General features: G+C 52.0%; 3 protein-coding genes and 1 non-coding gene across 7 annotated transcripts; all 4 read right to left on the reverse strand.

The window, feature by feature from the left end:
* Positions 1–497: 497 nt before the first annotated feature.
* TRNAL-CAG lies at positions 498–580 on the reverse strand. Its single transcript has one exon. It is a non-coding gene; the product is annotated as a tRNA-Leu (tRNA).
* Positions 581–4,917: 4,337 nt separating this feature from the next.
* On the reverse strand, positions 4,918–13,292 carry BTN1A1 (butyrophilin subfamily 1 member A1). 3 transcript variants are annotated; one of them, XM_043592862.1, is made up of 8 exons: positions 11,782–13,292; positions 11,139–11,275; positions 10,637–10,984; positions 8,934–9,215; positions 8,054–8,203; positions 7,606–7,626; positions 7,485–7,511; positions 4,918–6,818 (listed from the first exon to the last, which is right to left on the reverse strand). In XM_043592862.1, exons 2-8 carry the CDS (start codon positions 11,215–11,217, stop codon positions 6,145–6,147), a joined length of 1,581 nt encoding a protein of 526 aa, XP_043448797.1. In that variant the 5' UTR covers positions 11,218–11,275; positions 11,782–13,292; the 3' UTR covers positions 4,918–6,144. The 3 variants fall into 3 exon arrangements, with proteins under 3 accessions (XP_043448797.1, XP_043448796.1, XP_043448798.1); XM_043592861.1 differs by having other exon boundaries at positions 11,139–13,292; XM_043592863.1 differs by lacking the exon at positions 7,606–7,626 and having other exon boundaries at positions 11,139–13,292.
* A 5,129-nt stretch (positions 13,293–18,421) lies between these two features.
* On the reverse strand, positions 18,422–27,768 carry LOC122490320 (endogenous retrovirus group V member 2 Env polyprotein-like). Its single transcript, XM_043592935.1, has 2 exons — positions 27,437–27,768; positions 18,422–20,849 (listed from the first exon to the last, which is right to left on the reverse strand). The coding sequence occupies exon 2, from the start codon at positions 20,610–20,612 to the stop codon at positions 19,293–19,295; it is 1,320 nt and encodes a 439-aa protein (XP_043448870.1). The 5' UTR covers positions 20,613–20,849; positions 27,437–27,768; the 3' UTR covers positions 18,422–19,292.
* A 2,023-nt stretch (positions 27,769–29,791) lies between these two features.
* LOC122490263 (butyrophilin subfamily 2 member A2-like) lies at positions 29,792–42,966 on the reverse strand. 2 transcript variants are annotated; one of them, XM_043592860.1, is made up of 9 exons: positions 42,276–42,966; positions 41,588–41,702; positions 41,023–41,310; positions 39,963–40,310; positions 34,028–34,309; positions 32,516–32,716; positions 32,204–32,224; positions 32,077–32,103; positions 29,792–30,958 (listed from the first exon to the last, which is right to left on the reverse strand). In XM_043592860.1, exons 3-9 carry the CDS (start codon positions 41,105–41,107, stop codon positions 30,336–30,338), a joined length of 1,587 nt encoding a protein of 528 aa, XP_043448795.1. In that variant the 5' UTR covers positions 41,108–41,310; positions 41,588–41,702; positions 42,276–42,966; the 3' UTR covers positions 29,792–30,335. The 2 variants fall into 2 exon arrangements, with proteins under 2 accessions (XP_043448795.1, XP_043448794.1); XM_043592859.1 differs by lacking the exon at positions 42,276–42,966 and having other exon boundaries at positions 41,588–42,184.
* Positions 42,967–55,865: the final 12,899 nt, after the last annotated feature.

Here is a 55,865-nt window from a genome sequence, read left to right on the forward strand (position 1 = left end):
GTTGCACTATATGCTAGCTAACTTGGAGGTAAAATAAAATAAAATAAAATGGAATAGGATATATGAAACAGTGTCATTTATGTGGATTAAAAACGAAAGCACTGAAACCAAAAATATATCTTCCACAAAAACATTGAGAAGGAAAAAGATACCCTCTCTCCAGAAATTGCTGATGGGGGTGGAGGATGGGACATGAGCTTGAGAAAAGGGTATTATTAAAAAGAAATCTATAAGCAAACAAAAGAGGGCCCTGCCGACATCGGCGCTTGTAATTTAGGAGTAGCATTCATTCAATTCCTCGAATGTGAGAGGAGAGACAATTACAGACAAAGGAGATGAAAACTACCAGGCCTTACATCATCTTCTACGTACCGAGTGCTTACATTCGAGAGCATAGACAAGAATTTTTTTTTTTTCAGTTGATCATTCCGCTGTTGGAATATTGGAAAAAGTAGCGGGCCACCTTCCATAGTAAGGATTCGAAAAAAAGACCGTCTTGTCAGGAGTGGGATTCGAACCCACGCCTCCAGGGGAGACTGCGACCTGAACGCAGCGCCTTAGACCGCTCGGCCATCCTGACTCGCTGGAGAGCGAGCTTGCTCCGAATTTATTTGTGTCTCTACCCACACACCAAGCAGTTCCGGATGCGGAACCCTTCCGGGCAGGAGTGGAACGAGCGCTCCTTCGTGAGCCGCGAGCGGGACGCCGGCCGCGGCGTCCCGCGCGCAATAAATAGCACCCGGCTCCGGGCGCGGCCGAGTGGCACCTGCCGTGCGACCGCGGATTCGATTCTAGGCCCCCGGGAGGGGCGGGGCGGGACGCCCGGGGAGAAGGGCGCCCTCCCCCCCACAGGGGGCAGAACCCTGCTGAACTCGTGGCACCGTGTCGCTGGAATACGCGCTTTCTCCCGGGAGGTTTTGGGCCGCGGCAGGTGCGCGCAGGCTGCAGCCCCGCCCGCAGGCGCTCGCTAACCCTCCCCCTCCTCCCAGCGGGCGCCGCCCCGGGAAGCGGCGTTAGCAGGCGGGCGAGTGGAGCTTCTCGTTCTGAATTCGTTGAACTCTCTACACTGAGGATTTGCCGGCATTACTGTGTGGATGTTCTACTGCGGGGAACGGAAGAAGTTTCTGCATCTAGTAAACCTGGCACAGGGGCCCTCGACGCCAGGCCTCTACTGCAGCAACTTCTCTAAGCACACTTCACGTCTGATGGGACCTACCTCGGGGTTTCTTGTCCAGTGTTAGCGTCGGGATGCTGTGGTCAGGACATCGCCGACGGGGAGTCGGGGAACCTGACCGTGAGTTTCAAACAAAGGACTAGTGAGTCAACTGCCTGGAGGCTTGCGGACAAGTCGTTTGGCCCGTGTTGACCTGAGAAACGGCTTTCCTAGACGCTTTACAGTTTCATCTAAATTCATTTGAAGAAATACAAAGCTTGAGCGCTTAAGTGAAGCATCAAATCCCCATCCCCAGAGAACCAGTTAGACGCAAGTAATTCTCAGTCTCACCCAGACCTACCGAGTCAGACATTTGGGGGGTAGAGTCCAGGAATCTGTGTGTAACCAGCACTCCAGGGGATTCTGAGATGTGCCCAGGTTTGAGAGTCACTGGCTGGAGGCACAGTAACCCCGCAATTCTTACCAGAGAAACTGCTCTGGCGTGAGCAGGTGCCATGCGAAAGCGCGCTCATACTGGCAACAGCCTCCCCGCCTCAGACTCATCGAATTGGGGTGCCTGAGAGTTCCACCTGGGGACTGTATTCCTTACGGTTTCCCCTTCACCCCCCCCCCCGGGTGTTTCTAGTGTGCACCCAAGTTCGAGATCATTACTTTAGGATTTAGCTTCCGAAAAAGGCTGAATCCCTTAAGGGTGAGGTGGAGGGGCCGCATTCAGAAAACGTGTTCAGGCCTCCGTGGCACAGGGCTCTGGCCCCAGATATTGGTAAAACGTGGTGTGTTGCCGGCCAAAGCACGACTCGCGGGGGCTGTTCATAGGCTCCGCGTGTGTGCGTGTCCACCTGCGTGGGATGTCTGAAGGTGGATCGTGGGAGATGGCCAGAGATGACCATCAGCAAAGGAGGGTTTCCCCCGGCACCTGAAATGCCGGGGCCCAGCCTTTCCCAGAGATAAGATGGAAATGATCCAGAGAGCACATTCCAATCCAGTGGTCGGCGTGGTTGCACGGGAGCATTTTGTGAAGACGAATAGGTCTGTCCGGGACGCAGATACGCTTTCCGGGTTCCAGAAGCCCAGCAACACCCAGGCTCGTCTCTTTTAGGAGATTCAGGAATAAAGCCAGCACATCCGGAGACTCACCGTTGCCTCCAGGCCCCGGTAGCCGGTGCCAGCTGGAAAAAGAGCCTCAAGGCTCATCAGATGAGTTCTTCCTCGAGGGTGTGCTTCACGCAAAGAGGCTAGAGCTGGGGGTGGGGGTGGGGGGCGGGGGGAAGGAGGAAGGACAAAGCCGTTTCCTAGGAATCTGCTGTCTGGTTCGGACTGTGCCTCGTGACCGTTTTCCTTGAATGGTCAAGGAAATCATGGATCGTGGGGAGGCCAAGAGTCCTGGGGGGAGGGGAGGAGAGTCAGAGAGCTGATTAAAATCTATGGCTGTCTGTCCTTCTGTTCTCAGAGACGGGTTCTTGTGGCAGCGCCGTCTGTTCTCGGTGAGGTTTCACAAATACGTCTCCGGACACACATTATACGTTACACCAGCAAAGCAACTGCCTGAGGCTCCCACGTATTTGTTAAAGATTGAGACTTTTTCTTCGACTTTCTGAAAGTATAATTTGCACAAACATGAACACTCGAGTCGCGCTATATGATGTTTTCCTCCCAGGGGTGGCCTGTAGGGTGGCCGGCCTGGGGAGGACAGTGTGGGGTGAGAAGTGTTTGAGGAAGGGGCATGGAAAGGAGGGCACTGGGTGTTGGGGGAATCCACGAAATGATGGAAGGGGCCCTTTCTGTCTGGTTCTCCAGGTGCCGGCCCTTGGTCCAAGTATAAGGTGGCACACTTAGTTACTCTTTTCTTCTCCTGACCCCTAAGAAGCTCCTGAGCCAACGGGTCCCACCTTGATAATATCTCGGAGTCTTTAGTCCTCCTGCTCAACTATAGTTTGTTCAGTATAAGATGTCCTGGACAGATAGCAAGGACACCCGCTTTCAGGTCCTGGCTTAGGCACAGACTGTATGTTTTAATGAATCACGTTATGTCAGGGCGCCCGGGCGGCTCAGTCGTTGAGCTTCTGACTTTGGCTCAGGTCATGATCTCACACACTCTGTGAGTTTCGAGCCCCACGTCGGGCTCTGTGCTGACAGCTCAGAGCCTGGAGCCTGCTTCAGATTCTGTGTGTCTCTCTCTCTCTTTGACCCTCCCCTGTTCACGCTCAGTCTCTGTCTCATAAATAAATAAACATTAAAAAAAAGAAAGAAATCACTTTATGTCTCTTGGCTTCAGATTCTCATCTCTGAAAGGAGGCAGATGGAGTTAAGTGTTGACAGTCACTTCTCATGCATTACAGTTTCTTCTTGATCCCTTTCCCAAATACCACCTGTGTGGTCTCGTGATTTACAAGCCTTTATGCGGAATGACTTTACAATAATGCCTATGTGGAAATGTCATTATCTAGATATTGTTATGTAGGTCTTGGACCCCAAGTCCGTAGGAAGACACTGAAACCAAAACCATAATCAAAACCTAAATGGAAATGGGGCCTGGGAGGTGACAATCACAAAGGTGAGTGATAGAGTTGTTGACAAGATCACCTGTCACAATACACAGTGAATGAATGTGATGGTAAGAGACCTGTCTGGTGTTCCGAATTTTCCCCTAAGAGAGAATGCTGGGTTTTAAACTTGCCACAATCCTCTGTGAGGGTAGTCAGCGGACTGAAAATTTAGAAAAGTTGGGTTTTATCTTCATCATGAGAAATATATGCGGTGTAATAATGGAAAGAATAGGTTAGTGTGGATGTAATCGGGATCTGGATTTCTTGCTTGACCTGTAACGATCTGACTTTGATGACTCCTTAGCAGAAGACACGCGTGTTAGGTGATATGCCCACCATTTGGTGAATCTTTGGGGACTCGCGTTCAGAGCTGGTTGAATCGCATTAAGGTCAGACCATGTGTGAAGGAGACCGCTCCCGATCCTTGCTTGCTTGGGGCAACACAGGGGAAAGCGTTCAGCTCACTGAACTACAGATGTCCTCAGGGTCCTCAAGTGGGAATCCACAGGGCTACCCCTCTGGGGGAGTGGTTTTTTTCTTTTCTTTTTTCCATGTGTATTTATTTTTGAGAGACAGAGAACAAGCAGGGAAGGGGTGGAGAGGGAACAAGAGAAAGAGAGAGAGAGAGAGAGAGAGAGAGAGAAATCCCAAGCAGGCTCCACGCCGCCATCCCAGAGCCTGATGTGGGGCTCGAACTCACGAATCGAGAAAGCGTGACCTGGGCCCAAACCAAGAGTTGGACGCTTAACCGATTGAGCCACCCAGGCACCTCTGAAAAGAGGGGTGTTTAAAGATCACCCAAGGTTTTTATTTTTCCAATTACTAGGCCCTACAATTCACAATTTCCCCAATATTTCCTCCTTCTGGAAAAGTACTGTTAAAATTTCAAGAGGTGGCTTCACTCACCGACACCCGTAGTCAGTTACCTCTTCAGCAGCCGATACGGGGTCACCACCCACACAGAGGCTGAGGGGAGGCAGAGACTGGCACCCTGGCCTTTCTGTAAGCAGCTAGACCCTCCTGGGACGATAGCCCTTGCGCCCTCGGTGAGCCCACTGCCGTCAGGCCTGCGGGTGAGTCTTGGCTACATAGAACCACGCTGCCGCGGCCGGGCAGCTGCACTCCCCGGCGGTTTCTTTCCTGTTTCTGTCTCGGCTCCACTTGTTGGGATAAAGAAAGGAAGGTTGCAGATGCCGCTTTCAGCAATCAACAGACTTATTTATTAGGTCAAGACCACGGGCGACACCCATGCTGGAAACTGGAAGAACACAACGGAAGTAGAAGGGGCGAGCCCAGATACACCTGCGGTCCATTGGCGTCACAAGCCCCGAGTATACGGGAAAGCGCAAACACAAGCAGGTGCGGTCAGTCTAGCTGTGTCGAGCGCGATGACACAGCCTCCGGGGACCCCGGGGAGAACGGCACGCAGGAAAGCTGGGCGGGGAGAGTGACCGGTGGCGGGGCGTGGGCATGAGCTGCTTGGGGAGCGGATGGAAGGGGGGCGTGAGGGGGCCAAACCAGATGTTGGGATGAGGGCTGAGGGGCCCTGAGGCCGACACCGGCTGCTAAAGAGGGGACATCACTGACCAGGGTTTCTAGAAAGGCTCTGAGATGGAGAGATTCTAAGTCAAAAGGAGGAAGAGAGCTGGAAAGTTGTGGGGCCCAGCAAGTGAGGCTGGAATGACTCCAGGTGAGGGGGAAACAGGAGGCCGCAGAGAGGAAAGCAGGATCCGCGTCGTGGCGACGCACACAGCTTGGGTTTGGTCTCCCGTTTTCTCCCGGGGTCAGATCTTCTGTCCGGGCCCCAGCCCTGCTCCCTTCGTCCCTTCTCCAGGCCCCGCACCATTTTTTTCAGATCCCACAGGAGTAGGGCCAGTTCCCTTTCCTCTGTAGGACATGTCTTAGAAAATCTGAGAGACAGGCCCTAAAACTCTAGGAGCAGGCCAGGTATTCGTCATCGGCCTAGGTTCCCCTCCCTTTCCTCCACTGCGATGTCCCCCCAGGTTCCGTTATGGGACTTCAGCCTCGAATTTTCCCCTCCCAGAACCTTTTGGGTTTCCCGCTTATATAAAACCTGTTCCTCTTCTGGACACTGAGATGTTTCTGTCATAACCACATGCCAACCTAACCCCATCTCGATAGCCGAGCTGTCCCTCCCTATAGGATGTGGCCTGGGGGGAGGGGTAGGAGGACACTTAGAAACAGCTTCAGAGTCACGCGCCTGCCCCGAGTACCAGTGCAGAAACAGATTAGGAAGGCCCTACACCCCACGCTCTCTAACAGCAGCAACATAACCTTCCCAAGACCAACTGATCCCTACCCAACAGGAAGAAACAGGGGCTGGGTGAGGTCTGGGGCTGGCGACTCAGAGAGGACTGAGGGGAGGGCTTAGCATAAAGGAAAACGGTTTAGCTGGGAGATTTCTTAAGGTGCCCCTTGGCTGGGCTGGGTAGGGATTAGCTTAGAGTGGAGGGTATCCGTATCCCCAGGGGCAGAGTCCTCCCCCATAGGGGACAGCGGGATCTCCTTAGCAAAGTCCTTGGCATCGACAACTACTGTGACTCTCTCAGGCCCATCAGTGGGTGGGCAGATGGTCAAGGGCTTTTTACCACAAGACCACAGGCAGAAGAAAGGCCGAAGGGGACCAGAGAAGGAGGCATTGGAGAAAGAATAGATATGGGCTCCGTTGGCCATATTGTAGAAGGAGACGTCTCCTGATTCATAGTCCAGGAAAATCCCAACCCGGCGGGGGGGCCCTGCCAATGGGAGAGGGGTCCGCTGTGGGGTGAGGGCCCAGTACCCGTTCCCATACAACTCCACAGCCCAGAACCCATTCTGAGGAGTCATGGGGTCAAACCCTTTCTTCACCACATTCTCCCTACACACCCCGACCGCCCAGTCGGCCCTGTCTCCCACCTCCACCTCCCAGAAATGTCGCCCTGACGTGAAGGTCTCACGACCCAACACACAAGGCCAGGAGTCAAATCTCTCTGGTTTCTCGGGCAGTTTCTGGCGTGAGTCTTCCAGCCGGACAGATTTTGAATCCTCGTACAAAAAGAGGTGGGGATGGGCGGTGTCTGGATCCAGAGTCACGTCAACTAGAGACGGAGAGAGAGCTGGTCTGAGCATCAGTGAGCATTAGAGGCGACAAGACATAGTCTTTCTTCTCAAAAAAAAAAAAAAAAAATTATCTATATATAGGGGCGCCTGGGTGGCTCAGTCGGTTGGGCGGCTGACTACAGCTCAGGTCATGATCTCACAGTCTGTGAGTTCGAGCCTCACGTCGGGCTCTGTCCTGAGGGCTCAGAGCCCGGAGCCCGTTTCCGATTCTGTGTCACCCTCTCTCTCTGCCCCTTCCCTGCTTGCTCTCTGTCTCTCTCTCTCAAAAATAAACAATAAAAAAATTAAAAATATCTATCTATCTATCTATCTAGACTGTTCTAGACTTTGGTAGGTCTCCTCAGGAGGAGAGGTGCTTGGCCTGTTCTGCTGTCTCTATTTTCCTCTTCCGTCAAAAGCCCCAAGGTGATGTGTGAGTTGACTCTCCCCAGGGCCTCAGGGGTGCCTGTTACAGGGCCTTGTCTTCGAAACATCTTCCAAGGGCCCTCTCTGTGCCTCGAGGAAAATGTGAGGCCCGTTTACATCATCTTTCCCCTATCTATCTTCACCACGAACTGTGTTAGTGTTTTTATGTCCAAGTATTATAGGACTTTGAATCCCTGGGTGATAGAGCCTCAGAGCCCTTGAGAAGCTCAGTCACTCACCAGCATGCAGGGTGGCCTTTTTCTGCTCTGCAATGAAAGAGAACGAGATGGTCATTGACGGGTTTCTAATAAGAGAGGGGACACCTTGTCGGTGAACTAACGACAAGAAGAGAGAACTTACTGAGCTCTTCCAGGAGTTTCTCTGGAAAACAAACAGAAATACCTTAATGACAAAGGAATAAATGGTTCAGCTCTACCTGATTACTGAAGCTTTATCAATAAATGAGGAACAAGGATTATGGTTTATTTATTCATTTTATGTTTCTAAGAAATGTGCAGGAAGTTCCTACTGGCTTGGGATCAGATCTTTAATCTTTACTGGGAAACTGAGTTACAAGTGAGGAGAGAGTCTGAGGGTGGGTAGTGAGTGCACATCAGGTCTAATATCTCAGTTTGCATTGGTTTTGACTCCTTCTGCCCCCCAGACCTTCGTATTGGGGATCAGCGGCTTCAGGTGCCTTATAACGACCCCCCATCTTGACTTCCAGAATTCTAGACCCAAATATCTTCTGAAAGGACTTGGGTCCACCCCACTCGGAAGCACTCCTGACAAGCGGCCTGTGACTCACCTTTAGAGCTGAATTCATCCTTTCTCTGTCGGGCTCTTTCCCTGTATAGTCTCCAAGTGCCAAATACGGACCCAATTGTAAGAAGTCCCAGGACCATCAAGATGACAGCCACTGCCACCATCCAGGGAGTCAGCCGTGGGAAGAAGGGAGCTGAAATGAAATCCCCAAGAAGGACATTTGTCGTGCGGTTCTGAGCAAGTCTGCCTCTGCTCCCGATTGCAAAGGACGACCTAGACCTCCCCCGTTGCTCCCACGGCAAAAATGAGTCCTTCCAGTGCTGCTCTAAGCTTTTCAGAAAAATTTTGATCTCAGGTAGGGGAGGGCAGTGAAAGGGAGGAAGGAGCAGGATGGGAGCCAAGGGGATGCAGGAAGTAAATAAGGAAGGGGACATGTCACCTCTGTGTGCCACAGAAAGGGACTCAATGACCAAAGAATAAGGAAAGGTCCTTGCCTGAGCCAGAGATGGTTGGGGTGGGGGGAAGGGTGATGAGAAGATCTGCTTTCCTGAGGGCCCTCGAAACCTAGACAGAGCTCTAGCATGGGAGGGGGGAGGCCAAGGGGCAAGGGTGGAAATGGGTTTTCCTGTTACTCAAGGAGAGAACGCTCTGGATTAGGAAGGCCCCCAAGGACAGAGCTTCTGTATCTAAGATATATCTCCTAAAATGGAAAATCTGGGATTTCAATGAGATCCAGGGAGGGTTTATGTGTTCAGAATCCCTATTCTTCTGATGACGTTGGTGGGGCTCCCTCACGTCGGGGATCAGGAGCTTAGGCGGGGAGAAAGTAGACAACTGTGTCATGAGGGCATGGCTTGGGCAGGTGCCCTAGGTGATGTGGCCCTAAAACCGTCACATAGGAACCCAACGCTGATTTCACTGACCTGGTATGGAGATCTCTACTTCCTTCTCCTGGCCCAGAAGGAGGTTCTGGAAATGGCAGGATATATTCTTCATGGAGGTGTCCCTGATGATCACGGAAGCCGCCACAGTGAACAGGCCTTCTTCATCAGGATTCCTAGACTCTGATGTGGATGGAAACCACTCTCCCTCGGAAGTTCTCCACTGCACCTGGGGCTCTGGGTACCACCCTACGGAGGTACACTCCAGCCGGATCTCTCCGCTTTCTTGAACTTCCATATGGATTTGAGGATCAGAGCCCAGAGCTACGGAGAGAGAAGCTGGCCTCACTCCTTTAGTGGACACCCTTCTGGGAGCCTTATAACCATAGGGTTACACAGTCTGAGAAAGAAAGGCACGCGGAGACTAGGAATGAGAGGGATTCGTGTTCTTGTTTCATGACAGGAGGAAACGGAGACGCCAGTAAAAGGAACGTTATCAGAGAGGGATGCCATATTGGGATTTAGTGTTTGAAATGTAAGGAGTGTGATGGACAGACATAGGAACAGAGTCAGCAGGAACAGCAAGACCAATGGCTTAGCGGCAGGTTAGGGAGCTCCAGAGATGGGAGAGGGCTTTGTGGTTGGAAGTATTATGAAAAGACTTCGAGGAGGAGAACCAGGAGTGGGTATTTAACACAGAAGATGTGAACAGAGAAGAAGTATCCCTGAGGAGAAGGGGGATTGGAGGTTCCCTGCATTAAGACTGTAGCCGACAACTTAAGTTTCCTTTCCGTGTGATACTGATTCAGGAATTTTCTTAAATGGTTTCAACCTCCTTGCCCCAGTGTCCTAACATATATCAACGTAAAGCTGTTCTTACCCTTTCTGTTTTCAGCCTAATTATATTCTTACAATTCTACAGAGTATAGAAAAACACCAAGCTGCAGAGGAGAGTCCTTAGACACCTGTCCACAGCCCTTAGTTTAAATCCACGTTTCGATTTGTGTGTATATGTGAAAATGCGTATTCTTTTCATGAAAAGGGCTGCCTGCCACCTTGAGGAGATCCTCAAAGTTGCCTATCACTTTGAAAGAGTAACAATGACAGTTTCATGTATACGCTGTCTCACTTTATTTCATTCTTGCCAAATCTTGTTTGACAGATGCGTTGCCCAGTTTTATAGCAGGAAATAAGGCTCAGAAAGAGATTAGTTTGATGGCCTTCCAAGTAAGCGGGAAAGTCAGACCTCAACGCATACTTTCCTCCTGAATGCTTGCCGTTCTCCTCAGTTTGAAATTTGGCTTGAAGCAGAGAAGGGAAACAAAACCCAAAAACTTTTCTAGGTGGATCGACAATGTTAGCGAGCAGCCACCTCTAGGATCCTAGGAAGCCCGTCCCTAGGCACGAATCCACGCGGCAGCCTCAGGTTGCAACGGAAACGCGCGGCACAGCGTCCCCCACCGGAGTGGTGACAAGCAGACACGACCTGAATGTTGGGGCCTGGGGCTGCATCGAGCATATTCTGGCGCGCTAACTAGAGAGGATGTGGCGTAGCCTCGCAATCACAACATGGGGCCATCTCTCCAACGCCTTCCCGCTGACCTCCCACCCTCGGCCCGCCAGCCTTTTCCGCCCTAGAAGGGATTTCTCGGGACGACGAACGCGGTGGCTTCCAAAGCAAGGGAGCCGCGGGAAAACGGACGCCGCCCGGAAGTCGCCGGAGAGGGTCGAACCCGCGCACTCACCGGCCACCTTCAGGTGCACGCTGGCCTCCCCGTAGCGTCCGTCCTGCCGGAAGAGGCACCGGTACTCGCCGTCGTCCGAGGCCCGGACCCGGTGTATGCGCACGGCGACGCGCCCGGCCGCGATGTCGCCGTCCAGCAGCGTGGCCCTGCCGCGGTACTCGGCCGTCTGCTCGGCCTCCCGCTCGCGGCCGTCCCGGCGCACCAGCACCGCGGCCGCCACCTTCCCGCGGAACCACCGCAGCTCCATGCGCTCGGCGCTCACGCTCGGGGACAGGTGGCAGGGCAGCTCGGCGTCGTCCCCCAGCGCGGCCAGGACGGGCTCCGCGGGGCCGATCACGTCGAAGGGGGCTGTGCAAACCGGGCGTGCGGGGGGGGGGGGGCTGAGGACTCACACGGACGGAGGGCCGTCTGCTCCACCCGGACCCCGGCCGAGGTTGGGGCGGGGGAGGGGGCGGGGGGGGGGAACCCCAGGGGGCCAGAGACGGAGCCCGGGGGGACCTACCCGAATCGGGCCTGGACAGCTGGAAGAAAGTGAGGACGAGCAGGCACGCGGGGAGGCAGGAGTTTGGAAAAACTGCCATGTCCAACCTTCCTGGGGCAGCAGGTCACCGGGTGTCCTGCGGGCGTCAGAACTTGCGCCTGGGAGATGCAGGCCGGGCGATGGATCTTTCGACGCCCTTCTCCGGCCTCCTCCCCACCGCTCTTTCCACGCGGATCCGCCCGCTCGCCCCCTCCCACCGCAGACTCCAGGTGCGAGCGCACACCGCCCCGTGTGGCCGAGCAGGTGCACAGCCGAATAGGCCCTAAACCCCTAAAAGAACCCTAGAAGGGAATTGGGAGGCATGGTACCCATTAATGGGTTGCGTACCAATGTACCGCTGCTCTAAAAAGCCTCCCCGCCCCCAATACAGTAATTTGGTATTTGCTTTTAGGAATGATAATAAAGATGAAGCGATGGAGGCAGAGATGGAAACCAGGGGACTGAACCGGAGGAGAGAAGAGGAAAGTCGGGGGGAAGGGAGGGGAGCTGGAGAGTAAAGGGCAGGGGGTAGAGGGCCCAGGACCCGGGAAAGAGCCAGGGGGAGAGAAAGTGCTCTCTCGGAGAGGGGGGGGGGGCGGGAACCAGAGCGGGCACAGGCACTGACCTCTGATCTTGGAGGAAGAGGCACCCAGGAGCCTGGTTAGCAAGTGACCAAGCTGGCTGTGGCCCCAGGAGCCAAAGTTAAAGGCGGGGAAGAAGGAAGCGGGAAGTGATCTCAGGAAAGCCTGCCCCCAGCTCCCAGGCCTTGGCCCTGGGGGGTGGGGTGGGGAGGGGAAGTTTTCCGGAGAGACGAAGGGTCCAAGGGTCCGTGTCTTTGCAGTCTTCAGCTCAAAGACCAGGATACAGAAGGATGGGCTGGACTAAATAAAAGGGGATAGGGCAAAAAGGGAGGGTCAAGACAACGCTAAAATGAAATGGAAGGCGTTGGGCTGGTGAATTTTTCCCCTCAAGCCTCACTTCTTTTATCCTGAAGTTGGGGAGGCACTGGGAGCATTAAATGAGATTAAGCCTGTCAAGTGATGGTAAGGATTGAGAAGAGGGGAAGTTGTTACTCTGTTGTTTATGTGGGTTGAAAGTTCAAGGGTAGACTGGGAATGCACGTGTGTGATTCAGTTTTCACTGCCTCAAAGTTGCAAGCAATTCGGCCTGCAATTCCTTATTTTGGGGTTAAACCTCTTATTGTCATGAAAAAAAAAATTAAAAACATGGGAAAACATTTTTTTAGTTATTTTTTTTAAAGATTTTATTTTTAAGTAATCTCTACACCCAGTGTGGGACTCAAACTTACAACCCCAAGATCAAGGCTCTCCTGCTCCACTGACTGAGCCAGGCAGGCACCTCTGGAAAACACTTTTACAAAGCAGAAATCACTCATAATGTCACCAACCAATGACAGCCTCTGTTCACATTCTGGCAGAATTGAAGAAGCTTTTGCATAATCAGAAACATTATTTATACTTACATAATATCATATTGTAGGTTCCTGTAATACCCAAGATTGTGGGACATCTTAGTGTTTTTTTTTTTAATCTACTGTAACCAGTGCACTTTATAAATACATAAATACTTTGTCCACATCTTTGATACTTCCTGACAAACTTTCTGATAAATTCCCAGAAAGATAGTCATCGGGTCTAGGAGTTGAATTATGAGCATATTGCCAAAGTTAAACCTATCACACTGTTAATGGAAATGAGCCTCTCACCTAATTTCTGCCAACACTGAGAACAATTATTCCCTAGTCATCACTAATGGGATGGGTGAAATGGATCAAATTATTATTTTACTAGGCATTTATAGGACAGCGAGGCTGATCACTTTTCATATTAACTATTTAATATACTCTGGAAGAGATTTTTCCAGGCAAATTGCCCCCCCCCCAGACATTCTGATGCTGTTTCCTATTCTTCTGTATGAATTTTTTATAAATTAGAGCTGTCAACCCTGTATTATATTTGTGGCTCATATCCTTCACCACCCCAGTTTGTACTTTGCCTTTATTTCAGGTTATGATTAAGACCAAAAAAAGAGGGGCACCTGGGTGCCCAGGTGGTGGCTGGTGGGTTGAGCCTCTGACTTTGGCTGAGGTCATGATCTCAGGGTTCACGAGCCCGACCCGACCCACAGACCCGCATCAGGCTTGAAGCTGTCAGCGCCTAGAAAGCTTCCAATCCTTTGTTCCCCGTCTCTCTGCCCCTCCCCCACTCACGCACGGCTCTCTCTCTCTCAAAAATAAACATTAAAAAAGAAAAAAATGACCGATAAAAAATAATTGCTCTGGTTGACTTACAAGACTGCTAGAATGGCTTTTACCAAATGGAAATCTGATCATGTCACTTCTTGCTTCAAAACCCCTACATGTCTCCTTAGTGGCCCCAGCACCAAATTCAGACACTTAATTCTGGTCAAGAAAATGTAGGATCTAGTTGTCTCCCTGATTCCTTCCTCTCGGCCTCTTCTCCCTCCCGTCCGATGGCCTATCCACCTCTCGAAGAATTTGGAAGATGGGGTAACCTCAGCCCACAGCACCTTTCCAGGCCTCCAGGTTCCGGTGCTGTCTCCCCTCTTCCTACAGCATCTGCAGGACAAAGTCCTGCTCCTCCCTCAGAAGCTCATTTAAGGGCAACTTCTTCCAGAAGCAAGCAGGTGCACCCTCTCTTCTAGAGCTGCTCCTTCGTTCCCTGGGCCGGACCTCACTGTGGTCCCAGCCGAGCACCCTAACCAGAGGGGCTTCAGGAAGGAGCTCCCAGCGCTGCCCAACTCAAGTGAGAAATACTCTTAAAGTCTTGGGTCTTACCCATAAGTTTGGGGTAAACCACATCATTTTACTTCATTATATACGAGATTTCTTTAAATATGACTCTGGATAACCCAGGCCCCCTCCAAGCAAAACCGAGTCTCCAGGACATGGGCCTGGTTTATCCTGTGACACAGAAAACTTCCTGGTCCTCTCTGCCGGCACGCAGCTGACCTGAGTCCTACTTTGACAGACACATGTGTTTAGTTTTGTCTTTTGTTTCCAAGTCTACCTTCCTCTCCTAAACTGAGCTCCCCTTCAAGTTCTTACTCTCTGACTTCTCATCAGCACAAAAGCCAAAATAGAATTTGCAGCTGAAATCAAACTAACTGGCCGTTGGCCTTCCTCGCTTGAAATGCTCCTGTCTCATTCTCAACTCCCCTTTGTGTTTAACTTCTGAAAAATGTCATCTATAATGGGTTTCCTCTCCTCGACACGCTATGACTAGACTCCTGACCCCTGCTCTACGTTGTCAAAAAAATCTCACAGGGAATTTGGGGGGGGAAAGAAAAAAAAGAAGAGCTTTTTCCTGCACCCAAGGGAGCTACACGGAATAAGGGGCCAGGGAGATAGAAAGCAATGGTATCTAGAACTCAAGGTATGTGGCAGCCCCAGTTTTGACGGGGTAACATCTGAGTCACTTCTACATAAAGGAACACCTTGGGTCACCCCAGGCAGGATGTCTGAGTCGAGGCTCACTCCGGGAACAGAGACGCTAGGCGCCCCTGTCTCTCCAGGCTCGCGTTGTTTGTGAGATGCCTGAACCATGCGGGGCTGCTATGGGGAAGGTCCTGCCATGCCCAGGGCCACTGGAGACCCGAAACAGGCTTTTCCCTCTGAGATGCGAAGATGGTTTGGGCCGAGGCATGTGACCCGCTTCCTATGGAGTGAATCTCATGGCCAAGGGTCAGGACTCATCTCTTCGGCCCTTTCCCACCACTGTTCAGATTTCCCAGTGTCCTAGACTAGTCAGAGCCAGGGATTACTCTCATCCTCGTTCTAAGTGACCTTCACCAGCACTTGACTGAGGCAACCACTTGCCTCTTCGGTCTCTCTTTTAAGTCTATTTATTTGTTGTCTTAAGTAAGCTCTACATCCAGCATGGAACTCAAACTCCCAGCCCCGGGATTAAGAGCCGCATGCTCTCCCCACTGAGCCAGCCAGGTGTCCTGCTTCTCTTTCTAAAGCTAGTTTATTTTTCATTTCTTAGAGGAGCAAGTGAGCGGGCGAGAGGGGCAGGGAGGGAATCTCAAGCAGGCCCCATGCTCAGCACACGGCCCGACGAGAGGCTTGAGCCCATGACCCCGGGATCATGACCTGGGAGTCAGAGTAAAGCAGGTTTCCCTCAACAACGTGGACGGGCATCGTCCAATCCATCGAGGGCTGAGCAGAACAAAGACGGAGGAAGCGTGTTTGCTCTCTGCTTGAGCTGGGATGTCCAGCTGCCCCTTCCCTCAGACGCTGGCTCCCTGGTTCTCAGACCTGGGGGTTTGGGGCACTTTTCCAGGGGCTCCAGCTTGTGGGGGGCAGAGCCTGGGGCTTCTCTGCCTCCACAGCCACATGAACTGGTCCCTCGTAACACATCTTTTTCTAGATGTCTGTATCTACCCTGTTGGGTCTGCTTCTCCGGAGAACCCTGATACAGTTCTTTTACATCACCACTACAGACAGGTCACTTTTCTTCACCCTTCCCAACTCCACGGTTATGTAGCCGTAATCTTATGGAAGGGCCAACACAGTTAGAAGCAGAGAGTCCCAGAGAAATGAAGATCCGCTGATGTGCGTACCATTACGCTCTTTGCGTTCTGCAGTAACGGGGAGGTTTTATGGTTTTATAAGAGATGCAAAGCCTTATTGATGGAACCATGTGGGAGAACCCCAGAATTCTCCAAGCTCTTGTAGGAATTTCTTTGGAAAATAAATAGAACTAAAGCAATCGAGATTTGAGTTAAGACGTGGGAAGGAGGAGGGAATGTGCTTGAGAATCATACAATGGAGTGACTGTTCCCTTCTGCGAATACTTGATTACCGAAAAACTATCAATACATAACAAGGAATGCTTTCTGTTGCAGTTTATGTTCTTAGAAATCTGCAGGAAGTTCCTTTTGGCTTCACTTGCTAAGAGAGGTTGCTGTATCTAGGGAACTTAAGTGAAAGTCTGCAGCCAAGTTTGGGATGGATGGGTAGGAGGGCTGGGAGACCGATAGGGGCTCTGCCCTGTCCGTGGCCACGCTGGAGCCCAGCAGCCAAGGCGGACCTGTGGCCAAACCCAGTTAAATTTGATGGTACCTGTCACCGCAGCACAGATCTCACATACTGTGGGGAGGCTGGGAGCTGCGGTGTCTCAGTGAGAGGGGTGGGAGGGATTTATAGGATTTCAGTTTGTGGTGGGGGTTTGGGAGAGGGTCAAAGAGGGAAGGGTTGCTCTGGATGAATGCCGCTGGAAATCGGGGGACTGGTGGCAGGACTGAATATTCTGATGTTTATTAGGACATGGAGGAACAGAGTGGGCTGAAATTGTAACGGGTAAAGAAGCGGTTAGCTGAGATGGGGACGTGTGGTCGTTCTTGTGGTTTGCCTGTGGCGTTGCATTTGTGTCTGCATGCCGAACATGATTACACAGGGGACTTGTCTCACTCCGTCACAATCCCGGAGTGGTCTTGTCCGTTCTGGGAAGCAGCTGTCATACCTGATTTTGCTTTCTCAGAGCCCACATTCTCCTTCAGATCTAAAGGTATTTGGGGTTTTATTTATTTATGTATTATTTAATGTATTTGGGGTTTTATAACCTTTAGAATCCCTTCCAATGTTACATATGTATGTATTTTGAGAGAGAGAGAGAGAGAGAGAGAGCGAGCAGAGGAGAGGCAGACAGAGAGGGAGACAGAATCCCAAGCAGGCTCTGTGCACAGAGCCCAAGGCAGGGCGCAAACTCACGAACCACAAGACCATGACCTGAGCCGAAATCAACAGCCCGACATTTAACCTTAACCGACCGAGCCACCCAGGCACCCCCCTCCCTCCCAATTAAAAAAAGTTTCTTTATCTATTTAAGTAACTGCTACACCGAATGTGGGGCTCAAACTCACAACCCCAAGAACAAGAGTCACCTGCTGCTCTAGCTGAGCTCCCCAGGGACCCTGAATCCCTTCCAATTTTGAAAAGCCTAGAATCATAGTTCTAGACTCTTGACGGGGATGACTTTTGACTAGAAGTCATCTTAAAAGGTTATGGAATTCAAGCATGTCTAAGGTTTAAATGCCCACAAGGCACAAACACCCTGCTGAGCAGCCTCACCTGGTGAAATATACAGGAATCAACCTCAGCCTTCCCCTCTGGGTGCCTCCCATGCCATTTCATTTCCAAAATAATATTCCCCAAATGAGAAGTCTCAGACATGTGATGACCACTGAGCAGAGAATCAGTTTTAGATGTAAGGGAGGGAAAAAAAAAAAAAAGGCCCTAGACATTTTAATGATGAAAAGTAGAATAGGCCACCCAAAATACACCATTTTGTCACAGAAATTATTGTGAGCTGAAGGCAATCTAGAAGGGGCCAACAAAGATTTCAGTAGAATTTTAGTCCTGAACACTGTGGGGAAAATGCATTTTCTTCAGAATTATCCATTATGTGCATTTAAATTCTGCCAGGAAAAAAAAAAAAAACTATTTTGTTTTAAACTACTTTTTGTATTTAGTAGCTTTTTGTGTAAATTAAACAAAAGGTTTTTGAGTCAGGAAAAAAAAAAAGGCAGCCAACACAGGAAAAATTCTTTACTTTCCCCCTGTTTTGCCTAAAGGCAAGATATAAATTATTTTACTGGAGACTGACATTTACCAGCCCAGAGAGGAACCAGGAGAATCTCCAAACCAACCATTCTCCATTACTTTCCTCCCTTATTAGTACCTTCCCAGCTTGTTGGCCTTGGGGCCTAAAATTGTTTTCCTTTGTCCCATCACCTCTGCCAATGTACTCTCCTTTATTGAAGATGGAAAGTAAGTTGGAATTTTGTTACCATCGTGAGTTTCTTTTCATTTAGGTTTCCCTTGTGATGTGCACTGTGTGAGTGAACTGTTTTTCTCTTGTTAGTGTTTTCGTTAAGAGTCCTAGCCAAAAACCTAAGGTGGGAAGAGGTAAAGTTTTGCCTCCCCTACAACGATATAGAGAGAAAGGGCAGGTATCACTCTGGCAATATTGATGATCTTAATTAAGTAAGTTACCTAGGAAATAGTGCAAGGACACTCACACCCTCTTCCGTCCCGCTGAGAGCAGGTAGCAAATCTCCCATATGAAAAATACCCTCCCTAACAAGTAAACAAGTAAAAAGACATCCACATCACCAGGGACCGGGACTTGAGAAAGCCAAGAAAGAGGAACCGGCGGGACTGTTCTGGACCCCAGGGTTCTCTAGCTCTCCGCAAAACAGAAATTGACACGAGGCCAAGAAAAGGTTCAGGCAGCGTTTATTGGGGGCCTATGCTCCAGACCAGAGAGACCGCGGCGGCGTAACAAACGTCCCAGCCGGCTCCCGGAACAAAGGCCGGCAAAGCCTGCAAGGGGGCTGAAGCGGCGAAGGAGGGACATCTCAGCAGGTGGAGGTGGAGACAAAGGAGGTTGGGGCGCAGGCGCAGTGGACAGAACGTGCTCCCGCAGCACGTGTCGTATTAGCATGTTAAGTATCCACCCACGGCCGGGATTATTGGTATTCTAACGACGAAAAAAGTAGGTGAGGGTCCGTGCTGGGGTCCATCTTGGCACAGGCTTGGCTTAGTTTGGTTTCTTCATTTGAGTTCTTTCTGGAAAACATCCTGCCCCCGCATCCCTATGAGATATAATGCTCAAAAGCATGTAGCTCTCAGCCTTTTCTCCTAAGGTGACAAAAGCACAGAGCAAAGTGCATTGTGGTTAGGGCGGGGAGGGGGGGAGGTCCCAGACACAGCCCCTGGTCTACCTCACCCCTCCCCACCTCCACCGGCGAGATTTTACCCTCCTTATTCCTAAGGAGGAGGGGCCGAAGGTCTCATCTTCTGAAACTGCTTCTTGCTGAGCGGGGCGTCGTCCCTGTCCTACCAGGAGGAGTAAAACTCTCCCGCTGACTGCTCTAACGACCCGTAAGGACCTTGTTCCTCTTGGGGCTGGATAGGTGGGGCCCTTGTGCCACTATCTGTTGGACAAGAAACTGCCGTCCTCTAGAAGACTCAAACGTAACCAAAAGATTAAGGAGGCAGGGTCTGAATAGTAACAGAAGAATTTTTTGCCACAAGAGGGCCCAGGAAAGAACGGAATCAGGCAATGTTAGGCATATAACCTCTGAGTCCTATATGGTTTGGGCATTGGGGCTCTTGAACCCATGCAACGATCTGGCTTGTCTGTAAATCTCCTGGGTATTTAGTTCGACCTCCCCAGAGGCGTTGATGTACGTACAGCACATGTCGTTGACTACCGCACAGACACCCCCTTGTGTGGCCAGAAGATAATCTACAGCTAACCTATTGTCAAGGGAATCTAGGGACTCCTGGAGGCCCTCTGAGGTGTCGCCAGAGCTTGAGGCCAGGTTTTCGATGACCTGGGTAAGGCTTTTTAAGGTCGTCTCATGATAGGCAATCCCCTCCCGGGGGGCAGCCGGTCCCGTGGCTTCTCCAGCTGCCGCCAAGATAAGCCCGAGTGCTCTCTTCCGTCTGCCTTGAGAGGTGACGTTATATATAGTGGCGCCTAATCCTTCTGGGCCCAGTCGTCCCACAGTGCATTGTCCCCGGAAGTGGACATTATCTAAACACGCGTAGGCCACTGCCCGAAGAGGCCAGGAGAAGGAGGAATTGGGGCTCCCTTCATAGGGCAGTTTATTTTGTGGCGGCCCACAGAGGAACAGATATCCAGGGGGGGCACAGGCCCGGCGGGCTGAAGAGGAATTAAACCAGCTTCGTAAAAGGGGACCCCACTTAGGTGTGCTCTTGCACCTGGGGGACAGGGGCCCTCCGTCCATCGGCCCCCCACCTAGCTCTGCGTCCTCCTCTATTCCCTCGTGGCTATCGAAGGCAGATGGGGTCTGATAGGTGAGCCTCCAGGAAGGGGTTGCTGTTCCTTTCCAGTGAGTACAGGAGAAGTTAGGTTGGTCGCCCGGGGGAAGCAGAGAGGAGTCCACACACCAGTGAGTCTGGTTGGGGACACACGAAGAGCTTGCAATGGAAAAGGACATGGGATAAATGGAGGGCGAGCTGCCCGCACTGGTCAGGCAGGTGTTGGTCTCGCAGGGGCAACAGGGCCGCCCCTGTTCTTTACAGAGAAGAGGGCGCTTAACCTGGAGCCCAGTTTGGTTCCAAGTGTCTGTAAGGGTCACACACGTCATGTCCTCGCGGTCCTTGAGTTCCGCCACCAGGAGTGGTGTGCTCCTAATGGGTCCGGAAGTCAAAGTGAGAGGCACATCCTCGTTTGTAGGCTCGAACTGGAGCTTAGGAGCCCCATCCCGTGGGCCGGGATGGCAGATCCAACAGTTAGAGAGATTATTTCCCGAGGCCACGATGCTGGAGAAGTTGACAATTGAATTTTCTCCCCAAGTTTCCCTCCCTTTGTTATTTCCTTCCCAACTCATCCCCAGGAGAAGGGCCAAGAGAAGGGCCCACATTATGCAACCCATCATTGGTTCTGGTCTTCTAGACCCAGCAGGGGCAGAACAGGTGTTTGCCAGAGTGGAGGGCCCCGAAATGTACCCACAGAGAAGAAAAAGGAAAACAGAGGCAATAAAAAGAAATGTCGGCAAACCAATCCACCAAGACAGAATCACTTATCTGACTCTGAGGCTCGCTTCTTGAACCAAGTATCTGGGGTCTCCCACAGGCTCACGTGAGGAAGATGGTTCCAGGCCTTCCAGGCGTTTCTGAGGAGGTCCAGGAGAAAAAGATTTTAGCCTGGAAAGATGTCCCCAGCTAGGGATTCCTTGCAGCTTAACTGCCACTGGAGTGACTAAAAATCACCTGGTAAGGACCTTGCCACTTGGGGAGCAACTGATTTTTTTCTGGGGAGCCCTCCTTACAACTTGGAAGGAAGGCCTGACTCCCTGGATTAATTTGCAGAGGGGAGGGCTCTTCTAAATCACCTCTCGGGGTGCCGGCAGCCTATGATTAGCAGAAGCCCGATTGGCTCTTAGCACTCAGCCCAAACAAAGTAATCAAAGGCCGCAAGTTCTGGCTTATCTTCCCGCGTGGTGGAATACGGGCTGGAAGAAGGGTCTCCCATGTCATTTCACTGGAACGAGGGTCGCTCCTGTCATTTCAAATGCGCTGAGTCTTAGGGGCGGTGGGAATCCTGAGTGGTGTGAGAGGAAGCAATTTGACCCAAGGCTCTTCAGTCTCTTGACAGAGTTTTGCTCGCATCTTTTTAAGGGTCTGATTCATCTTTTCTACCTTCCCTGAGGAATGGGGGTGCCAGGGAGCATGTCATTTATAACTTATTCCCAGGGCTGCTGAAAGGCTCTGGGTGACATTAGCCATAAAAGAAGGCCCGTTACCACTTTGGAGAGACTCGGGAATTCCCTTTTAGGAGGGATTTACAGACCTCAGTCACCTTCCCAGACCCGGGTGGGAAGGCTTATACCCATTCGGTAAAAATATCAACAAACACGAGGTAATGTCTGTAGCCTGCTTGTGATGGCATCTGGGTAGAATCCACTTGCCAATCTTCCCCAGGAAATGCCCCCTGGTCTTGGACCGGCATGAGAAGTGGGGATAGACTGGACGGCTCTGTGGTTTATTTTGGGTGCAGAAGTCACAGGCAAGGGTAACTTGGTTTTATTGTCTAAGTCCCTGACCTAGAAAGACCTTTTGCACCAAGTCCCATTGGACATCTCTGCCATAATGGGTGGCATGCATCACGTCAATGTTTGAGCTTTTCTTGTCGGGCTTCCGGAATGAGAATTTTGTCCTCTCTCATAAGCTACCAGCACTTTATTCTGTATATCCCTGTCTCTCTGTGTCCTCCCATGCCAGCAGGGGGCATTGAGGGTGGCCGGGGAACTCAGAGGAGCCAACTATCAAGGTGGTAATTTGATCTGGTTTTTGTGCTCCATGGACTGTGAACAGCTGATCGGTCAGCCTTACTATTCTTTTCTTTGCTTAAAGAGGTCCCATCTTTCTGACAACTTTTACAGTGGACTACAGCCACCTAAACGAGAAGCTGTACTGCCTCTACAAGAGTGAAGATTGGGTCCTTATGCTTTATTGGCGAATTCTTGCTGTTAACATTTTCCTGTCTTTCTGGACGACCGCAAGGGCATGTAGTACATGGAACCCATATTTTTTTTTTTTTTTTTTAATTTTTTTTTTTCAACGTTTATTTATTTTTGGGACAGAGAGAGATAGAGCATGAACGGGGGAGGGGCAGAGAGAGAGGGAGACAGAGAATCTGAAACAGGCTCCAGGCTCTGAGCCATCAGCCCAGAGCCTGACGCGGGGCTCGAACTCACGGACCGTGAGATCGTGACCTGGCTGAAGTCGGACGCTTAACCGACTGCGCCACCCAGGCGCCCCCATGGAACCCATATTTTGAATCGGTGTAGAGATTTCATCTTTGTCCTTCCCCCAACTGCAAGGTCCTAATTAGGGCTATCAGTTCAACCTTTTGGGTGGACGAAGTGTTGAGGTGAGCTCTAGCCTCAATGACCCTACTTGGGTTCACGATCGCGTAGCCTGCCTTCCAGATGCCTCTCTCCACAAGTGTCCTGTCCATAAATGACACCATATCCAGATTGTCAAGGGGTTTGTCTTGAAGGTCAGGTCTGCTAGAAGTCTGTTCTACTGTCTCCATACTGATGCTGGAGACCCTTAACCTCCAGGGTGAAGCAGGGTGCAGTCCAGTGGACCTTTAAAATATCTGGGGAATCTGGCAAGAGGGCCTGATACTTAGCCTTCCTCCAGTCAGCCAGTGGTGCCCTCTAGTTTCTAACATGGTCTGAACCTGACAGGGAGTTAGGCTGACCCGGGGTAAGCTTACTGGCCTCGCTAAGAGAGATGTGGCCATCACTGCTGGGCCGTCCCTGTGAAACTGGGTCTAGTTATTTTGAAAAGTAGTCTCTGATCAGGGTCCAGCTTTTGAGTTAGGATCCCCAAAGCCTGCCTCTCATGGGTAGATGAGGAAAAATGTTTATCCAAATAGGGGAACTCCGGTGCAGGGGCTCCATCCAGCTCCATTTTCAAGGCTTTAAAAGCCCCCCAACACAGTCTATTGTAGGGGTTCCCTTTCTTCGCCCTTCAAGGCCTCATATAGGGGCTTTACATCAGGGCCGTAACTGGGGAACCTGATACAAGAGAACTCTCTCGTGTCAAGAAAGCCACGGAGTTGCTTTCTAGTGGGCAGTGTGGGCAGGCGCTGCTGGTCCTCTTGGGATCCGTGGCCAGGACATGGGTGCCTGGAGATAGGATGAAGCCCAGATATTGGCCCTGTTGTTGTGATATGTGAGCCTTTGATGGGGGAGACCCTATATCCTCTGTTAGCTAGAAAACATAAGGTTTTTGCGGTATTACAGTCCGAGGACTGCTTAGTCAAACTGGCTATTAACAAGTCACCATGTTGTAAGAGGATCCCATCTCCCAATTTTAATTCTTGTAACTCTTTTGCCACTATATTTCCAAATAGATTGGTGGGGGGTGTCTCTAAGGCCCCAGAGAAGCACCATCCAGGTGTGCTGGGTAGTGTCTTGAGTATCAGGGGTTTTCCATTCGAAGGCAAGTAAATAGCGGCTCTCCTCATAAAGGGATGTGCAGAAAAAGGCACCCTTCAGGTCCAGGATGGTAAAAAATTTAGCATCGCCTGGACCCTGGGTAAGCAGAGTATACGGGTTGGGTACTACCAGGTGTATGAGAACAGCTTTATTTATGGCCCTCAAATCCTGTACAAAGCAATATTCTCCACTGGGCTTCCTCACTGGGAGGACTGGGGTATTACATGGGGATTGACAAGGCTTGATCCATCCATACTTGAGAAATTTTGAAATTATCAGCTGGATTCCTCCTAAAGATTTATTTTTTACGGGAAACTATTTTTTTCTAGACACCCTGCACTAGGTTTTACCTTTCCCTGAATGGGGGAGACTTTTTTTTTTTTTTTTTTTTTTTGCCTCCCCTGGGACATGAGTCTACTTGGTTGTTTGTCCTCAGGAGTACCTGCGGCTCAAGCCTGGGACCATCCAGTAGTGCCCACGGATGAAATCCCAGTTTCTGGTCTATCTCCATTTTAATATTACCCTTTTCAAGGTAAAGAGTGGCTCCAGAATGGTTTCGTAGATCTCTCCCCAGAGCATTCCGGGACCTACAGAAAGGAATGCGTAGAACAGTTGATCTGGCTTCACAGGCGAGGGGGAAAGTAAACGGTCTCACCTTTGGCCACATCTCTCCCAGTTACCACATGTCACGCTTGGGGAAGGGCCCACAGGTTGGGTCAGGACAGAGCAGGCGGCTCCAGTATCTACACGGAATTTAGTTTTCCTACCTGCCACGTCAAGGGTGACCGAGGTTCCGCTAGTACAATGGTAAGGGGTCAGGTGGGTGCTGGGGCGGGCAGCTCCTGGGGCCTCTTTGTGGTCGCACGGCCCCTCTTCCGAGAGACTGGCCGGGGGTGGGAGTCCGTGTGTGCCCTTCGCTCTCTGGGGCGGGCAGGCTCAGGTCCCCCCGCCTTCCTGCCTGCGTTACGCACACTTGTTCCGATGGTTCTGGCTACGGCCTCTGGGCCTCCTGGGGTCACCCTGAGCAGGGCAGCCAGAACCTGTGCCTGTTTTGCCACCCTTGTCTTTACTGGCCTCCTCTGCGCTGTCTCAGTTATTAAAAACCTTGAAGGCCTCCTCCACCAAAGGTGACAGCAGGGACTGAGAACCTGCCTCTGACGTCCGTAGCTTCCCCCTAAGATCAGAGGCAGGCTGGACGATAAAGCACACAGTCAGTAAAGACCTCCCCGCGGCGACTCTGGTCTCCGTTTGGGCGTCTGCGGAAGGCGTCCATCAGTGGTTTAGAAAGACAGCTGGATTCTCATCCTTTTTGCCGAGTTATTTCCCTCCCTTTGTCATAATTAGCTGGTTTGGCTAGGCACTTCGTCATCCCTTCAGACAGGCAGGTAATAAAGTGCCTCTGCACCCTGGGGGTTGTGCCCTCCTGATCCTACTGTGGGTCCCAAGCAGGGACAGCATTTCATCCGGCCCCAAGCACTCCGTCCCCTGGATTGGCAGACCCTAAGACCCCAGGCTGTCAGCAAAATCCCCAGCCTTCCTAAGGATCTGTCTTCCTCATCCAGGGTGCAACAGTAAGGCCTGGGATGACATCTCGTCAGGTGTTTGTTTGTTTGTTTGTTTTGGAAAAATGACCCAACTTTTCTTTACACAGAACCAGGTCTGTAAGCAAGACAGGAAACTCTGGTAATCCCTTCCTCGGGCATGTTCTTTCCCTAAGGGGAAACAGATCCAGTTGGGGCCTGTGGTGGGTGGGTGGGCACTGTGGGTGCTAGTGGGACTTACTCCAGAGGAGGGAGGAGGATGCAGGGGCAGGGAAGCTCCTTATGAATAAGGAGGTGGGGAGACCTTGGAGGAAGGAGGGGAAGTTGTTGGGGTCAAAGTCGCAGGGGGAGAGGGGGTTTGTGATGGGACTCCTGCAAAGGAGTACTAGGTCCCACTTGACTAGAACAGGGGATTGTCTAAAATGTCTGGTTTTGGGGTGCCTGAGTGGCTCAGCGGGTTAAGCGTCCGACTCTTGACTTCGACTCAGGACATGATCTCATGGTTCCTGAGTTCGAGGCCCACACTGGGCTCTCTGCTGACTTTGCAGAGCCTGCTTAGGATTCTGTCTTCCTCACACTCTGCCCCTCCCCTGCTCGCTCTCTCTCTCAAATAAATAAATATAAATTTAACTAGATGAGTAAATAAATAAAATGTCTGGTTTCAACCCAGCAGTGAGAGGGGTGCCGGTGGTAACGATCTGAGGCCACAGAGACTCTGCAAGAATTCCTTCATTTGGGGTCTTGGTGTCTCTCCCTACTTCTGAGATCTTTTGCAAAACAAATCCAACTGCAAGATAGCATTCAAATTTAAATTTGAGCACACAAACTTAATGGTCCATTTTGGAGCCACTGTTCCTGGTTCTTGTTCGCCTAAGATATTGGGGCCAAACAGTGCCATGCAAAAAAAAAAAAAAAAAAAAAAATTTGTTTTCCTTTTCTTCAAACCATCCAATTTAAACTGATCCCAATTATTTATTTGTTTATTTTTAATGTTTACTTATTTTTGAGAGAGAGAAAGAGTGCAAGCGGAGGAGGGGCAGACAGAGAGGGAGACACAGAATCTGAACAGGCTCCAGGCTCCGAGCTGTCAGCACAGAGCCCGACGCGGGGCTCGAACTCACAGACTGTGAGATCATGACCTGAGCCCAAGTCGGATGCCCAACCGACTAGGCCACCCAGGCGCCCCTGATCCCAATTATTTAAAAAAATCCTAGAAGGGAGTCCTTTGTCCCATTTGAAGTGTTGCACATGTTGGGAAGTTGGATGGGCCCGGTGACTTATAAAAAAAGAAAAAAGGTGAAAGCTGACTAGCAGATAGAGTCACACTGTGTGATTCTGTATGATTCCGTGTGATTCTGTGTGAAGCCCGGGTGATTCTGGGTGAAGTCTGTGTGATTCTGTGCGAATGGACCTCTCCTTGTCCCAGTTGGGCCATCGGTAGAACCAGGCCAGTACGACCAGAGCTGCTTGATTTCTTAAAACAGGCGGCTCCCCGGTACACAAAAAGATTAATCCTGAGGCCCCCCCAATCCCGACCAAGGTCTGGATTTCTTCAACCTGACACTGGAACGAAGTCTGACTCACCAGGAATTCTCCTTCCCTCTTAATAAGATAAAAAGGTACCAGATGATTCACAAGACAAACAAAAAGGAGAAAGACAAGATGGTCAGGGTCAAGCCAAGACTGACTTAGGAAGTTAACACTTACACAAAGACAACACAGAGTGAGTTCTCAGGGCCACGGCCCCATTCCGAGAGACAACAGGTAGAGAACACAGATCTGACCCCAAAGAAAGTCACAAGAGAGTCTGGAAGTAATTCCGGCTTTCGAACACACCCAGGAAACTGAGACCAGCCACAAGGAAAGCCAGCGGAGAGGATACCCAGGCCGGGCTCAACCCACCACAGGCCCTCCAGTGAGCCTGCAGGGGACCACCACTGGGGGTTAGAGTCAGGGGACAGGGGAGAGGGGACACTCAGGCTGAACCCACCAGAGAGCTCCCAGTGACCCTGCAGGGGACCAACGCCGGGGAGGTCAGAGTCGGGGGACCGGGGACACCCGGCCCCGGAACGCTGGCCCAGACAACCTTGCTCCGTCCGAGAAAAGCAGACTATAGTGACAGTGACAGAGGGAGACGGGCAAAACCCGCAGCCGCATGCGCGGCCTGAGACGAGGGGCAGAGTCCCGGCGGCGGGAGGCACGACTTACCGCCGCGCGGACGCGGGACTCCAGCTCCGAGCCGCTGGTGAGTCGCACGGCAGGAGGGGCTCCCTCCGCGGTCCGCAGGCTCCGGGTCCTCGGGCCGTCACCGGGGCTCCCTCTCGGGGTCCCTGCGTGGTCGCCAAAGTACGATCCCGACCCCACGGCTCTTTGGCTCTCGGCGCAAACAGAAATCGACATGAGGCCGAGAGAGGCGCTTCCCGGAGCTTATCCTCCGGCACCAGCGCGGCGCCAGGCGCAGAAGTCCCCGCCGGCCCCCGGCACCGACCCGCGGTTGGCAAAGCGGCTGAGGCGGGAAAGACGGAACGCCCTTGCGGGGCGGGGAGAAGCTGGTGCGCAGGCGCACTGGGCTGCACGCGCCGCCACCTGCCCCGCCTGTCTCATTAGCATGTTAGGTCTCCACCCCTGGCTGCATTTGCGTATTATAATGAGGAGAGAGCAGGTGAAGGGCCGGCGCCGGGGTCCACCTGGGCGCGGGCCGGTGTAGTCTGGTTTCCGGTGCTGAGTTCTTTCTGGCAAACATCCTGCTTCCGCATTCCTGTGAGGTCTACGGGCCTAGAACGTGTAGCTGAGCCCGCTCTTCTAGGGAGATAAGCCCAGAGCAGCAGCGAGCTCCGTGGTCAGGGCCGGGTGGGGGGAGGGGACCCAACACAGCCACTGTTCCATCTCGGACTAGTTTAGCCGGCGAAGTTAGGAAGGGCCTCCTAGAGGAAGGGAGGGATTTTCAGAGACGGGAGGACGAGGCAAGAACCAGCATGTTTGGGGGCCGCCTGCCCAGGGCCCCCGCATTACTTGATGAGGGAGCCAAAGGCAAGCTGACACCCCGCAACACCTCACTACCCACCCTCCCCACCCCCACCCCTACCCCTACCCCCCAACCGCCAGGTGGGATCTCTGTGACATTCCTCAGGCACTCGGGCTGCCCAAGAACAAAGGAAAGGGGAATGCAAATGGTTAACCGGTAGAGATCACAGTCGTGCAGGACGTGAGTCTACATCAGTTTACAAACTGTCTTGGTAAAGGACAAGAAAAAGGCAATCTTATCAAGAGTCTAATCTTCAGAAACTTATATTTTCAGTTTCCCAGAGCCCCAACATGACCTTCCCCTCCCTAGCGATGTGGGGAATAAAGGCAAGAAGGAAATGGTAAATAACATTGAATTTCTGTGTAACCTGCGGCCCACTGACAAGTACTTGAGGCAAATACAAAGTATGACGTTTCTCCAGGAACCCCCTCCCCTCTTAATATTAACGCCTTACTAGAGGGACAACGACCTTAGCTTGACCGTGGCCGGGGCTCCGGTATCTTAAGCACCCCCTATAGTCTTTGAAAGTCCTTCTGGGGGCCTCCCTGCCTTTTACCTTGACCTCCCCCAAGTCCCTAGTATATGACCAGTCACTCCTCACGACCCCAGTGCCTCTCTTCCTGTCCACGGGTCCCGTCCCCGTGCCTTAATAAAATCACCTTTTTGCACCAAAGACGTGTCAAGAATTCTTTCTTAGCCATCAGCTCCAGACTGCCACCACTCCAAGACCCCATTAGTAGTAGTAATAATAATAATAATAATATAATGTTTTTGCTCTCAATCTCTCAAAGTTTTCAAGATGGCATGACTTGTGATACTCCAACACTGAGTACAGCAGCAGCTGTGAAGGTGCAGCCCATCTTTTAGGAGAAGCCAGACATTAGACTTGCAGAAACCTTAAAGAATGCCACATTTCTCAATAACATTTATTTTGCTTTGGAAACAAGTGGTTTTTCATAAAACATGTTTTTCCTATTAACTTATCAGTGGTTTATTATTGCTATTTTCATATAAATTATAAATACAGTTTTTAAATGTTTCAGTTTCAACCTTCAATGCCATAAATGTTCACAGATATAACCCAAGTGAGCAAGACTCTTTGGGGTCCTCAATAATTTTTGAGGTATCTTACTTAAGTGGCCTGAGGTCAAAACGTTGGAAACTGCTGCTTTGCCCACTGAACCTGAACCTTGCGATCCCCTCGGGGCAGTTCTCACCAGCTCAGCTGCGACCTTAACCCTTAAGCCATACTCAGTCACTGAGTACTGACTCCCAGTTTATTTATTTTTTTTTATTTTAAAAAAAAAATTTTTTTTTTCAACGTTTATTTATTTTTGGGACAGAGAGAGACAGAGCATGAACGGGGGAGGGGCAGAGAGAGAGGGAGACACAGAATCGGAAACAGGCTCCAGGCTCTGAGCCATCAGCCGAGAGCCTGACGCGGGGCTCGAACTCACGGACCGCGAGATCATGACCTGGCTGAAGTCGGACGCTTAACTGACTGCGCCACCCAGGCGCCCCAGTGACTCCCGGTTTATTGAGGGGACACCCGAGCCAGGCCAACATGAGTCTTCATTTTTCATCTTTCTTCAGCTCAGTTCTAGGTTAGGAGTGCAATCTGGAAATCTCCGGGTGAGGGGTGGGGAGGAGGGATAGAAATGGGACCACCAGCTCTCCAGCCCCCATAGCTGTAACTGAGGCTGGACAGCACCCAGGCCCTTGTCCCCTCCCACCCCCCAGGCTTGGCTTCCCCGTCCCTGACCTCCTGTTATGGTTTCCCTCCCCTTACAGTGGGTCCTGTGTCCCTCACCCCGAGTCCACAGAGCCTGGTGCCCGGGCATCAGGCTGACTGTGTCACGCTGATGTTAAAACCCGTCACTGTCTCCCGCTTTCTTCAGGTTGGGAGCCGTGTGGCAGCACAGCTCCGAGACCGGCCCGTGCCCCCGTGGTCACCAGCAAATGAATCGGGAAAGCAACAGCCTGATGAGGGCCAGGCAGGGCTGGGCCTGAAGAGGGTGTCCAGGCGGCCTCTGGAGGAGGTTCTTCACATGACCCGTTTCCTGCCAGGGGTGCCGGGGGCCTCTACTTGGCTCTGAGACCAGAGAACTGACCCTGGTGGCTGCGCTGGGTCCCTGTCCTGTGAAGGATCAGGCCGCCCTCGGGCACCGCGACCCCCCGGGCCCCTGTGAAGGCTGGGCAGATGAAGAGGGGGCTGTCATCAGACCCCAGCCTGAAGAAGGGTCTCAAGGGCCCAGAGAAGGGTGAGCGGGGACATGTGTAGATGTGTGACCGGTCCCTCATGTTATAGAAGGAGATATCTCCAGCTTCGTAGTCCAGAAAGATGCCCACGCGGCGAAGGCGCTCTTTCAGGGGGAGGATCTTCTCGGGGGAAGACAGGACCCGGTATTGGTTTCCAAACATCTCCAGGGTCCAGAAGCCATTCCGAGGAACCAGTAAGGCCTCTCCTTTCCTCTCGACATTGTCTCTACAAAGCCCCAGAGCCCACACCATCACGTTTTCGACCTCCACCTCCCAGTAGTGCCTCCCTGAGGAGAAGCTCTCCAGGCCCAGGACACAGGGCCGGCAGTCGAACCTCTTGGGGTTGTCAGGCACACTCTGCCTGGAGGGGCCTCGCCTCACGCCTCTCCGGTCCTCTGTCAGGAACAGCTCAGGATGTGCCGTGTCTGGGTCTAGGACCACGTCAGCTGCAGAGGAAGTCTCCCGGTTAGGTCTGGGGTCTCGGGAGACGGTGCTGCTCCCGGACCCCAGAGAGGGCCCAGGAAGGTGGTGGGAGATCCCCGTGGGGAAGGCCCCCTGCACCTGCTCCCGGGCACGAAGCCGCCTCACAGACTTGCTGAGGCGGCTGGTCTGTCTCCCGAGTGAGGGGACACTGCCTCAGGCCGGGGACAACCCTAAACAGTGGGGGAACTTTAGCAAATGAACTGAAGTTAGTGGCCCCTGCTTTCTGTCGTCATCCTCAGATCTGCCCCCTTGTCTATTCAAGATGGAAGGTGTCTGGGACTCTCTTTACCTAGGAAGTTCCCAAGCGGGGCCTAAACCAGCCAAGAGGCCCCCTCTCCCAATGAAGCAGTTAAGGCCAGTTTTTCTCTGCCGATTCCTGGGCGGCAAGAGGTCCTTTCACGGGTTGGGTGTGTTCCACCAGCTTAAACGGGCAACAGCTGATTGAAGTGACTCACAAGGGCATCCTTCACAGGGGACAAAGACAGGAGAAGGTCTCCACAGGCCACCCTGCTTCTGCTCTATCAACACGGGTGTGAAGTCTCCGTCGGTGACCTCTCCGGACACGGGGAACGCTTGGGCCCCCTGCCATCCCGCGGACGGCTCCGCACCACGGCTGTCAGTACTCAGCCCAGCTACATTTCTATCGCGTTAAAGTGACTTTCTCCCTTCCCCGCGTTGTTGATACGCCTGACTCTGACAGTTTGGAAGTTCACCCAAAGAGGAAAGGTCCGAGGACTATGGGATCTGGTACGGCCTGGACTCCTTGGCGCTTTGGAGCACAAGGGGAGAAACCAGCGGAGGCACAGTGCTCGTGGGGATGAGGCATTAGGATCCTGTCCCCACCCCACCCCTCCCCCCCCAGCCACCCCTCCCTTCCCTCCCAGGCCAGACACACAGTAACCTGGGAAGCAGAAAGGCGTTTCTTAAGAGCTGGGACCCAGGGCTGCGGGGGTTACTGCCAGGGAGCTGACCCCAGCGCCCCCCCCCAGCTGGCCTGCACCCCAGTTTGTGTGCGCTAATCGGCCCCGGTGACTGGCCAGGGGGGAGGAGTTGTGGATGTGAGGGAGCGTCGGAGGCTCACCGGCATGTAGCAGGGTTCTTCTCCATCCTGCAACAGAGGGACAGGCAGAGGTGAGCTCCGGGAGGGGGGACAAACGGAGCAGAGCACCGACGACGGCACGGGACACGTCAGGAAATGCCACACTTACGCAGTTCTTCTTGAAGTTGCTCTGAAAAATAAACAGACGCACGTGAGTGTCCTCAGTGGAAGAAATAAGAGAATTTGAGTTTGAATCAAACGAGGAAGGACGGGCCTTTCGTGGACACCACGGGCCCCCTCCCCTCCTGCCTATGGGACTGTCAACGTTCCACAAACAGTCTGCGAGCCCGGGGCGGGTCACAAGGTGCCACCGTTCCCAGCCCCTTGCTGCCGCCTCTGTTTCTTGCCTCCCTGGGCCCGGGCTTCTAGCTGTCAGAGCTGTGTCCCCCTGTGACCGTGACCTGTCCTCCAACTCTTTTACCTCTGATCTCACGTTCTTTCTCTTTTTCCACATCTTCTTTCCCCAGTTCCTGACATGCAGTTTCTCTCTCTTCGTTCTCAACCTCTTTTTCCCGGTGGACCTTCCTGGCGAGACAGAGGACTCCAGCGACGAGGAGCAGCAGAGAAGGCGGGAGGGCAGCGAGGCCCGCCATCCGGGGGAGTGTGCTGGGGGGCAAGGATTCTGAAAAGGGAGCCCGAAAAGCCCCATGTCGTGAGAAGAAGGAGCCCCAGGATGAGAGAGCCCCATTGGAAGAGCTCCCTGGGGTCCCTGCTCTGCCGCCTTCTCTCTCAGAAACCTCTCTCAGAAACCTCATCCCGCGGCGATCGCCGGGGCTGGGGACCCAGGCGACAGAAAGGCAGCACACCTGAGTCACCGTGGGAAGGATCGGGGTGAACCGAGCTAACTGGCCACCACCAGGCACAAACTACCATCCCTTCCTTCCTGTCTGAGATTTTGCAATCCCCTCTTCTGGGTCGCTGTCCATACTGTCTGCAGTCTATCCTCAGCACGGCAGCCAGGGCAAGATCATGTCACTTCTCTGCCTAAAACCTCACAGTGTGTCCTATCTCACTTGGACCAACTCACTGACGTCGCCCCGCCTGCCCACAAGCCACGCCTGCCCTTTGGGGTTCCCCCAAACAGCTAGACAGGCCCCTGCCTCAGGCCCTATGCATGTGCTGCTCCTGCTTCCTGGGTTGCTGGGTCCTCAAATATCTGCCCGGTTCATTCCTCACTTGCCCGACCGCCATCTTTTCAGCGACGACTTCCCTGAGCATCCTCTTTGTAATTACAACTCCCCCATGCCCCCTCCCTCCCCCCATTAATTTTCCTATGCTACTTATCGTCATCTGATATAGTCTGCAGTTTAATTAATTATTCACTTCTTGCCTTCTGCTACTCTAGAATGAGGGTAGGGATCTTTATGTATTTTGTTCACTGATTTATCTTTGCTTTCTAGCACAGGGCCTTGAGCACAGGTGATGCTTGCTAAGTATCCGTTGGACGAATGTGTGTGCATGTAGATAGAGTCCCGCCCACCCCTCGCTTCCCTTGAGAAATTCCACCGACAGGAAGGGGGACCAGGCAGCACCTCCGGGTGTAGGTAGCCACTTGTCCATACCGTTGTCCACTTGTGACTGTTCTGAGTGTTTAAACGTGGCCACGGGGGCCCCTGGCTGGCTCAGTCAGAAGAGCAGGTGACTCTTGATCTCGGGGTCATGAGCTCAAGCCCCACGGTGGGTGCAGAGATTACTTAAATACATAAATACACTTTAACAAAAATAAAACAATACAAATTGCTGCAGAGAAAAAACCACCAGATCGACCCTCAGAGAAGACTGTTTGGTTTTCCCCTTGGGACGAGGGGCGCGGCCTCCAGCTCCGTGGGGCGCAGGACCCCTCTGCCCCACGTTTCCACCTCCCCAGGCTCCAGTCTGCCCGTCTGAGGATTCTGCCTCCACCTGATGGGCCTCCAGAGGGCAGGGAACCAACCTGGAATGAAAATCACAGTTTCCTTCTCCTGGCCAAGCAGGGTGTTGTTGACGGAGCAGGACGCGTTCCTCACAGAGCCGTCCCTGATGATCACGGCCACGGTGACCGTGAAGAGGCCGTCGGCGTCCACAGTGTAAGCCTCCTCCAGGGCGGGCATGATCTCACCGTAAGGGTCCCTCCACACCGCGTGGGGCTCTGGGTACCACCCTACGGATGTGCACTCCAGCCGGATGCCCCCGTCCTCAGGGCCCTTCATTTCAATGAGGGGCTTGGAGCCCAGGCCTGGGGACAGAGACCAGGGCTCGGCTAAAAAGGCAACAACAGTGTCTTAGCCAAAGTGTCTTAGATCAGCCCCCAGTGAGGAGAGCCCAGGGAAGGAGACAGACGGCCAGCGGCCAGTGGCCAGAGAAACTGGTTATGCCCACAGCACCCTTGCCATGAAGGGGGGAAGGAAGGGAGGGACAGAGGGAAGGAAGCGAGAGAACACCAGGAGACCAAGAGGTCAATGGATCGTGAGATCTCTGAGGACAGGATGACACGGCACTCTGCTTTGTGTTCTACCTATGACCCCATCACAGTGGCACGCATCCGTCTGTCTCCTAAGTGTTCGTTGACCGATTCGATTCAGTGAGAGGGGTTAGTTTGCTCACTGCTGGGTGAGAATGTGCACTCTGGTCTGAGACGGGCAGGTTGAGGATTTCACTTTCTGTCCTGGGAGGACTTCTCAGTAGCATTGGCTTCCCGAAGCTCCAGAGTCACATGACAAGGACAGAAACCTGCCAGGCCAGCAGAGTCTTAGGAAGCTTTTGACCTCGAGACACTGTCCCTTCTCTCCTGGCTAATTAGGGTTTCACATCACCGCAGGTCGTAAGGAGCGGTTGGATTTTAGGAGAGTGGACAGAACTAGAATGCGAAACCTACCCTTCCCCCAATTCAGAGAAGTTTACCTCCCGGGGGGCTCAGTCAGCGAGGCGAGTTCCTTAAGTCCCTCCACAACATCTACCTAGTAGAAAGATCTGGATGCTCGTGGGATCCTCGAGAAACAATATCACGTCTTCAATGTCAGTAGAACATCACACAAAATCCTGAGCCCAGACTTTTTCAACTTATTCTATCTTTAAAAGAGAATACTAAAAATAATAATAATAATAATAAAAATAAATAAAAGAGAATACTAATGCAAGACCTGAAAACGCAGTCTTAGGAGACTTCTGCCCCATTAGCCAGGGGTCCAGCGATCATCCAAACTGTTTTACTTTATTTTACTTTATTTTATCTTATTTTATTTTGTTTTTATTCATTTTAGAACAACAGGGCAAAATAAAATTCCAGTTTATTGCTGGACCACATTGTCTCATTCAAACTTCTAAGTAATTCATTTGTTTGGGCTAGACACCAAATTAAAAGGTAAAATTGAGACAAATTAAGAGGCAAAAAGACAAAATTAAAGCAGTTGCTTAAGCCTTAGTGCTACCTGCTCCATCTGATTTTTGCCAAGAAGAAAGAAACAAAGAAACAAAGAAACAAAGACTAGTTGCCTATGGAAAGGCTCACACAGAAACTCTGAAGCATGACAGGACTCAAAAGAATTGGGCAGGTTGGAAGGAAATTCTACAAAACTGGGTTCAGTAAGGGCGAGCATTAGACAACAGACTTGAGGACGAAACCAGCCAGCCAATTAACCAAATGAGAAAACAAGAAACGAACAAACAATTCCACAATTCAGCTCGGAGCGGGGCAGGCCAGGCCAGGGTCACGTTTACAGGGAAAGGACAGAGGGTTCCCGCCGCATACAAAACCATCCCGGTCGCCTGCGCAGGGCTGCTGTGAACAGAGTCAGAGCACCAGGGTGCACCAGGGTGAGAAATCTTCCTGCCACAATATTTTCTATAACTACATACAAGGTTGCCCTTCTCAGTAACAAAGATGGGGGCTCCTACCATCTGTGAATCGAGGCCTACTTAGGGGGGACCTCACTGTCCCCTAAGCCTTACCTCCATGGGTCTGATCCACTGAAATGCCATTGATTTATGTGTATCTTAAAGGCTTTTCCAGTCTTCAAATGTTCCTTTTTTTTTTTTTTCAACGTTTATTTTATTTTTGGGACAGAGAGAGACAGAGCATGAACGGGGGAGGGGCAGAGAGAGAGGGAGACACAGAACCGGAAACAGGCTCCAGGCTCCGAGCCATCAGCCCAGAGCCCGACGCGGGGCTCGAACTCCCGGACCGCGAGATCGTGACCTGGCTGAAGTCGGACGCTTAACCGACTGCGCCACCCAGGCGCCCCCAAATGTTTCTTTTAAAATATAACACACTGACCCCGACGGTGAGATCATACCTTAAAACCATTATTAATAAACTCCTAGAAATCTCAGCTTAAATGCCACTTCTATTCTGAAACCCTGCGAGATTCCTCTCGGTTCCATTCCCACGGCTTTCCCTTGAGGTCAGCAGGCTTGGTGATTAATCACACTGTAATGAACTCATCTGTACACATCAGTCACTCTCACTACGGTCAGTATTTGCGCAAAGGGGGGGAAAAAGGCAAAATCAATGTTTATCAAGACAAGGGATGTCCGTATGTCATAGTTTGCTGGACAGCCCTGGTGGATTCCAGTTGTCCCCATGCTTCTTACTCTCAAAATCAGAGAGTGTGAGTGACAAAGTACGTGGTCCCCCATCTAGATGCCAGGGGCCAGGTGCGGTGCCAGATGGGGCCTCACACCGGGTCCCTCTGCCCAGAGGGGCACAGCTCACCCCCTCCGTTCTGCTTCTGCTCCATTGTCATCCTTGCAGGGAAGCTGGCTCGGGCCATTCTCCCCCCCCCCCCCCCCCAGCACTCCCAACCCTTTCTCTGCTTTCTTTTCTCTACAGTGCTCACCACCACAGGATATAAGATCCAGTGTAATTAATTATCATGTTTATTGGCTGTCTGCACTCTCTAGAATGTGAGCTCTATGAGGGCAGGAAACTTGGCGTATTTTGTTCACTGATCTATCCTCGGTTTCTTGGAACAGTGACTTGAACATAGGAAGGGCTTGTTGAGCATTTGTTGGATGAACTTGCGAATGTCTATGACGAGAGGGAGCCCAAAGGTAAATTTTCCCACTCTGAAATTTTGATATCAGCAATTTCTTTTTTTCCGCTCATTCATTTTACAACTATTTTTAAAAATATATTTTAATGTTTATTTATGTTTGGGACAGAGAGAGACAGAGCATGAACGGGGGAGGGGCAGAGAGAGAGGGAGACACAGAATCCGAAGCAGGCTCCAGGCTCTGAGCCATCAGCCCAGAGCCCGACGCGGGGCTCGAACTCACGGACCGCGAGATCGTGACCTGAGCCGAAGTCAGACGCTTAACTGACTGAGCCACCCAAGCACCCCTACAACTATATTTTAAGTACCTACTAGATGTCAAGCAATCCACTAGATGCCGGAGATATAGTGGTGAATAACTGCTGGTGTTACTCAGTTCCTGATTGGTTCTGGTTGTGATTTGGACTATAAAGCTAAAAAAAAAAAAAAATCCGGTGACAAAAGCCTGAAAAGGTACTCTGGTGCCGTCCACCAAAAATTTTCAGTTCGCCTGGCCACACGGTTGGGATCGCGTTTCCGCTCTCCTGTGCGGTGAAGGACGGGACTGGCTTTGGTCAATGAAATGTGAGTGTAAATAACATGCCGCCCCTCACCGGCAGAGGCTTTGTGAGCCAAGAGGGGATTTGCCAAGCTCTTTCCCTCTGCCAAGGGGAACTGCAAAGCTCCAGATCCCCGAGGAAGGTCCCTGTGAAGTCGAGCCCCACCTGACTCATGAGGACACGTTTCATGGTCAGAAACGGACCTTTGTTATTTTCACGTACTGAGTGCTGAGGGCTGCTTGTTACCAGAGCATCACCCAGCCTGCTCTAACACACACATCAAAGATGATTAAAAATTTGGACTGACCACAAGCTCACAGGAAAAGCTTGAAGAAGCAGATCGGAGGCTCAGAATGAAGAGAGCGCAGGCATGAGATGATGAACAGCACTTAGAGCCTTATGCAGCAGGTTCATTTATCCATTCAATTACTATTCGTTGAGCACCTACTATGCCCCAGACATGGGCATACAACAGGAGCAGAATAGAAAAAAAAAAAAATCCCTCTAGTGGAAGAGACATAATAAGCAGGAAGAATAAGCAAAGTGCATACTACACCAGAAGGCTATACATGCTGAGGAGAAAATTCAGGAAGGGGAGTGAAAAGGGTCAAGGTCAGTGTTTGACCCTCCCAGTCATGAAAAGCAACTGACTAGAAAGAAGAAATGGGCTGGGGCGCCTGGGTGGCTCAGTCGGTTGAGCGCGGCTGACTTCGACTTCAGCTCAGGTCACGATCTCAAGGTTCGTGAGTTCGAGCCCCGCGTCGGGCTCTGTGCTGACCACTCAGAGCCCGGAACCTGCTTCGGATTCTTGGTCTCCCTCTCTCTCTGCCCCTCCCCCGCTCATGCTCTGTGTCTCTCTGCCTCAAAAATAAATGAGTATTTAAAAAGATTTTTTTTAAAAAGAGAACGGATTGAATTCAAATGTGAAAAGCTTGTCTTCGGACCTGATGGCAAATGTATGGAGCACCACATACTATTGGTAAGAGTATATATTGGTACATTTTGGCAACCAAATTTGTCGTATCTCTAAAAGAGGAAGATGAGTATTTCCCATTATACAGCACTTCTGGGAACACGTGTCAGTTGGGGGTTTTGAGAGGGGGCATGTTATGAAGTGAACTATGCCCCTCCCCATTCACGTGTTGGAGCCCTCACGTCCAATACCTTGGGCTGTGAAGAGATCAGCACAGAGAAAGATACCAGGGGTGGGTCCACACAGGGGAAAGGCCACGTGAAGACACAGAGGGAGGACCACGTGAGGACACAGTGAGACGGCAGCCATCTGTAAGCCAAGGAGAGAAGCCTCAGGAAACACCAAACCTGTGGACGGTTCGACCTTCCTCCAGAACTGTGAGAAAATTAATTTGTGTCGCTTAAGCCGGTCTCTGGGGTATTTTGTTATGGTGGGCCGAATTCCCCCGGTCAGGAGAAGGCAGGGCTCTATTTGTCGATATGAGTAGCGGTCACATGGGTTACAGTTCATAGTAATCCGGTAATCTGTACATTCATGTTTCATAAGTTTTTCTGTATGTGGATTGTATTACACACTAAAAATGTCGAATTCAGGGGCGCCTGGGTGGCTCAGTCGGTTAAGTGTCCGACTTCAGCCAGGTCACGATCTCGCGGTCCGTGAGTTCGAGCCCCGCGTCGGGCTCTGGGCTGATGGCTCAGAGCCTGGAGCCTGTTTCCGATTCTGTGTCTCCCTCTCTCTCTGCCCCTCCCCCATTCATGCTCTGTCTCTCTATGTCTCAAAAATAAATAAACATTAAAAAAAATTAAAAATATCGAATTCTAAAACAAGTTACTAAGGAGGACCCCCAGAGATCTCTGAGTAGGCATAAGAATTATCTCTAGAGGGGCGCCAGGGTGGCTCAGTTGGTTGAACATCTGGCTCTTGATTTCCGCCCAGGTCATGAGCTCGAGGTTCGTGGGATCGAGCCCCACGTCAGGCTGCACGCTGACTATGCAGAGGCCGCTTGGGATTCTCTCTCCCTCGCTCTCTGCCCCTCCCCCTCCCTCAAAATAAAACAAATAAAAAAAGAACTATCTCTAGGGACCAAACATTCTCCCTGGCTGAAGGCTGTAGCTGAGTCCCGTGCCTACGTCTCAAGAACCGATGCCCACAGTGTAGCAGGTGGTCGATGCCCACAGTGGTCCTGGGGCAGGAGGAAGCCACTTTCCCCGCTTAAAGAGGATTCGAGGCACAAATGTGCTGGTCCGCCACGGGCCTGACGTGAGGAGAGAAGCTTTCCCTGCGAGCGACACTGAAAAGGCAACCGAGCAAAATGAAAGGACACACCTGCAACCACCAGCCGCATGATGGCCTCGTCGTAGGACCTGCCTTCTTGGAAGTAACAGTGGTAGATGCCATTCTCGTGCGCCGTGACGTTGTGTATGACGAGTGCCGCGCTCCCCCGTTTGATGCCGTCGCTCACAAAGGTCGTCCTTCCTCGGAACTCCTCCAGCTGTTCCTTCGTCCTCTCTCGTCCACCCTTGTACACGAGCACTGCCCGCGAGAAGTGAGTCCGGAACCACCGCACTTCCATGTCCTCAGCGTTCTTCTCGGGGGACAGGTGGCAGTGAAACGTGGTGTCTTCTCCCACCATGGCCAGGACTGGGTCAGCTGGACCCACGACAGTAAACTGGGCTGTTCGACAGAGGAGCGGAATCAGACGGGGCACGGCCATCGGATATGGAAGGCAGGAAAGGAAGTAGATACTCTGGGGGGACGACTTAGGCTTTCCCGGGGTCCAGGGGCTTCCCGAGCTGCGGATTCTGGGGGCCGGCAGCCCCCAGCAGCCGAGGTCTGGGCACCAGACACCCGGTGGGGTTCTCCGCCCCTGGGGCTGCTCCTCCTTTGTGAACAAAGTACCAACAGCACATCCGAGGACCTCCCAGACCCCGTGTTTGCAGACACGGTCCATCCCCCAGTCTAGCACAGGGCCTGGAGTGTAGCCTCAACTCGAGCGAGTCCCAACTGTAAATGCAAGATACGCGCGCACGCAATGCGGAGATGTTAGAATGCGAAATGTTGTCATTCTCACTGGGAGGTATTTCCCATCAGCTCAAAGTTCAAATAGCGCTAGTCGGGTTATTTGGAGTTAAGCCAGATACCCTATGACAGCGCACTTCGTCTGTTTTCTTTTTTACTAGTTTAAACGTCGCCGCTCAAAAAACGCAAACCCTGTACGTGCAGCCCGCCTCTGGGGCTCTCACCGTGTTTCTCCTACCAGGCGGCGCTGGTGTGAAATCAAGGAGCCGGTGCAGAATGGAAGGTGCTTGACCCCAACTGCAATACCTCTTGACCCTCCCGACTCGGGCGTGCATTTTCCCCTCTGCAAGGCTCGGGCGCCCCCTACCTGAGAGCAGGGCACACCCGCAGAGGAGCGCCAAGAAGAGGAGCGAGCCCCGCGCGCGGCAGCGGGGGGCGGCCGCGGGCTCCATCAGCGTCACCGACCAGGCACCCGGGAGAGTCAGCGCCCGACCGGAGGCCTGGGGGCACCAGACGTGGAGACACCGGCCGAGGAGACGGGGCCCCAGCTCCGATCCAAGTCCAGCTTTCCTGTAACCGCGGGGGGATCGTCAGCGCGCCCCACGCTGTCTCCGGGTTCAGGTACCTCCCGACGGATGGGCTCATTAGACGTTCCCTGGATTAAGCCAACGACACAATGATCGGGGAGGCAGTTTTCCGCCCTCCCCGGCTCACTTCTCCGGCCAGAGTTGAGTTTCTTCAGCTGTCACCTGATATTTTTCCATACCCTTCCCCTCCCCCCCCCAAGCCCCCCAGGAATCCCGGGGCGCGCTGGGAGGTACCCCAGCGGCTCCTCTCCCGGGGACCCCGCCGCCCACAGAGTGGGTTCCCACCTACCGCCCCACCCCTGCCCCCAGAGGGGTAGCGCTACCCCTCCTCCCTCCCTTTCCTACCTTCTAGAATTGACTTCTGCGTTCTCTTTTCTCCTCTGACGCTCAACTAACCGATAATTTTCCTGTGGTCCGTCTTCTGTCTAATCTCATAGTCACAAACAGAGAACAAACCGCCCTGAAATCGGAGAAGAAAAAACAAAAAACAAAAAAAATTTCCCTTAGCCTTCCATTACTCGCCGAGTGCCCAGCGGCACGACCTGAGACTAACTAGGTCCACTCTGACCGCAGAGTCCCAAGATCTCAATGAATGGTCTAGAGCCCAGGATTGGCCGACTGTGGACGGGCCCAGCCAATAGTATCCCTGAGATCCCTGGTGAGCGATCACCAGTTACTAGGCAGAATACACAGACAGTTTTAAAATCTCACTGCTGCAGACAGCCTTTTGAGATGAGCTGACCTTTTAAATTTTCCTTTTCTTTTTTCCGGAAGCAAGGTAACCACCAGGAGAGATATCTGAGTGTGTAGCGGCTGGAGTTGGGGGTGATGAGGCAAACACAAGCAGCCCTCTTTCCAAAGCCAGAGGAATCTGTCCCAGTTGCTGGGTTTGTGGGGAGCAGGGAGGAGGGCACCGGAGAGAGAAGGAGGGAACGCAGGGAGGGGCGCCCTGTCATTCATTCAAAAACTATTGAGTGAGAGATGCTAAGGATGCGAGTTTGAGCTGCTGAGTCACCCCAGGGAGGTGACATACCAGCGGCGACAGGAAGGTGGCACTGAACAAAGGCCTTCTCCTTGGGCGTCGCGCTCTGTCGGTCTGGTTGAGTCCAACATCCTCTACACCCACACGGGCCCCCCTCCCATGCCCCGCAGACCTCAGTCCGAGCATTGTATAGCTTTGTTCTAAAGTCACCTTCCCAAAGCACATCTCTTCATGTTTCCCCGAGGGCCCAAATGCTTCCCCGAAGGCCTCCAACTCCCTTCTGCTTCGATTCAAACCTGTGCAGCTAACACACCAGCAACGGCTCCCCTGCCTCCTACCCCACTGCTGCCGGCCCAGCTCTCCCTCGCCCAAATCCTTCTCCACTTCCGCCTCTTGAATCCCTGCCCCGCCTTCTTGTCCCCTCCAAGAACGACTCCAGGCGTTCCCGGTCTGGAGCGTCCTCAGACTCTTCTGACCCCCGAGGCTTTGCCTGTTACTATATTCCGTCCCGCGTTATCGTAGGTTAGGGACCTTGCACGTCCCCGCAGATAACTTGCACCCTGGGATTCCTCTGTCCCCCTCTCCCCTGCAAGTCCCAGCGGGGGGCGCCGCACACAGCACTTGCTCCGTGAGCGAGTGAAACAGCTAAGTGCCACGCCAGGCCCCCGGCGGGCAGTCAGATGTGCAAGGCCTGCCCTCTGGCCTGGGTGGGACGCCCCCACCAGCTCCAGTCCATGGTGGGGCGGGGAGGGGGCAGCGGGGCCTTATCACAGGGACGCCTACCGGAAGACAGGAAGTGAGCACGGCTAAACGGATGGGAGTGGAGGGAGGGCCGACGGATCTGATCCGGCATTCACTGCACTCTCAGGGGCAGAGCCTTGTAAACAGATGGCGTCGATGTCCAATCTCACCCCCCCCCCACCCCCTCAGGCGGAAGGTTCCCGCAAGGTGGCTCCCCAGGTGCCTGCTTTCCTTCTTCCCCACCTGAGAGCTTTCTCTAACACAAGGATGCTTGCTGCTTCGCATGTACACAGCCTGACCTGGAAGTGCAGGGGAGTTAACCCCCCCCAGGGGCGGATGGGGCTGTGGGTAAATGGCCCAGGCTCCCCACCCCTGCTGCGAGGATTCTGAGAACACTGGGTGGGATTGAGCCCCATTGCCCATATGGTAACCAACTAGTTGAGGTATCCTTTATGCCATTTTTTCACTTGGTTGACTTTTTTTCCCTTGTATTTATTTCTGAACTTGGTTTCCCGGGGGGGGGGGGGGGGGGGGGTGTCATTTCCCAGGTCGACGACCTCGACCTTGACCCAAAAGTCAGCTTTTGGGGCACCTGAACTAAGACGGAAGGAACGAGGTGGAAGCGTTGTCACACACTTTGTCCAACAGTGAGAATGATCGTTTCTGGAGAAGGGCGCTCTGACGTCTGTGCCTGTTTTCTCTACGGAGTGACATTGCACATCCTGTCATGTGTCATTTCCTTTTCTGCGAGCTAATAATTTATATCCTGTGCTCATTTCTCTACTGGGCTGTTTTCCATTTGAAGGAGATTCGATTTTTGTGTAAGGTGTGAGTTGTATATATTCCCCCCCCCTCCATTTTGTCATGTTGTCTTTGCTGAAGGATCTACTATTCACCGCTTCTCGTCGCCTGTCACAGATTCTGGCCCACAGGCAACACGCAGGAAATGTTTGTGGGGGGAGACAGCTTGGTGGGGGAAAGACACATCTCTGGAGGGAGAAGCCTGGGGATTGCCGCTCTGTGTCTCACCGTCCCTGCGAAGACACAAGTCACCGGCAGAGAATCGACATCCTCCTTGGAACAGCCGCTCTGCCCGAGGCAGCGCGGGGTGCTGACCTGTGACGCCGGTCCCAGGTCCCGGGCTGTCCCTGCCTGGCTGAAGGGGGAATTCTGATGATACAGGACACACGTGCCCCAGAGCTCTCTGCAGGCGCACAGACCCTCTCCGTCTGCAACCCTAGGCACCGCCGAGGCCGGCAGACTCTCTCCGTTGGCGGGTCTCCACTGTGCCTGGGGCTGGGGACACAAACCGGTGGACGTGCGCTCCAGGTGGATCCTGCTATCTTCATAACCCTTCGTTTCAGTGTGAACCTCTGTCAGAACCCAGCGCCGGACAAGGAGCTGTGAGCCAGCGTTCTCGGGGCCACCAGCACCAGCAAGACTCAACAGGCATCGGAGGGGACGGGGACGCTCACACTGGGAACTTCAGGAAGGGGTCCGTAGGGAGCTGTTCACAAAAATGCGGGATGGAGCTATACCCAGGGCCAGGAACAGGGGACCCGTTACCACCCACCCTTAACCCAAAGGGGAGGAGGCAGAGAGGCCGTTTTGGAGACCTAAAAGAAGGCGGTCGTGCAGGCAGGGCTCTCTTAAGAGGAGCCGTGAGCTGTGGAGGGGAGTGTGGCCAGCGAGCAGTGGCCCTGCAGGGACAGAGCCCCGGGGGGATCGTGCGCCCACAGGGCTCCCTCCTCTCCCCTTCTTCCATCTTCTGCCCTGGCTCTCCGTTGACCGAACCCAGCCAGAAGCCACAGGCCAAGAGGGCGCCCTGAGGAGAAATGCAACCCTTGGACGTGGGCCCGGACTCAGTGTCCTGATGACCATAAGCGATTTCAGGGAACATCGACATCAGACGTTATCACTGTGACGCATCCAGACAAAAACGAGAGACCGCGCGACAACTGCGTCCGAACACGGAGAAAACCGTGAATGCTGTTCCACACCGCAGCCAGGCCCAGCCATCCTCCTGTCCTGGCTTTGAGAGACCGCTGCCCCTCCTCCAGTGACAGCTTTAGCCTCCTGAGATGCAGCCTTCCCCCAGACAGGATTTATGAAGATGCCCACCTGCAGGACCGCCCCTGCCCCACCTCCCTGAGAGCATCCCCTCCCTGAACCCTCCCCCAAATTCCCTAACACGAGCCCAGACTCCAGGCCACGTTTTCTCTGACGCCCTCTTGCTGAGACGGGGTTAGAGGCGTGGGAAACCACTTCTCCACCACAGAGGTGTCCTGGGGGGCCTTTGATCCGAGAGAGCGGGCTCAAAGGCGTCGCAGAAACAAAGTGGGAAGGCAGCGCAGGCTTCCTACTCGTGACCAGCCGGGGAGTGGGGGAGGAGGGGGAGCTTTTGGGTGCGTCTGGAGCAGGAACTCTGCATTTGTCCCCAGGTCCCACAGAAAAAAAACGAGCAGGAGCCCTGGGTGGCCTCGTGCCGAGATGGTGTGTCTGAGCGGCCAGACCAGCTCTGGACGGGTTGCTTACTTTGTTATAATCTATCCTGTTCATCCTCCTCTTCATTCGTATTTCTTTCTTTCTATTACAAAAAATTGTAAGTGTGTATTTATTTATTTTGAGAGAGAGAAAGAGAGAGAGAAAGCAAAGAGAAATTCGGAGAGAGAGAGAATCCCACGTAGGCTCCATGCTGTCAGCGCAGAGCCTGATGTGGGGCTCGAACCTGTGAGATCCTGGTCAAGAGTTGGATGGTTCATGGACTCCACCACCCAGGTGCCCCACTATTTATTTATTTCCGGCCCTGATTGTTTGTTTGTTTGTTTCTCATGCCTTTTAAAGTAAGTTGCAGACATCAATGCATTCCACCTCGCCGCCCCCCCCCCCGCCCCGTGACTTCAGCACCCCTGTCGTAGAACACAGTTCTGAAATGCTCAAGGCACCGACACTGTACTTGAAATACGTGTAGGAGTAACTCGCAGTTTATGCTCTAAAATGATCAGTGGGTTGTGTTCATCTGGGCATCCTTGGCTCCTAAATGCCTGGCCATTCCCAGCCTTGTCGCCAGTCTGGCCCTAGGTACCTGGCCTTTCCCAGTAAGAGTCAGGAATGCCTCCAATAGGCCTTTGTGAGCAGGGGCCTCAGGGACTGCCCCTTGGGATGCCTTCTGTCCAGTCTTTGACACCTGCTGGGAGAAGCACTCCCTTCTCCACTGACATCACAAGAAGGGACTAGATGCTCTTGAGGACCTGTCCGACGACGTAGGGCCCCACAACCCCCTTGTGAACGAGTGAGGAACGACGGAGTTCAGAGATACAATAACAGGGGAGTGAGAGAGTATGAAGTAGCTTGGAATGTGGAAATCTGCCCTTCCAGGCCTCAGGCCGGGCTAACAGACAGGTTTGCTGAAGCCAACGGCCTAGTTAACAGGAAATACTGTTTCCTCCAAAGTCATGCTGCCCCAGCAAAGTTGCAAACAGCCCCCTCCTCTGGGCGCTTCCTGCTTTGTCACTGGGAAACTGTCTTTAACTTTCACAGTCTACCAAAAGCTTTGATGTTGGAAATCCTACCGATAAGAATGAAACCTTCTGGAGGATCCCCACTAGTTTGACCCAGAGAAGCAGCTTGATTTCCGAACTAGATGCTAAACTTCAGGTAAGGGCCCCCAAAGGTGCATTTCTGCCCCCCAGATACTGGGTAACTAACATACCAGAGCCACAGACTGTTGGTAAGGTCATGTGTGTGTTCTTGGCCCAGACACGTTGATCATAATATGAATTTGCCAAATCTTTCTGATGTTTTTAGATTTTTTTTTTTTTTAACTAAGCTCCATGCCCAACGTCGGGCTTGAACTCACAACCTTGAGATCAAGGGTCACATGCTCTACCCACTGAGTCAGCCAGGAACCTCTGGGTTGGGGGCTATTTAAAGAGGGGTGTACCAAGCCGGGAAAGTGAGGAAACTTTTGGAAGTCCTACCTCCCTGAGGAACCATTGCTATTTCTATGTATTCTAGAACACGGAAGGTATAATATATATATATATATATATATATATATATACACCGCTTCGAGTATCGTTAGTCGCTGTAACAAATATATTCCAAAATATCAGGGGCTTAATTCAACAGTCATTAACGTCTTGCTCACATCATTGTCAGCACGGTTGCCCCTGGTTGGCAGGTAGGTTTTGTTGTGTGACTCCTTTCATCTGTGAGTCCCCATCCCTGACAGCAGAGTCCTTCACATGCGGCCGGAGAGAAGAGAGAAAGTGGCTTTGGCCCAGAGGTAACCCACCTCACCTCCACCCATGTTCCCTCGGTGAGAATCAGTCCGTGGACCCACCTAGAAGCAAGGGGTGCTGGGAAACGTATTCCCAGGCCAGATGGCCAATTACCAGCGACAACTCCATTCTGTGGGAGGAAAACCCATGAATTTTGATGGACAGGTTTCTCAGCTTCCGTGGGGAAAGCTGTTATTCAGCGCACGCCTAAAACAACAAGCCCCACTGTCCAATGATCTGCTGTGGCGAGAGCAAAGAAATCTTGCAGACTGTCTCTTCTGCTTCTATTTTTGTTTGTTTATTTGGGGGGCTATTGTTAACCCAAAGAGGGGTGCTCTCCAGAAATGTTGGTCTCAGCCCCAAGGATGGTAATTTCTAGCTGGCAGAGTCAGAACACTTGAAAAGGCTCATGGGAGGTGGGGGCGCCTCGGTGGCTCAGTCGGTTAAGCATCTGACTTCTGCTCAGGTCATGATCTAAGGTCATGACCTAACGGCCAGTGGGTTCTGGCCCCTCATCCGGCTCTGTGCTGACAGCTCAGAGCCTGGAGCCTACTTGGGATTCTGTGTCTCCCTCTCTCTCTGCCCCTCCCCCGCTCACACTCTGTATCTCTCTCTCTCTTAAAAATAAACATTAAAAAATTAAAAAAAAAAAGAGAGAGAAAAGAAAAAGGTCATCGATTCATTGAATGGAGCACATACCTTTAGGCCCTATTTCTGTTTTAAAAATAGACTGTCCCCAAGGCCAATTTGTGGAATTTGAGAAGTTTGACTTCAGGATATCCAGTCTCCTCTTGGTACTCAGTTTCAGATGCCCAGGGCCTGCTGACTTTTTAACCCTATCCCTTATCAGACAGACTTCTGTGAGGCAAAGTCTCTTGTATTTCACATTTGCATACTTGAGGGAAAATGGAGTCAGTGCCTGAAAGACAGGGTTTGTGCCCAAACCGATGGTTGAATAAAAACAGAGATTAAAGAGAGAGAGAGAGAGAGACAGAGAGAGGATCATTATCTACCTTACAAACTCATCTGCTCTCTTATATCGCATTTGAAATTTCTTTTACATTGCATTTGCAATCTGTGATTTCTAATTCTTGGATAACAGGCTATCTCCCTCATGAAATAGATTTCAGGCAATAGTGAGCAGGTTGGAGATAAAGTTTCAGGTGCTAGGGAGTCTTCTCAGCCCTGGGATTATCCTTCATCCAAATCAGGCCCTGGAGTTAAGCCTGTTTTCCAGGCTTTCCCTGGGGCAGGAAGAGCAAGGACCCTCTCTCTTCAGGTCCCCACCCCCCAACTTCACGTTCAGCAAGATGATTCAGCTGCTCAGATTCACAAAATAGGAACCTCAGACATGGACAAACTAGTCCCCCACCTGATCAATGGCAAGGATTTACCATTATATATATAAAAAATAATGGTAATAATATTTACTCTATAGTGGGTGTATGCATATTAGACAGGTTTCTCTTGGTTTTGTTTTTAAGATTTTTAAAGCTAATTTACTTATTTTGAGAGAGAGAGAGAGAGAACGCTCGCAAGCAGGGGAAGGGCAGAGAGGGGGAAAGAGAGAATCCCAAGCAGGCTCCGACAGGGCTCGCACTCATGAACCCAGAGATCATGACCTGAGCCAAAATCAAGAGCCCGATGCTTAGACGCTTAACCGGCTGAGCCACCCAGGCGCCCCCAGACAGGTTTCTATTGTAAGGATGCCTCAGATAAACACCCAACATCTCGGGCGATTATATCAACATTTATTTTCTCTTCTGTGGGTGTGCAGGTGTCTGGGGTATAGCTGGCCTGCGTGTGGCCGACGGGGATGGACTCCAGGCTGGACGTGGAATTCCGGTCAGCTTAGAGGTCTCTTTATTCTGACAGCAGGACCTACAGGACTCGGGTGTCCCCCGTCCCGGCAGGTGGCAGAGCTAGGGAGCCACGCCACACCCCGAAAGCACATTCGGAGCCCTGGAGCATTTCCCCGACCTTCCGCTGGCCAGGCCCAGAGGTAATGAGCAGGGCATCGCACAGACGCCCGCCTGGAGCGGGGACCTGGGGGCAGGGACCCGTGCTGCACAGGAGAGCCCTGTCCGCAGAAGCAGCATGCGCTAACCAACGCACGCACGCACACACGCAAGCACGTGCATGCACACGCGTGCACGCAGGCACACACATGCAAGCACGCGCACACGCCAGCACGCGCGTGCATGCACATGCACACTTATGCACGCACGCGGGCACACGCAAGCGCACACACGCGCACACGCATGCACCCCCCTCCCCCCAATCCCACCACCAAAGGACACACAGTCGAATCACTATTCTCGTCGCCGGCCACTGGGCCATCCGCTCAAACCAACTCTGGAAAGTCATCCCCGCTCCTCCTGTCCTGGTACCACCAGCATCGAGCCCACCAGCAAGTCCTGGCGGGGCTACGTCCAAATAAACCTGATTTACATTCTGTGATTCCGTGGTTACCACGTGGTCCAAGCCTGCATTTGCATCTCCGTTTTTTGAACAGTCTCCCTCCTCCGCACTTGGCCCCAGGTACCCACACATCACAGGAGAGGGAGGTTCGACATGGCAGGCTCCCCCCAGATCCCCCAAGGGTTCTTGTGTCAGAGTGGGCAGTTAGTTACTGACAGGATGCCCGGAGGCCAGCATGGAGGAGGCTGTGCCCAGCTGCAGGCAGGGTCAGAGGCCTGTCCCGGCCTCACTCCCTGAGAAGCTCCATCATACCAGATGGCCCCAGATGGCGGCACCAGGACAGGAAGCCCCCAAGCAAGCGAGGAGGAAACCCCCCCAAATCCTGCTTCCTGCTCTAAGTTATATTCTAACCCCTAGTTAACAACTGTTTAAAAAAAAGGTAGAAACCCCAACCCCCAGGGCGCTAAGCTCCCTCTCTCTCTCTCTCTTTCTCTCTCTAGCTCACCTGCTCCCTTATCATGAGAGTGCACTTTTCACTTTAGTAAACTTTCCTGCTTGTGTCGCCTGTCCGCTGTGCTATGTGTCTGTCCTTGAATGCCTTCTCATGACAAGACAAGACCAAGAACCTTTGGTGACCCCTTCAGGTCTGGCTGGGTCAAGGGTCCAGGGTCCGGGCTCTCCCCAGTTCATCCAGCAACACTTGCAGCTTAAATAAGACCCAAATCCCTTGCCATTCTCCAGAGCATGCCTCCCTCACTGAAATAGGGATCTCAGTGGCCTGGGTGGGGACCTTATTAAAATGCAGAGTGACTCAGTAAATCTGGGGTGGGGCTGGAGACTTAGCATTACAAGAAAAAAAAAAAAATCTTTTTTTAATGCTTATTTATTTTTGAGAGAAAGCCAGAGACAGAGCGTGAGCAGGGGAGGGGCAGAGAGAGCCGGAGATACAGAATCGAAGCGGTCTCCAGGCTCCGAGCTGGCGGCACAGAGCCCGATGCTGGGCCCGTACTCATGAACCGTGAGATCATGACCTGAGCTGAAGTCGGACGTTCAACCGACTGAGCTCCCAGGGGCCGGGAGACTTGAAATTTTCAGTGAGGTTGGTGCGTGCATTAGGCTCCCGGACCCCGGGGGGGGGGCACCCTCTGTGGTCTGCCCCCCACTTTCTCTTCGGCCACACCCCTTCCAAGGCCTTCTCTCTATTCCTTTTCCACTGAAGGCTTTCCTGCTCCAAGGACTCTGCCCCCTCTGCCTGCACACTCTCCTCTCAGCTCTGCACTCGGCTTACTCCTCCTCAGTCAGGTCTCAGCTCAACCGTCACCTCCTCAGATGAGCTACTCCTGACCACCCCATCTTGCTGGAGGGTTTCTCAACCAGCACTGTCGACATCTTGAACCGGCCAGTGGGGAGCTGTCCCGTGCACTGTAGGACGTTTAGCAACATCCCTGGACCCTCCCCTCTAGGTGCCAGTAGCCCCCCTCCCCCCATTAATAATCAGTAATGTCTCTGTATGTCGCCAAATGTTCCCTGAGGGGGTGCAAATCATCCTCAGTCCCCGGCTGCCGCCACCGTTTTATTTCCTTCATAGGTTTTGTTTACTGGTTCATTGTCATTGTGCAGTGTGAACTCTGTGGTGGTCTTGGGCCACCTCTTTCTCTGGCGCTTTGAACAGTGCCTGGTATATTGCAGGTGCTTGGTGACTATTTGTGCAATGGAACGATGAAGGAATGCATTTTTCTTCCCAAATGAGCACTTCATGATTCGTGCCCTGCCATTTTATAATTCGGCAGAGTGCTGGGAAGGTTTTCCTGCCGTTTTTTTCAGCATCTTAAACAAATTTTTTTATCAAGGGAATTTTCAAACACACGCAGAAGTAGAAAGAATCGTATAAGGGATCCCTCAGCCGTCCATCCCCGGCTTCAGCAACCTTAACGTTCTGCTAGAATGGAAAGTATTCATCTCTCTGCCCTCACTTTTCTCCCCACACACCATGCGATTTTACCCATGAGGATAAATCTTTAGTAGTTAAGGACGTGTGGGGCGCCTGGGTGGCTCAGTCGGTTAAGTGGCTGACTTTGGCTCAGGTCGTGATCTCGAGGCCCGGTCATGATCTTGCAGTCTGTGGGCTTCGTCGGATTCTGTGCTGACCGCTCTGAGCCAGCAGCGTGCTTCGGATTCTATGTCTCCCTCTCTCTGCTCCCCCCCCCCCTCCTGCTCACACTCTGTCTCTCTCCCTCAAAAATAAATAAACATCAAAAAAAGTTTGCTTTTTTTAAAAAATAGTTAAGGACTTTTTTCTTACATAACCACAATGCCTTTATCATGCCTAATAAAAATTAAGTCTACTGTAGTTTCTTTGAGTCATCTAAACCCAGTCATACATAAGTTTCCCCAATTGTCTCAAAAATGTATTTTTACAATTGGTTTGTTCAAATCAGGGTCCAAACAAGGTCCGGTCATTGCCATTAAATGTGTGTCACATTCAATGGTGTGTAAGGGTAGGGATGAAAACTAGCTTTATTAACTGCTAATTGCTGCTTACTCTTTTACAGGCGCGATGCTACTGTTTTATAGATGCATTATTGCATGGAATCCTTAAAACTCCTCTTTTATTTTTTAATTTTTAAAATATAATTTACTGTCAAGTTGGCTAACATAAAGTGTATACAGGGTGCTCTTGGCTTCAGGAGTAGATTCCCATGGATCATTGCTCACATACGACCCCCAGTTCTCATCCCAGCAGGTGCCCTCCTCAATGCCCATAACACATTTTCCTTTCTCCCCCCACCCCCCCAACAACCCTCAGTTTGTTCTCTGTATTTAAGAGTCTCTTATGGTTTGTCTCCCTCCTTCTTTGTTTGTAACTATTTTTTCCCCTTCCCTTCCCCCACGGTCTTCTGTTAAGTTTCTCAGGATCCACATATGAGTGAAAACATACGACATCTGTCTTTGACTGGCCTATTTCACTTAGCAGAATACCCTCCAGTTCCATCCACGTTGCTGCAAATGGCAGCATTTCATTCTTTCTCGTTGCCGGGTAGTATTCCATTGTGTATATAAACCATATCTTCCTTATCCATGCATCAGTTGATGGACATTTGGGCTCTTTCCATAATTTGGCTATTGTTGAAAGCACGGCTATAAACATTGGGGTACAATTGCCCCTCTGCATCAGCACTCCTGGATCCCTTGGATAAATTCCTAGCAGGGCTATTGCTAGGTCACAGGGTAGATCTAGTTTTAATTTTTTGAGGAGCCTCCACACTGTTTTCCGGAGCAGCTGCACCAGTTTGCATTCCCACCAACAGTGTAAAAGGGCTCCCTTTCTCCACATCCTCGCCAGCATCTCTTGTTTCCTGAGTTGTTAATTTCAGCCACTCTGACCAGTAAAACACCACTGTTAAATAGTACATGGTGAGTTCATTCTACAGAAGAGACATCTGAAGCTCAGAGCCACCAAGTAAGCTGCTCTCCTCACAGACAGAGGAACAGGGTCTCAGATCTAAAGCCAGATGTCTCATCCCAAAGTTTCTGCTGGAAACTGCTATGCTGTTTTGATTCTGCATGATAATAGAGAAAACAGTGGGCGATCATTTAGGCTGTAGATGTTATAACACAAAGGAAAACATTTTCAAGGAATATTTTTGACCTTATGGAAGGAATGCACAATGCATTATGCCACCAGCTGGCCGTGACCATGATGTAACATAGCAGGTGTATTTCCGCTATACGGTGAAACTCCATGCTTAATCTCCAAAAATGACCAGCCGAAGAATTCAAAAAGGATTTGTTGAGTCACTGGGCATCATTCAATACAGGTCAGATTAATTTCTGGGTAAATTTTAAGTTGAACCATAAAGTTTGATATTTGAAAAGAATTCTAAACCTTGGCCACCTGAGATGCCCACAAAATGCAGAAATCCTCTCAAGTACATCCTTCACCGGCAGGCATCAGATCTCTGCTTAACCCCCCCCCCCCCCCGAACCCCCCCCCCCACCAGATTGGCAGCTCATTACCTTACAAGAGGAACAAGGCTAATTGCGAGAAAGCTTTTTCCCCTACAGTGCAACATCCTCGTACCTTTTTTCCGTGTTTTGTTGTAGCTCTGCTCTGTGAAGCTAAAATATTAATCCAATCTCTGAAACAGTATAGCCCCAAATGTCATGATTATAGTAATAAACTCCCTGTCTCTCTCAATTTCTTTTTTTATTGTTCACACTTAGGGAGCGCTCGCTAAGGCCTATGCTAACTCATTTGTTCCTCATCAGAACCTCGAGGTGGCGCTGCTGTTCTCATTTTACAGATGAAGAGACTGCTCGGAATCCTCCCTGATCACTCCCGCCTCCCCTGCTTTATCTCTCTTCCATGTTTATTTTTTTCCGCATAACATATGGGTCACCATCCTTGCTACGCGTGTTCCTAGTCTATTTTCTCTCCCTCTCACTAGCGCCGACTCCAGGAGACCGGACGATCCGTAAGGTTTGGAGCCCTGCTCTAGCCTTTTGTCTCCGTGTCTGAGCTCCGACAGGAGGACTGCCCCCTTGGCATGTTGTCCAGAATAACCACAGAAATGGATTTAATAAAACTGTAAAATACTGGGAAGGTCTAGCACTTTTGATATCCTCACCCCGAAAATGTGCCTCCTCATGGATAGAGCAGGCTTTCTGGTTTTAATCCACAATATTTCAGGCTGGAAATAAAAGTGTTAGGAAAAAATGAGACAGTATCTATAACACGTTGTTAAATGTGGCAACAAGGAAACTACAGACCCCAAGTGGAGACACTTGGGCGGAGTCACCAAACCAGGGCTTTCTTTATACCTAGCCTGAAACTGCAGTTTCAACCTCCCCCAGACAAGCAGTCTTAACTGGTCACTTACGAATTTTCTGGTCTCCACCAACGAGGTAATCTGCTACAGGGGCCTCTCCATCCGCCAACCCCCTCGCCTAACAGAAGGTGACTTTGCGGGAAGCAACCTTTCCTTTTCTTTTGCTAATAACCGCCTGGCCCCTCCTCCCTCCTGGAAAAGCCTCCCATTTCACACAGCCTCTCAGAGCTCCCCCTCTGCCTGCTGGGCGGGACGCTGCCCGACTCGTGAATCGCTTACTAGAGCCAATTAGATCTTCAAATGTACTTAGCTGACTTTTTGTTAACAGATGCGAAGTTTCCTAACTGCCAAACAGAAAGTTATGATTTCCCTGCAATAACCTGCTTTCCCCTTCCCTTGCTCTGTCCACCTCGGTCGTTCTTTTCGGCCGACCTCCAGCGCTCTTTCTCCCCTCCCCCCTACTCTGGCCCCCGCAGGGTCCCCCTCCCCCCTCCCCCCTCCCCCGCCGGGCCCTCCTCCCCCCTCCTCTCCTCCCGCCCCGCGCCCCCCCCACGCTCATCGGCAGGCTTCTCCGCCCCCTAGTGGCCGCCACGCGTGTCTACAGCGCCCTGCGCGGGGAACAAACCACCTCTCCGCCAAGATCACCTCTGGTCCCGGAGGCGGCCGGGCGGGAACCCCAGGGCATCCCCAGGACCGAAGAGTTTGGGTTTTCTCCGTAAGAACGTTATAAAGTAGCAGGATTCCCTCACAGGGAGTCGAGACACCGAAGCTTTTTAATTTCCAGGCAGCAGCTTTATTCGCGCTGGCCCCGCTTAGTTGGGCTCGAGCGCCCAAGGTCACGTGGCATAGTTTTTAATACATTTTTTATTTCTTGGTCTCCCGTATATGGTAACACACACAAACACCTAGTCTGAGTAAGTGGTCTCAGCTTACAAGGTCACGAGGGATGTTGCACGGAGGCGCATAGCCAGGTTACCTTGAAGTTTTCTGCCCTTTTCTTCTCTCTCCTTGGGGAGCGGACCCTACCACAATAATAGAATTAGGAGAGCCGTGAATAGGTTTGAACGCGGTGGGCCACACGCTCAGGACTTAATCTGGGGGCTCCCTGTTTCCTCGGAATTGAATCTCACTTTGGGGATGAAGAGTTCTGACCTGTCCAGGGGCGGCGAGGAGTCCCCGGTGGGTGAGTGCCCTCTGCCTCCCCAACCTTGTGCCCTGGTTTCTCAGCGAGCAACCACGCAGATCCTCTCTTCCCTCCGCTTCCTGGCGCGGGGTCGGTGGGTCCCCTGGGCCTCCACAGGACAGGTCCACACCTGGAGGGAACCCTGAGGAGTGTCCCTCCATCCTGTCATTCTGCCCCCTGGTTC

This window comes from Prionailurus bengalensis, chromosome B2 (genome assembly GCF_016509475.1).
Source record: "Prionailurus bengalensis isolate Pbe53 chromosome B2, Fcat_Pben_1.1_paternal_pri, whole genome shotgun sequence".
Classification (NCBI taxonomy): domain Eukaryota; kingdom Metazoa; phylum Chordata; class Mammalia; order Carnivora; family Felidae; genus Prionailurus; species Prionailurus bengalensis.

What these genes read in the sequence shown, in the direction of transcription:
- BTN1A1 (XM_043592862.1), bottom strand. Translation starts at nt 11,217, where the DNA reads ATGGCAGTTTTTCCAAACTCCTGCCTCCCCGCGTGCCTGCTCGTCCTC. An exon ending in CGTGCACCTGAAGGTGGCCG is followed by an intron (nt 9,216 to 10,636) that starts GTGAGTGCGCGG and finishes CTCTCTCCGTAG; the next exon opens with CTCTGGGCTCTGATCCTCAA. An exon ending in AAAGGCCACCCTGCATGCTG is followed by an intron (nt 6,819 to 7,484) that starts GTGAGTGACTGA and finishes CTCCGTCTCTAG; the next exon opens with TTGACGTGACTCTGGATCCA.
- LOC122490320 (XM_043592935.1), bottom strand. Translation starts at nt 20,612, where the DNA reads ATGATGGGTTGCATAATGTGGGCCCTTCTCTTGGCCCTTCTCCTGGGG.
- LOC122490263 (XM_043592860.1), bottom strand. Translation starts at nt 41,107, where the DNA reads ATGGAGCCCGCGGCCGCCCCCCGCTGCCGCGCGCGGGGCTCGCTCCTC. An exon ending in CATGCGGCTGGTGGTTGCAG is followed by an intron (nt 34,310 to 39,962) that starts GTGTGTCCTTTC and finishes CTCTGTCCCCAG; the next exon opens with GCCTGGGCTCCAAGCCCCTC. An exon ending in GAAAGAACGTGAGATCAGAG is followed by an intron (nt 32,225 to 32,515) that starts GTAAAAGAGTTG and finishes TTTATTTTTCAG; the next exon opens with AGCAACTTCAAGAAGAACTG.